The 68,819-nt window shown below is 42.8% G+C and overlaps 1 protein-coding gene across 1 annotated transcript; it reads right to left on the bottom strand.

The window, feature by feature from the left end:
• Positions 1-8,405: 8,405 nt before the first annotated feature.
• On the bottom strand, positions 8,406-50,126 carry LOC109071419. Its single transcript, XM_042716040.1, has 21 exons — positions 50,057-50,126; positions 30,072-30,100; positions 29,250-29,271; positions 29,079-29,109; positions 28,927-28,987; positions 28,174-28,367; positions 27,962-28,065; positions 27,760-27,878; positions 27,517-27,678; positions 11,263-11,462; positions 11,002-11,102; positions 10,758-10,876; positions 10,498-10,665; positions 10,176-10,375; positions 9,915-10,015; positions 9,670-9,788; positions 9,410-9,577; positions 9,084-9,286; positions 8,823-8,923; positions 8,583-8,701; positions 8,406-8,489 (listed from the first exon to the last, which is right to left on the bottom strand). The coding sequence occupies exons 1-21, from the start codon at positions 50,121-50,123 to the stop codon at positions 8,406-8,408; spliced, it is 2,472 nt and encodes an 823-aa protein (XP_042571974.1). The 5' UTR covers positions 50,124-50,126.
• Between the last annotated feature and the right edge of the window lie 18,693 nt (positions 50,127-68,819).

Raw genomic sequence — 68,819 nt, 5'->3', positions numbered from 1 at the left:
TAGGGGGGGGGGGGGGGGGGGGGGGGGGGGGGGGGGGGGGGGGGGGGGGGGGGGGGGGGGGGGGGGGGGGGGGGGGGGGGGGGGGGGGGGGGGGGGGGGGGGGGGGGGGGGGGGGGGGGGGGGGGGGGGGGGGGGGGGGGGGGGGGGGGGGGGGGGGGGGGGGGGGGGGGGGGGGGGGGGGGGGGGGGGGGGGGGGGGGGGGGGGGGGGGGGGGGGGGGGGGGGGGGGGGGGGGGGGGGGGGGGGGGGGGGGGGGGGGGGGGGGGGGGGGGGGGGGGGGGGGGGGGGGGGGGGGGGGGGGGGGGGGGGGGGGGGGGGGGGGGGGGGGGGGGGGGGGGGGGGGGGGGGGGGGGGGGGGGGGGGGGGGGGGGGGGGGGGGGGGGGGGGGGGGGGGGGGGGGGGGGGGGGGGGGGGGGGGGGGGGGGGGGGGGGGGGGGGGGGGGGGGGGGGGGGGGGGGGGGGGGGGGGGGGGGGGGGGGGGGGGGGGGGGGGGGGGGGGGGGGGGGGGGGGGGGGGGGGGGGGGGGGGGGGGGGGGGGGGGGGGGGGGGGGGGGGGGGGGGGGGGGGGGGGGGGGGGGGGGGGGGGGGGGGGGGGGGGGGGGGGGGGGGGGGGGGGGGGGGGGGGGGGGGGGGGGGGGGGGGGGGGGGGGGGGGGGGGGGGGGGGGGGGGGGGGGGGGGGGGGGGGGGGGGGGGGGGGGGGGGGGGGGGGGGGGGGGGGGGGGGGGGGGGGGGGGGGGGGGGGGGGGGGGGGGGGGGGGGGGGGGGGGGGGGGGGGGGGGGGGGGGGGGGGGGGGGGGGGGGGGGGGGGGGGGGGGGGGGGGGGGGGGGGGGGGGGGGGGGGGGGGGGGGGGGGGGGGGGGGGGGGGGGGGGGGGGGGGGGGGGGGGGGGGGGGGGGGGGGGGGGGGGGGGGGGGGGGGGGGGGGGGGGGGGGGGGGGGGGGGGGGGGGGGGGGGGGGGGGGGGGGGGGGGGGGGGGGGGGGGGGGGGGGGGGGGGGGGGGGGGGGGGGGGGGGGGGGGGGGGGGGGGGGGGGGGGGGGGGGGGGGGGGGGGGGGGGGGGGGGGGGGGGGGGGGGGGGGGGGGGGGGGGGGGGGGGGGGGGGGGGGGGGGGGGGGGGGGGGGGGGGGGGGGGGGGGGGGGGGGGGGGGGGGGGGGGGGGGGGGGGGGGGGGGGGGGGGGGGGGGGGGGGGGGGGGGGGGGGGGGGGGGGGGGGGGGGGGGGGGGGGGGGGGGGGGGGGGGGGGGGGGGGGGGGGGGGGGGGGGGGGGGGGGGGGGGGGGGGGGGGGGGGGGGGGGGGGGGGGGGGGGGGGGGGGGGGGGGGGGGGGGGGGGGGGGGGGGGGGGGGGGGGGGGGGGGGGGGGGGGGGGGGGGGGGGGGGGGGGGGGGGGGGGGGGGGGGGGGGGGGGGGGGGGGGGGGGGGGGGGGGGGGGGGGGGGGGGGGGGGGGGGGGGGGGGGGGGGGGGGGGGGGGGGGGGGGGGGGGGGGGGGGGGGGGGGGGGGGGGGGGGGGGGGGGGGGGGGGGGGGGGGGGGGGGGGGGGGGGGGGGGGGGGGGGGGGGGGGGGGGGGGGGGGGGGGGGGGGGGGGGGGGGGGGGGGGGGGGGGGGGGGGGGGGGGGGGGGGGGGGGGGGGGGGGGGGGGGGGGGGGGGGGGGGGGGGGGGGGGGGGGGGGGGGGGGGGGGGGGGGGGGGGGGGGGGGGGGGGGGGGGGGGGGGGGGGGGGGGGGGGGGGGGGGGGGGGGGGGGGGGGGGGGGGGGGGGGGGGGGGGGGGGGGGGGGGGGGGGGGGGGGGGGGGGGGGGGGGGGGGGGGGGGGGGGGGGGGGGGGGGGGGGGGGGGGGGGGGGGGGGGGGGGGGGGGGGGGGGGGGGGGGGGGGGGGGGGGGGGGGGGGGGGGGGGGGGGGGGGGGGGGGGGGGGGGGGGGGGGGGGGGGGGGGGGGGGGGGGGGGGGGGGGGGGGGGGGGGGGGGGGGGGGGGGGGGGGGGGGGGGGGGGGGGGGGGGGGGGGGGGGGGGGGGGGGGGGGGGGGGGGGGGGGGGGGGGGGGGGGGGGGGGGGGGGGGGGGGGGGGGGGGGGGGGGGGGGGGGGGGGGGGGGGGGGGGGGGGGGGGGGGGGGGGGGGGGGGGGGGGGGGGGGGGGGGGGGGGGGGGGGGGGGGGGGGGGGGGGGGGGGGGGGGGGGGGGGGGGGGGGGGGGGGGGGGGGGGGGGGGGGGGGGGGGGGGGGGGGGGGGGGGGGGGGGGGGGGGGGGGGGGGGGGGGGGGGGGGGGGGGGGGGGGGGGGGGGGGGGGGGGGGGGGGGGGGGGGGGGGGGGGGGGGGGGGGGGGGGGGGGGGGGGGGGGGGGGGGGGGGGGGGGGGGGGGGGGGGGGGGGGGGGGGGGGGGGGGGGGGGGGGGGGGGGGGGGGGGGGGGGGGGGGGGGGGGGGGGGGGGGGGGGGGGGGGGGGGGGGGGGGGGGGGGGGGGGGGGGGGGGGGGGGGGGGGGGGGGGGGGGGGGGGGGGGGGGGGGGGGGGGGGGGGGGGGGGGGGGGGGGGGGGGGGGGGGGGGGGGGGGGGGGGGGGGGGGGGGGGGGGGGGGGGGGGGGGGGGGGGGGGGGGGGGGGGGGGGGGGGGGGGGGGGGGGGGGGGGGGGGGGGGGGGGGGGGGGGGGGGGGGGGGGGGGGGGGGGGGGGGGGGGGGGGGGGGGGGGGGGGGGGGGGGGGGGGGGGGGGGGGGGGGGGGGGGGGGGGGGGGGGGGGGGGGGGGGGGGGGGGGGGGGGGGGGGGGGGGGGGGGGGGGGGGGGGGGGGGGGGGGGGGGGGGGGGGGGGGGGGGGGGGGGGGGGGGGGGGGGGGGGGGGGGGGGGGGGGGGGGGGGGGGGGGGGGGGGGGGGGGGGGGGGGGGGGGGGGGGGGGGGGGGGGGGGGGGGGGGGGGGGGGGGGGGGGGGGGGGGGGGGGGGGGGGGGGGGGGGGGGGGGGGGGGGGGGGGGGGGGGGGGGGGGGGGGGGGGGGGGGGGGGGGGGGGGGGGGGGGGGGGGGGGGGGGGGGGGGGGGGGGGGGGGGGGGGGGGGGGGGGGGGGGGGGGGGGGGGGGGGGGGGGGGGGGGGGGGGGGGGGGGGGGGGGGGGGGGGGGGGGGGGGGGGGGGGGGGGGGGGGGGGGGGGGGGGGGGGGGGGGGGGGGGGGGGGGGGGGGGGGGGGGGGGGGGGGGGGGGGGGGGGGGGGGGGGGGGGGGGGGGGGGGGGGGGGGGGGGGGGGGGGGGGGGGGGGGGGGGGGGGGGGGGGGGGGGGGGGGGGGGGGGGGGGGGGGGGGGGGGGGGGGGGGGGGGGGGGGGGGGGGGGGGGGGGGGGGGGGGGGGGGGGGGGGGGGGGGGGGGGGGGGGGGGGGGGGGGGGGGGGGGGGGGGGGGGGGGGGGGGGGGGGGGGGGGGGGGGAAAAAAAAAAAAAAAAAAAAAAAAAAAAAAAAAAAAAAAAAAAAAAAAAAAAAAAAAAAAAAAAAAAAAAAAAAAAAAAAAAAAAAAAAAAAAAAAAAAAAAAAAAAAAAAAAAAAAAAAAAAAAAAAAAAAAAAAAAAAAAAAAAAAAAAAAAAAAAAAAAAAAAAAAAAAAAAAAAAAAAAAAAAAAAAAAAAAAAAAAAAAAAAAAAAAAAAAAAAAAAAAAAAAAAAAAAAAAAAAAAAAAAAAAAAAAAAAAAAAAAAAAAAAAAAAAAAAAAAAAAAAAAAAAAAAAAAAAAAAAAAAAAAAAAAAAAAAAAAAAAAAAAAAAAAAAAAAAAAAAAAAAAAAAAAAAAAAAAAAAAAAAAAAAAAAAAAAAAAAAAAAAAAAAAAAAAAAAAAAAAAAAAAAAAAAAAAAAAAAAAAAAAAAAAAAAAAAAAAAAAAAAAAAAAAAAAAAAAAAAAAAAAAAAAAAAAAAAAAAAAAAAAAAAAAAAAAAAAAAAAAAAAAAAAAAAAAAAAAAAAAAAAAAAAAAAAAAAAAAAAAAAAAAAAAAAAAAAAAAAAAAAAAAAAAAAAAAAAAAAAAAAAAAAAAAAAAAAAAAAAAAAAAAAAAAAAAAAAAAAAAAAAAAAAAAAAAAAAAAAAAAAAAAAAAAAAAAAAAAAAAAAAAAAAAAAAAAAAAAAAAAAAAAAAAAAAAAAAAAAAAAAAAAAAAAAAAAAAAAAAAAAAAAAAAAAAAAAAAAAAAAAAAAAAAAAAAAAAAAAAAAAAAAAAAAAAAAAAAAAAAAAAAAAAAAAAAAAAAAAAAAAAAAAAAAAAAAAAAAAAAAAAAAAAAAAAAAAAAAAAAAAAAAAAAAAAAAAAAAAAAAAAAAAAAAAAAAAAAAAAAAAAAAAAAAAAAAAAAAAAAAAAAAAAAAAAAAAAAAAAAAAAAAAAAAAAAAAAAAAAAAAAAAAAAAAAAAAAAAAAAAAAAAAAAAAAAAAAAAAAAAAAAAAAAAAAAAAAAAAAAAAAAAAAAAAAAAAAAAAAAAAAAAAAAAAAAAAAAAAAAAAAAAAAAAAGGGGGGAAAAAAAAAAAAAAAAAAAAAAAAAAAAAAAAAAAAAAAAAAAAAAAAAAAAAAAAAAAAAAAAAAAAAAAAAAAAAAAAAAAAAAAAAAAAAAAAAAAAAAAAAAAAAAAAAAAAAAAAAAAAAAAAAAAAAAAAAAAAAAAAAAAAAAAAAAAAAAAAAAAAAAAAAAAAAAAAAAAAAAAAAAAAAAAAAAAAAAAAAAAAAAAAAAAAAAAAAAAAAAAAAAAAAAAAAAAAAAAAAAAAAAAAAAAAAAAAAAAAAAAAAAAAAAAAAAAAAAAAAAAAAAAAAAAAAAAAAAAAAAAAAAAAAAAAAAAAAAAAAAAAAAAAAAAAAAAAAAAAAAAAAAAAAAAAAAAAAAAAAAAAAAAAAAAAAAAAAAAAAAAAAAAAAAAAAAAAAAAAAAAAAAAAAAAAAAAAAAAAAAAAAAAAAAAAAAAAAAAAAAAAAAAAAAAAAAAAAAAAAAAAAAAAAAAAAAAAAAAAAAAAAAAAAAAAAAAAAAAAAAAAAAAAAAAAAAAAAAAAAAAAAGGGGGGGGGGGGGGGGGGGGGGGGGGGGGGGGGGGGGGGGGGGGGGGGGGGGGGGGGGGGGGGGGGGGGGGGGGGGGGGGGGGGGGGGGGGGGGGGGGGGGGGGGGGGGGGGGGGGGGGGGGGGGGGGGGGGGGGGGGGGGGGGGGGGGGGGGGGGGGGGGGGGGGGGGGGGGGGGGGGGGGGGGGGGGGGGGGGGGGGGGGGGGGGGGGGGGGGGGGGGGGGGGGGGGGGGGGGGGGGGGGGGGGGGGGGGGGGGGGGGGGGGGGGGGGGGGGGGGGGGGGGGGGGGGGGGGGGGGGGGGGGGGGGGGGGGGGGGGGGGGGGGGGGGGGGGGGGGGGGGGGGGGGGGGGGGGGGGGGGGGGGGGGGGGGGGGGGGGGGGGGGGGGGGGGGGGGGGGGGGGGGGGGGGGGGGGGGGGGGGGGGGGGGGGGGGGGGGGGGGGGGGGGGGGGGGGGGGGGGGGGGGGGGGGGGGGGGGGGGGGGGGGGGGGGGGGGGGGGGGGGGGGGGGGGGGGGGGGGGGGGGGGGGGGGGGGGGGGGGGGTTTTTTTTTTTTTTTTTTTTTTTTTTTTTTTTTTTTTTTTTTTTTTTTTTTTTTTTTTTTTTTTTTTTTTTTTTTTTTTTTTTTTTTTTTTTTTTTTTTTTTTTTTTTTTTTTTTTTTTTTTTTTTTTTTTTTTTTTTTTTTTTTTTTTTTTTTTTTTTTTTTTTTTTTTTTTTTTTTTTTTTTTTTTTTTTTTTTTTTTTTTTTTTTTTTTTTTTTTTTTTTTTTTTTTTTTTTTTTTTTTTTTTTTTTTTTTTTTTTTTTTTTTTTTTTTTTTTTTTTTTTTTTTTTTTTTTTTTTTTTTTTTTTTTTTTTTTTTTTTTTTTTTTTTTTTTTTTTTTTTTTTTTTTTTTTTTTTTTTTTTTTTTTTTTTTTTTTTTTTTTTTTTTTTTTTTTTTTTTTTTTTTTTTTTTTTTTTTTTTTTTTTTTTTTTTTTTTTTTTTTTTTTTTTTTTTTTTTTTTTTTTTTTTTTTTTTTTTTTTTTTTTTTTTTTTTTTTTTTTTTTTTTTTTTTTTTGGGGGGGGGGGGGGGGGGGGGGGGGGGGGGGGGGGGGGGGGGGGGGGGGGGGGGGGGGGGGGGGGGGGGGGGGGGGGGGGGGGGGGGGGGGGGGGGGGGGGGGGGGGGGGGGGGGGGGGGGGGGGGGGGGGGGGGGGGGGGGGGGGGGGGGGGGGGGGGGGGGGGGGGGGGGGGGGGGGGGGGGGGGGGGGGGGGGGGGGGGGGGGGGGGGGGGGGGGGGGGGGGGGGGGGGGGGGGGGGGGGGGGGGGGGGGGGGGGGGGGGGGGGGGGGGGGGGGGGGGGGGGGGGGGGGGGGGGGGGGGGGGGGGGGGGGGGGGGGGGGGGGGGGGGGGGGGGGGGGGGGGGGGGGGGGGGGGGGGGGGGGGGGGGGGGGGGGGGGGGGGGGGGGGGGGGGGGGGGGGGGGGGGGGGGGGGGGGGGGGGGGGGGGGGGGGGGGGGGGGGGGGGGGGGGGGGGGGGGGGGGGGGGGGGGGGGGGGGGGGGGGGGGGGGGGGGGGGGGGGGGGGGGGGGGGGGGGGGGGGGGGGGGGGGGGGGGGGGGGGGGGGGGGGGGGGGGGGGGGGGGGGGGGGGGGGGGGGGGGGGGGGGGGGGGGGGGGGGGGGGGGGGGGGGGGGGGGGGGGGGGGGGGGGGGGGGGGGGGGGGGGGGGGGGGGGGGGGGGGGGGGGGGGGGGGGGGGGGGGGGGGGGGGGGGGGGGGGGGGGGGGGGGGGGGGGGGGGGGGGGGGGGGGGGGGGGGGGGGGGGGGGGGGGGGGGGGGGGGGGGGGGGGGGGGGGGGGGGGGGGGGGGGGGGGGGGGGGGGGGGGGGGGGGGGGGGGGGGGGGGGGGGGGGGGGGGGGGGGGGGGGGGGGGGGGGGGGGGGGGGGGGGGGGGGGGGGGGGGGGGGGGGGGGGGGGGGGGGGGGGGGGGGGGGGGGGGGGGGGGGGGGGGGGGGGGGGGGGGGGGGGGGGGGGGGGGGGGGGGGGGGGGGGGGGGGGGGGGGGGGGGGGGGGGGGGGGGGGGTTTTTTTTTTTTTTTTTTTTTTTTTTTTTTTTTTTTTTTTTTTTTTTTTTTTTTTTTTTTTTTTTTTTTTTTTTTTTTTTTTTTTTTTTTTTTTTTTTTTTTTTTTTTTTTTTTTTTTTTTTTTTTTTTTTTTTTTTTTTTTTTTTTTTTTTTTTGGGGGGGGGGGGGGGGGGGGGGGGGGGGGGGGGGGGGGGGGGGGGGGGGGGGGGGGGGGGGGGGGGGGGGGGGGGGGGGGGGGGGGGGGGGGGGGGGGGGGGGGGGGGGGGGGGGGGGGGGGGGGGGGGGGGGGGGGGGGGGGGGGGGGGGGGGGGGGGGGGGGGGGGGGGGGGGGGGGGGGGGGGGGGGGGGGGGGGGGGGGGGGGGGGGGGGGGGGGGGGGGGGGGGGGGGGGGGGGGGGGGGGGGGGGGGGGGGGGGGGGGGGGGGGGGGGGGGGGGGGGGGGGGGGGGGGGGGGGGGGGGGGGGGGGGGGGGGGGGGGGGGGGGGGGGGGGGGGGGGGGGGGGGGGGGGGGGGGGGGGGGGGGGGGGGGGGGGGGGGGGGGGGGGGGGGGGGGGGGGGGGGGGGGGGGGGGGGGGGGGGGGGGGGGGGGGGGGGGGGGGGGGGGGGGGGGGGGGGGGGGGGGGGGGGGGGGGGGGGGGGGGGGGGGGGGGGGGGGGGGGGGGGGGGGGGGGGGGGGGGGGGGGGGGGGGGGGGGGGGGGGGGGGGGGGGGGGGGGGGGGGGGGGGGGGGGGGGGGGGGGGGGGGGGGGGGGGGGGGGGGGGGGGGGGGGGGGGGGGGGGGCCCCCCCCCCCCCCCCCCCCCCCCCCCCCCCCCCCCCCCCCCCCCCCCCCCCCCCAAAAAAAAAAAAAAAAAAACCCTCCCAAAAAAAGGGGGGGGAAAAAAAAAAAAAAAAACCAAAAAAAAAACCTGGGGGGGGGGGGGGGGGGGGGGGGGGGGGGGGGGGCCCCCCAAAAAAAAAAAAAAAAGTGGACAGATCAAAAGAAAAGGTAAGGATGACGCCCTCTTTAAAGGCGCGAGAGGAACCAGTTTTCATCACCGTGAACGGCAGGATAAGCCAGTCGTGGCTACAGGAGAGTCGCAAAGTGAAGACTGATGATGGTGAAGGTTCGATTTCATCATGATGTCCCTCACCACAGGATTGATGTCCAAATCCTAGAGGAAAAAACGACAAAAATAAAAATCCATTTTTTACTTTTAAAATCATGTCAGAACTATGGTTTGAATGGGATTTCTTCCTCTGCGTCCCCAGAACATTTGCCATCTTAGTGATGAGGCCACACCTGTGAGGTCCGGGAGAGAGCCTCCAAGAACTCTTCGATATCCTGGAAAGAGTTGCCGCCCTCTAGACGGTCAAAAGACCATTTCTATCAGGCTTGTGCGTTGTTCAGCGCTCCAGAGTGTAGTGTCAGCTGAGCAACTTGAGAAGCGCTCAGAAGGTCCAAAGACTCAAACTGCAAAAAAGAGAAAACAACACCATTTTAACAATGACATGGTTGCCCTCCACAGTCATGGGAGCAATTGTTTAGTGCGGCGGGGCTCCTTACGCTGTCGAAGCCGGCATTGATCTCACGGAGGTCGTTGTAATCCACATAGATGGAGAATTTGCCAAAGCTCTCCTCAAACCAAGCACTGAGGCTGCTTGTGTCGGACCCACAAGGTGAGCCTGCAACGATGATGCACGGGAAACACTCATTAGGAGACGCAGACATTCATAGAGCCAGGGCACCACAGGCCTTTTCTCTTAGGCACACGACACAAAAAAGCACCACCTTCACTGGACCTACCCGAGGCGTGTCTCTGCTTCAGGTAGCCCAACAGGACTGGGGCGAGCTCCTGCTTTCTCAGCGAAGTCATCTGGTCAAAGACGCTGCTCAGAGCCACAACGCTATAGTGGACAGATCAAAAGAAAAGGTAAGGATGACGCCTCTTTAGCGCGGCTTCTCAACACTCACTAAACATTCTGTAGAAATGTCCTCTCCTTCTCTCAGAGAGTGCTATAAGACACGTGTTGCAGTGCTGTCTGGCATTTGGGGAGAGCTACGTACATGACGTGGTATGCGTTGCAGTCTGTGTTTGATGTTACTGTGTGGAGCATCTCTGCAGTCAAGCTGGGGAGGAGAGGAACCAGTTCAATCACCGTGAACCAGGAAAGCCAGTCGTGGCTCAGGAAGTCGGCAAAGTGAAGACTGATGATGGTGAAGGTTCGATTCATCATGATGTCCCTCACCACAGGATTGATGTCCAAATCCTAGAGGAAACGACAAATAAAAATCCATTTTTACTTTTAAAAATCATGTCAAAACTATGGTTTGAATGGGATTTCTTCCTCTGCGTCCCCAGAACATTTGCCATCTTAGTGATGAGGCCACACCTGTGAGGTCCGGGAGAGAGCCTCCAAGAACTCTTCGATATCCTGGAAAGAGTTGCCGCCCTCTAGACGGTCAAAGACCATTTCTATCAGGTGTGCGTTGTTCAGCGCTCCAGAGTGTAGTGTCAGCTGAGCAACTTGAGAAGCGCTCAGAAGGTCCAAAGACTCAAACTGCAAAAGAGAAAACAACACCATTTTAACAAATGACATGGTTGCCCTCCACAGTCATGGGAGCAATTGTTTAGCGCGGCGGGGCTCCTTACGCTGTCGAAGCCGGCATTGATCTCACGGAGGTCGTTGTAATCCACATAGATGGAGAATTTGCCAAAGCTCTCCTCAAACCAAGCACTGAGGCTGCTTGTGTCGGACCCACAAGGTGAGCCTGCAACGATGATGCACGGGAAAAAAAACACTCATTAGGAGACGCAGACATTCATAAAGCCAGGGCACCACAGGCCTTTTCTCTTAGGCACACGACACAAAAAAGCACCACCTTCACTGGACCTACCCGAGGCGTGTCTCTGCTTCAGGTAGCCCAACAGGACTGGGGCGAGCTCCTGCTGTCTCAGCGAAGCCATCTGGTCAAAGACGCTGCTCAGAGCCACAACGCTATAGTGGACAGATCAAAAGAAAAGGTAAGGATGACGCCTCTTTAGCGCGGCTTCTCAACACTCACTAAACATTCTGTAGAAATGTCCTCTCCTTCTCTCAGAGAGTGCTATAAGACACGTGTTGCAGTGCTGTCTGGCATTTGGGGAGAGCTACGTACATGACGTGGTATGCGTTGCAGTCTGTGTTTGATGTTACTGTGTGGAGCATCTCTGCAGTCAAGCTGGGGAGGAGAGGAACCAGTTTCACCGTGAACCAGGAAAGCCAGTCGTGGCTCAGGAAGTCGGCAAAGTGAAGACTGATGATGGTGAAGGTTCGATTCATCATGATATCCCTCACCACAGGATTGATGTCCAAATCCTAGAGGAAACGACAAATAAAAATCCATTTTTACTTTTCAAATCATGTCAAAGCTATGGTTTGAATGGTATTTCTTCCTCTGCGTCCCCAGAACATTTGCCATATTAGTGATGAGGCCACACCTGTGAGGTCCGGGAGAGAGCCTCCAAGAATTCTTCGATATCCTGGAAAGAGTTGCCGCCCTCTAGACGGTCAAAGACCATTTCTATCAGGTGTGCGTTGTTCAGCGCTCCAGAGTGTAGTGTCAGCTGAGCAACTTGAGAAGCGCTCAGAAGGTCCAAAGACTCAAACTGCAAAAGAGAAAACAACACCATTTTAACAAATGACATGGTTGCCCTCCACAGTCATGGGAGCAATTGTTTAGCGCGGCGGGGCTCCTTACGCTGTCGAAGCCGGCATTGATCTCACGGAGGTCGTTGTAATCCACATAGATGGAGAATTTGCCAAAGCTCTCCTCAAACCAAGCACTGAGGCTGCTTGTGTCGGACCCACAAGGTGAGCCTGCAACGATGATGCACGGGAAAAAAACACTCATTAGGAGACGCAGACATTCATAAAGCCAGGGCACCACAGGCCTTTTCTCTTAGGCACACGACACAACAAAGCACCACCTTCACTGGACCTACCCGAGGCGTGTCTCTGCTTCAGGTAGCCCAACAGGACTGGGGCGAGCTCCTGCTGTCTCAGCGAAGTCATCTGGTCAAAGACGCTGCTCAGAGCCACAACGCTATAGTGGACAGATCAAAAGAAAAGGTAAGGATGACGCCTCGTTTAGCGCGGCTTCTCAACACTCACTAAACATTCTGTAGAAATGTCCTCTCCTTCTCTCAGAGAGTGCTATAAGACACTGTTGCAGTGCTGTCTGGCATTTGGGGAGAGCTACGTACATGACGTGGTATGCGTTGCAGTCTGTGTTTGATGTTACTGTGTGGAGCATCTCTGCAGTCAAGCTGGGGAGGAGAGGAACCAGTTTCACCGTGAACCAGGAAAGCCAGTCGTGGCTCAGGAAGTCGGCAAAGTGAAGACTGATGATGGTGAAGGTTCGATTCATCATGATGTCCCTCACCACAGGATTGATGTCCAAATCCTAGAGGAAAGTGTAAAAAGAAAAAAAAAATGAATGTCTTATTTTCATAAAGTAATCTTCATCTATGCACAGCTTCACAATCTTATAATCATTCAAATCCCTTCAGAGTTCTACTGTCTTTCTATCATGTAAATGATTATACCCTCAATCATTCAGCAAAATTTCAGGAATTTTGTGTCATTTTCATGACATTAGTTTTTTGTCTAATTATTGATAACATGTGATAAGTGGATGTATATAGTCTTACTTATACAGTGAAAGTACTGTAGAGAGAAGTTGCACAATTAAGCTGCTCTATACAGAACATTTGCCTGAACAGTTCATACATTTTTTTCCCATACTATTTGAATAGTTTTCAAATACTAAAAATACTTGGCTCTGAACAAGTTCATATTTTGCCAATGTCCAAAAAACTAAAAATAAATAAATAAATTATCAATTATTTCCTAAACAACATCTCCAATATTTCCATTATGTCTCTTATCTCTTAAGTCACAAGCTCACACCATATGAAAGCTTTATCTTTTTAATGTTTTCTCCTGTGTGTTTGTGGCAAGATTGAGTTTGTGAACCCTTTGAACACAGAATATGTGGTTCCCTTTGTGTGAAACACTGTGGGGTAACTCCTGTTTACTCCACTACTGTAACCTGATTTGTTCACATTTGTGTAGCTGCATGAACCAACGGTGCTCTTGCCCGCCAGAAGAGGAGGAGCCAACTGCTATATAAGTAGGCTTAGAGTGCCATTTCATCAGAAGAGAATGCTGTCAGCAGCACTCTAATCCAGCAGTGTGTTTACAAGTTTGGATCAGCATCCCTCATCTAACAGGTGGCTTGATCTTTTTAAGCTGACTGAAAGAAAATGCTGTCACTGATGATTTTATCACCAACAACTTCAAATTTGGAATGCTTTTGAACAATGCCCATGCTGAGGCTGCGGTCAAGGGGGGCAGGCTGCTCTCGCTGATGAGAGCATGTGTCTCGTGAAGCACTTTTAAGAGAAGGAGAAAAGGGTCAGTTCTCGCCAAGGCTGGAGCACCCTCAAAGAAAGTTCACGCTCGCTTTCCATCCCTCCGTTCAACATCGGACGATGGATGTTCTATTCAAGCTAGGCACATCCTAAGAAGCCATAGAAACAGTTCCTCTTTGGAACAGCGAGTCAGACTTTTACAGATGCTACTTCCTTATTCCCAAGAATGATGGTGAGCTCAGACACTTTCTTATGAGACTGTCTTTCAAGATGTTAACTCTGAAACAGATCCTCACACAAAAAGCCCAGTAGGACTGGTTTCTATCACTGGATCTGAAAGACGCTTGCTTACACATTCAGATAGCCTGCCATCACAGATTGTTCTTGAGATTCGCATTTGAGGGAGTGGCCTAACACTACACCTCCTCCTGCAGACTGTCTCTGGCCAGTTTTACAAAGTGCGTAGACGAGGTTCTTTCCTCTCTGAGACAGATGAGAATTTGCATTCTGAATTACCTTAACAACTGGCTGGTGTTAGCCAGATCAGAATGGGAATTCATTGCACACAGGTCACTGCTGCTCAGCTATCTGTAGCATCTTGGAATGAAAATCAATTTAGCCAAGAACTTTGGTTCAAAGCCCTTGTCCCATCCCACACATGGTGCCTGGGCCGGTTTATGTTAGGGTAACCCACTGCTGCATCAGAGCCGCGGCCCCTTTGAAAACTTCTCCCCTGTTTTAATCAGGCATCCCATTGGAACTGACCTTCAGACGGAAGGTGGTCATGAAAGATGCCTCTAACCCTGGTTTGGGTGCTCTGTATGAGGGAAAAACAGTGTTCAGCTCCTGATCAGAACTGCAGGGATGCCTGCACATCAACTGCCTCGAAATGATGGAAGTCTGTCTAGTCCTACAAACCTTGCTACAGCCTTCCTGGTCCATTTGGACAACATAACATTGGTAGCTTTCACCAATCACCAAGGTGGTCTCAGATGTCATGCTCCCTTTATAGGTTGGCTCATTGCCTGCTGTTGTAAAGGTAAACTCCTCTTGCTTTTATTGCCTTATTTCAGTGACTTCAAAATTTTAGTTTTTCACTAAGCACGCATAAACGTCACTTTCTCAAAAACACAATCATGTACATAGTGTACATGCTGCTCACATATTATTGTAGCCCAGTTTGTGCTGATTACAGTGTTATTAGACTTTAGCCATTTATGTGTTTGTAAGCAACTGAAAAAAACACAAATATCAGTGCATGTCAAAACTTCTCTAGGCCCCCAAAACAGCCTCAGGCCCCAGAAGGTTAAACTGAACTGATATGAATGACATCACTAAATTCAATGATGAACTGCCTTTAACTGTCATTTTGCATTATTGACACACTGTTTTCCTAATTAATGTTATTCAGTTGCTTTGACGCAATCTTTTTTGTTTAAAGCGCTATATAAATAAAGGTGACTTGACTTGACTTTTGGCATTAGCTTCAGTCAAGCGAGTGGGTGACTTGCAGGTGTTATCAGTCAGTGCTCCCTGCCTTGAGTTTGGGTGTAATGACTGTAAAATTGTCCTCAAGCCAAGACATAGCTACATGTCAAATTACTCTCATTCAGAGCTCAAGTTATCACCCTTCTAGTGCTCTCAAGTGCAGATGGTGAGCTTGATCCCAATCTACTCTGCCCAGTGCAGGCTCTTAGAGTCTATGTTGAGTGCTCTGGTCTTTTCAAGCATTCAGAGCAACTCTTTTTATGTTTTGGAAGCCTCTCCAAGGGGCTGCTGGTCACAAAGCTGGCAACATTAAAGTAACATTGTAGATTTCATTGAAGATATTTTTTTTTTTTGGGAGATTATTTTTTGTGATTGTTATGATCACTGATCATAAACTAGATGTGCTCTGTTTGACAGAAAGCTGGCTAAAACCTGATGATTACATTATTTTAAACGAGTCTATCCTCAAAGAATACTGTTATAAACATGAGCCACGTCCAAAGCGTAATGGGGTGTCACAAGTCGGTCAGGCTCATCACAGCGCACTCCCTCACCTGAGTATTAATCACCAACACCTGTTCACGATTCAATCACCAATTTCCCCAGCACTATATAAGCACACACCTCAGTTACTCTCATCGTCTGATCTTGTGACTTCTCAGTGGAAGATTCCTCTGTCAAAGTTACTAGCATTGACTCCTCCAAAACTTATCTCTTGTGCTTACCTCCTCTCCAGCGATCCTCTATCATCTTTGAGTGGCTCCAGCAATTCTCCTGTGCAACGATCCTATGATACCTCCATTAACCACCATCACTGAGGTGTGTGCTCACTCCTGGCAACTCTGGTCACCCCATCCAGCAAAAATACCTCCTGATTTCAAGCTCTCTCATCCTCCATCCACCTGCAACTCACCCTCTGTCTCCACTTACCGTTTTCAATAAAATCCAGTATTCCACTAACCCTCTGCTGCCAGTCCGTTTGTTACATGGGGGATGTGTTGCTACAATTTATAACAATATTTTCAGTATTTCTCAGATGGCAAGCTTCAAGTATAACTCATCTGAAGTAATGGTGCTTCATATAACATTATCAAGAGAAACAAGTGTTAATGATAAATCCCCAATGATTTATCAGGGCACCATACAGACTTTATTGAAGAATTTTCTGATTTTATGTCTGAGTTAGATCTGGCTGCAGATAAAGTTTTAATAAAATTTTAATATCCATGTTGATAACGAAAAAGATGCATTGGGATCAGGATTTCTTAGACATTCTGAACTCTATTGAGGTTAGACAACACATATCAGGACCAACTCACTGTCAAAATCATACTCTAGATTTAATACTGTCACATGGAATTGATGTTGATGGTGTTAAAATTATACAGCCAAGCTATGATATCTCAGATCATTAATTAAACTTGTGCAAACTTCATATAGCTAAAACTGTAAATTCTACTCCTTGTTACAAGTATGGTAGAACCATCACTTCTACCACAAAAGACTGCTTTGTAAATAATCTTCCTGATTTAACTCCTTAGCATATCCAATACCTCAGAACAACTTGAAGAGGTAACATGAACTATGGACTCTCTCTTTAATAGCATTTTAGATATTATTGCTCATTTAAGATTAAGGAAGATTAAGGAAAACAGTCTGACACTGTGGTATAATGAGCACACTCGCACCCTAAAGAGAACAGCCCGGAAAATGAAGTGCAGCTGGAGGAAAACAAAACTAGAAGTATTTTGTATTACTTGGCAGGAAAGTACCCAATCCTACAGAAAAGCATTAAAATCTGCTAGAACTGATTACGTTTCGTCTCTTAACATAACTCCAGATATTTATTCAATACAGTGGCTAAATTAATGAAAAATAAAGCATCAACAGGTGTTGACATTTCCCAACAGCACAGCAGTAATGACTATATGAATTACTTTACTTCCAAGAGTGATACTATTAGAGATAAAATTGTAACCATGCAGCCATCAGCTACAGTATCACATTAGACAGTGCACTATAGATCCCCTGAGGAACAGTTCCACTCATTCTCTACTACAGAAGAGGAAAAGTTGTAGAAACTGGTTAAATCATCTAAACCAATTACATGAATGTAAGACCCTATTCCAGCTAAGCTCCTAAAAGAGGTGCTTCCAGAAGTCACAGATCCTCGTCTGACTATTATTAATTAATCATTGTCATTAGGATATCTATAGAGCCCCACATATGGCATGCAGCAAAAACATTGTGGCATCCCTTCCTCATGGAGTGTTATGGACCAGCTTTTTTTCTGTTTTGGACCCGGCAAGAAAGGTGCACCTTTGTCGAAACAGAGGCTCGCTCACTGGGTGGCAGACTCTATTGTTGAAGCATATCATGTGACAGGTCGTATATTGCCTGCAACCATTCAATTTTATTCCACTTGGGCAGTGGCCACTTTGTATGCAGTATTACGTGGTTTACCTCTTTCGGAAATATGTGCGGCAGCTACATGGGCAACACCTTGCACATTCACAAGATTTTATTGACTTAACATGGCTCCTTCTTCTGTGATCAGTTCTGCCATATTTACAGATGATGTTTGAGCTTATATCCTTGTGACTTGGCTGTATTCGTCTTTCATCATGTGTTGACCATGTCTGGCTGTCTGAAACCATGTAACCATGTAACCATGGTTCTATGAATGGTGGAAGACCGCCGGAGTCTCTGGTCCCTCAGATTGAGAATGACGATAAGAACCGACTGTGACATAGTCAGGAGCTGATATAGCTTCTGACAGGTCATTGGTCAAAGTCACGTGTGACTGAATTAATATGAGATTCTCAATGTGATGCGTGAGATGGGACTCCTTCTACCATGTGTTGACCGTCTCTTCATAGAACCATGGTTACTACAGTCTTTGCGCTGCATTCGACAATATTGACCCCAACATTCTTTTAAATAGACTAGAAAACTTTGTTGGTATTAATGGAAGTACATTAGCATGGTTCAAATGGTACTTATCTGACCGCCATTAATTCATAACAGTGAATGAAGAGGTTTCATATTAATCACAAGTGCATTATGGAGGACCTCAAGGCTCAGTACTAGGGCCATTACTTTTCACACTTTACATGTTACCCCTGGGAAACTACCCCCGGAGTGCTTACAAAGCGAGTCAGCTGGTGTTGGTGTGACGGCGCGTTTCAGCGGTTCATCAAGAGCTTCCTGCCTTCAGCGCCTGCATTCCCCTGAGCGCTTCAGCACCTCTGAAAGAGCTTCTAAAAGAGTTTTGGGTTGTGTTAGCATCTTTTTAAAGATGTCATTCCGCCCGTGTGTTTCTGGGTGTGGTCGATATATGGCTCCTCGTAACGGCCACGATCACTGTGTCACGTGTCTGGGCTTTCAGCACACTATGACTGCATTCGTGGATGACTCATGTTCTCATTGCGGGGACATGACCATCTCGGCATTAAGATTGAGACTTGATTACCTTAAAAGGTATAGAGTCCCCTCTGCCACACCCCGATCTAGCTCCTCTTCTCTTAAGAGGGCTACTTCGGCTGGTGGCCAGGATGATCTGAGGGTTACCGTGAGGGCTTCCCCAACAAGTCAGCCTCCTCGGGCCACACCCCCCTAACAAACGCCGCAGCCAGTTGAGTTTTAGGATGAGTTTGCTGGATCCTCTCATCAGGTTCCTGACATCTCATTCGGGGCTCAGGAGGAAGACAAAATGTCGATCGCCACATCTCAAGGCGGGCTTGAGTCCTCAGTAGATGAGGATTTCGCTGCGTTGCCTCCCTCGGGAGTGCCATAGTTGCCCGAATCTGATCCCGAGCTGACGGCCGTGCTTTCCGGGGCAGCTGAGAGCATCAGGCTAAAGTGGAATCCTCCACCCTGCTCCGAACGCTCAAGGCCAGACAATTGGTTCTTGGGGGCTGCTCGTGCTGATCGCCAGCACCCCCAACCGGTTCCTTTCTTCCCGAAGGTGCACCAGGAAGTGACCAGTTCATGGAAGGCACCTTTAACTGCCCGAAACCGTTCTGGTGCTTCCTCCACCTTCACTGCCCTCGATGGCGGAGTGGCCAAGGGGTATGCTGGGATACCCCCAGTGGAGGGTTCTGTTGTGATACACTTGTGTCCTCAGAGCGCCTCCACATGGTGGGGAGGTCCCAAGCTTCCCTCCAAAGCCTGTAAGTTCTCATCCACACTTGTGGCCAAGGCTTACAGAGCTGCAGGTCAGCCCTCTTCTGCCCTGCATGCCATGGCCAACCCTTCAGGTCTACCAGGCCAAGGTGCTCAAAGAGCTGCACGGGGGCAGTGCTGACCCAGAGGTTTTGCAGGAGGCACGCACTGCTACTGTAGCATTTGGACCAATCAGACACACAACTATTTTATATTTTATATTTAACAAATAATATCTAATGCCCCCTCATCTAACAAATGGGTCTATGGACCCTTCACCCGAAATGCAACTATGTCCTCAAAAAAGGCAGAACAGGCCTCTGGTTATCATGGTAACAAAGACACACATCAAGATAAGATTGTTTTACAATTTGCAGGAATGTAGAGTTTTCACTCAAAATTCACTTTGAAACAGACAAATGTACCCTTTTACTATACAGTCCATCCTAATTATATCTCCCTCTAGATAAAACCTATAACCGTCTCATGTTTTCCTAACACAAAACTAGTTATATAACTTAATCAAGGGGGAGTCCGTTTGCCTAACAACAGTTTAATAGGGAAAATATGCTTACCAAATGTGTCAATTATTCTTTTATACACCAATGAAAACAAAAATAAATATCACCACACAAAAAGAAAATACAAGAAAAAGACAGACAATGGGCATTAGGTTGCACAGTTCAGTCATGTGAAAAAGTGGGTGTGTGCAAGAGTCTTATCCGAGGGTATAAAGTTCATCAAACAATGTCCAATGTTGAAGTTGTCCCTTAGCCGAATTAATAATCCAACTATGGCGATGAATTCACTCCAAACAAAAAAGTTCACAAGCTCCAGACACTTCCCAGTCAGGTATAGCCCCAGGTAAGCCAAAAAGCCGCTAGCCTACATCCATCTGGGCTTTAAATCCATATTTAGCTCGCAACATTCAGTGTTAAAGTCACCGATAAAGGGTCCTTCTAAAATACATACAAATAAACTGTATCAACCTTTTAGCATCCAACCCAACAGAACTTTAATTGCTCAGCATATATCAACACACCTGATCAATAATGTCTTGGCAACAAACACTCATTAACAGACAAGTTTTTAGATAACAGGAAAGAAAACACATCCTTACTTTAAGTTGAGCTTGAAATGGAACATTTCCCAACCAGGACATAGCACAAATGCAGTCAAGCCATGCTTTCTGCTACTGCTATTCTGCTAACTTCCTCTACTGCAGCACCTTTACTTAAGGAGCTAATTTAGGTGCCATAGCACCCCTAGCAGTAAGGAGGAAAACTGCAGACAAAATACTTAGTAACAGGCTTGTCTGTTACAAACCACTTGAGAAATGTAGGAACATGTACCCAATTTCCCCATTTCATTATTTTTTCCTCTTAAAGTGTTTCACTTATGTATTTATACAAACTCTTTTAAATTAACATTTTAGAATTGCATACTATTGTTAACAGAGGTCACAGGTATGCCATGTTTGGTATCTTTCGGCTGCATTTTTAATGGTCTAAATGTTATATTATATGTTGGTACCTATGGAAGGTATTTGTGTTACCAAAATCTTTAATAGTTTCTTAATCAACATCCCATGAAAGACCATATGTGAAACGTGCCTGAGGACAAAAGGTTATAAAACTTCCCTCCAAAAGGTACCATTCCTCATTGGCTCACTCAAATCCCGAGGGTGTGACATCATGACCCTATATAGATCACTGATCACCAGATCAGGGTGGTTCTTTTTAGATTCAGGAATTCCAGGAGAAGATGCTGAGCTAAGAGCCTTAAAAACCACCCTAAGCTTGTGCCAGGCTTTCGGCCTTGACTTTCCATTTATCAGGATCCTCTGATTTGAACTGGTTTTTCTCATCAGCTTACTTCAGCAGAGACCAACTGGAGCCCCAAAGTGCATCAGGACTTTTTTTCAAACAGGCGAGACGTGCAAGTATCAAACTTAGTCTTATTAATTGATACATTAAGTATCATATGCACCTTTTACAAAGGTGTGTTTGAACTGAGAAACTGATGTTTCCTTCAGGCTGTAGATCTGCTGAATATCAAATTGTACCATAGCTTCATGTCTTTATTTATCTTTTCTTTACTGCTTAAGCTTTAACCCTTTTTCCCACTTTCCCACTGTATGCGTGTGTGTATGTGTATGTTAGACTAGTTTAAGTGTTTATGTAGTTAATAAAGTCTTATTTGTATCACACTTGAGGTTGTTCATTGTTTGCTCATAACTGAAGTCCTTAATCATGCAGAGTTTAGCTACATGCTCTGAGTACTATTGTACAGTAAGAAAGTTATTTTTCTTAAACAGGAAAGTGTGTCTTACCCTGGTAAATACATGTGAAGTGGCATTTGGTTTTGCATTTGCCTATCGCGGGACTGGACAGTTTCGGTCTGCTAAATAGGGAGGTGTGACCAAAGCCAGTAAGCACTACTTAAAGAGCTGTTTTGTAAGCGCTTGTCAGAAGAAACAGTCGAGCGACAGATAAGGACAGCAGTTTGTAAGTGTTTTTGCCTCATGTTTTCTCATTAGACTACTGCATGATCGTCGTTGCTAGGAAAACTTTGCTTTAATTACTGTGTGTCTTACCCTGGTAAATACGTGTGAAGTGGCGTTTGGTTTTGCGTTTGCCTATCGCGGGACTGGACAGTTTCGGTCTGCTAAATAGGGAGGCGTGACCAGCTGACTTCAATCACAGGTAATCAGGCAAATATATAATTGGTAAGTGTCACCGCGGCAGCGGTCGCGGCAGCCCTCGTGTGAAGACTGACGAGTGTAAAGACCATCGACTCTACCTGCGCGACTCCTCCGAGCAAGGACACCGACAGGGCACTTGAGTATTGCATTTCTCCCTTTCAATTTTTGTACAGCTTGTCCTCCAATACTTATTCTGGTCACTTGTAGTCACTATGTGCTTTCAGATCTCTACTATTACTACGAACACTCGGAGTGCACGCTATGTACGTCGAAGTAAGGCCTGCCCGACACATCTAAGGCCTGTCCCTCTGACCTCTACTACTACGCTCTCTATTCCAGTTGGTCTCTGGAACTGCCAGTCTGCTGTTAACAAAGCAGACTTCATTTCTTCTATTGCTACTCATTCCGGTCTCAACCTCATGGCACTGACTGAGACTTGGATCAAACCTGAAGACACTGCCACTACCGGCAGCCCTCTCCACTCATTTCACTTGTTCCCACACCCCTCGTACGACTGGGAGGGGTGGAGGTACTGGTCTCCTTATATCAAAAGATTGGAAATTTGCTCTTCAACCACCACCTACAGGTAACGGTTCATTTGAATCACATGCTGTTACTGTAACCCACCCTGTTAAAGTCCACTTTGTGGTCATTTATCTTCCCCCAGGTCAATTGGGTGATCAGTTAAGCTTCACCGACCATATTGCTACAACGACCTGGTCCTGCAGATTTGCCTTATACAACATTAGGAAGATTAGACCATTCCTGTCAGAGCAAGCCACCCAACTTCTTGTCCAAGCTCTTGTTCTCTCCAGACTGGACTATTGTAATGCTCTCCTGGCGGGCCTTCCTGCATGTTCTATCAAGCCTTTACAACTGATCCAGAATGCAGCAGCGAGGGTTGTCTTCAATGAGCCAAAAACAGCTCATGTTACTCCTCTCCTCATCAGGTTACACTGGCTACCAGTAGCCGCTCGCATTAAATTCAAGGGACTGATGCTTGCCTACAAGACGACCACTGGCATGGCGCCAACATACCTAAGCTCATTAGTTCAATCTTATGCGCCCTCCAGAAGTTTGCGCTCTGCAAGTGAATGACGCCTTGTGGTGCCATCCCAAAGAGTTTCAAAATCACTCTCACGGACTTTTTCCTGGACTGCACCCAGCTGGTGGAATGACCTCCTGATCTCAATTCGAACAGCCTTTCGAAGAGTCTTTACTCATTTTCAAAAAACATCTAAAGACTCATCTTTTCGCCTGCACTTAACCAACTAATACTAGTACTTACTTTTTCTTTTTCTTGTCTATCATATTCATTAAAAAAAAAAAAAACCCTGGCTACGTGTTCTGTACTAGACCAACTGAGACTTGTCATAGCACTTGAATACCGTTGTTGTTCTCTTGTTGATCTGATTGTTTCTACTGTTCTCATTTGTAAGTCGCTTTGGATAAAAGCGTCTGCTAAATGATTAAATGTAAAATGTAAACGTAAAGTAACGATTTGCTACACTACCAACCTCGCTTTCTGGGTGACGAAGGTCACTGCGCGCTCCTTGGGTCAGGTGATGTCCACTTTGGTGGTTCAGGAGCGCCACCTATGGCTGAACCTGGCAGACATGAGGGAGTCTGTTCGGACTCAGCTCCTCAACTCCCCGGTCTCCCAGGCTGGCCTCTTCGGCGATGCGGTGGAGAATTTTGCCCAGCAGTTCTCTGCCGCCCAGAAGCAGCCTGCCCTGGTGGCCCACTGCTGCCTCCACACTGCCACCGGCGCAGCCACTTCAGCCTGCTCGTCACCGAGGACGCTCCCCTGTGGTCTCCTCCACTCCCACTCGGCCACAGCAGCCTCCACCCCGGCCGCAGAGAGGAGATGGCTGCAGAAGGGCGGTGCAGCCTGTATCTGCCCCCTAACCTGCCAAGCGTCAGGCCAAGCGGCATTCCTGAGATGGGCGACCCAGAGTTGGGGATGTCAACTCTTCAGGAGATGGTAGCAGGACCACTTCTTCTCCTGGAGGGGGGCCGGGGGAGAATCCTTTGTTCTCGTTTTCTTTTTGTTTGAGTACCCATACCTTTAACTGTTTCTTCTGCATCCGGGTCCCAAGAGGCCACAGACGACAGTTGGTGACATGCTTCCTTGCCGCTCTCGTTCCCCTCTTCGCTTGCCAGTTTCCACGCAGAGCCAGCTCGAGAACGCATTACCTTCTCACGCCCTCTTTGCCAGATCTCGCACTTGCTGCCCCACTGTGGGCATGCCTGTAGTTCCCTTGACCCCGCTGGATTGGTTTCTAGGAGCCTGGCTAGAGCTGGCTTATCTGAATGATCAGTCTTGGCTAAGTGATTGAGTTCGCCTGGCGTCCCCCCAGGTTTCGGGGTGTCCATGTTACGATGGTGGGCAAGGATGCTCCTGTCATGTGCGTGGAGGTCTCGACCCTGCTGGCAAAGGGCGCAATAGAGCCGGTCCCTCCAGCCGACATGAAGTCCGCCTTCTACACCCCCTACTTCATAGTACCCAAGAAAACAGGTGGGTTACGGCCAATCCTGGACTTGCATGCCTTGAACCGAGCTCTTCACAGACTTCCGTTCAAGATGTTAATGCCTAAGCGAATTTTCGAATGCATTCGTCCGTTGGATTGATTTGCAGTGATCACCCTGAAGGATGCATACTTTCATGTCTCCATTCTTCCTCGACACAGACCGTTTCTGGCTTCTCTCAGGGAACGAGGTGTCCGTATCCTCAACTACCTCGATGACTGACTGATTTTAGCTCACTCTCGAGCACGGTTGTGCAAGCACAGGGATCTGGTGCTCAGACATTTTGCCCGTCTGGGTCTCCGGGTCAACTGGGAAAAGAGCAAACCCTCCCCTGTGCAGAGGATCTCTTTTCTTGGTATGGAAATAGACTCAGTCGCCATGTTCGCGCAGCTTACGAATGAGCGTGTGCAGTCACTGCTGAATTGCCAGAGTGAATTGCTGCTCGGCTTGCTTCATATGAGACCGCTTCAGCACTGGCTTCACGACCGAGTCCCAAGATGGGCATGGCAACAGGGGACGCTCCGAGTGACCGTCACTCCAGCCTGCCTCCGAACCTTCACCCCTTGGTATGACCTCTCGTTTCTACGGGCTGGCGTTCCCCCTAGAACCAGTGTCCAGACATGCTGTTGTGTCAACAGATGCCTCTGCCACGGGCTGGGGTGCCATGTGCAATGGGCATGCTGCGTCAGGCTCCTGGTCAGGACCCCGACTTCAGTGGCACGTCAATTGTCTCGAGTTGCTAGCAGTACGGTTTGCTCTGCACCACTTCGATTTGACAAGTGCCTAAAACTTCTCACAGTACTGTAGCTTTGCAGGAAGGTTTCTTAAAATGTCTTAAAGATGTAGCTACAGTTCTTCTGGATTTAGTTTGTCTCAGTTTCATCTGTTTCTTCATGTTATCACAGACAGATTAAATGATGGTGAGATCAGATCTCCATGTGGAGCACCGGCTGTTGTCAGACTGCTTGTGCATTCAAAAATCTAGATTATAGTTAAAGTTAATGGCAAAATTAATGTTTGGAAATGTAAACTGATATTTCCTACTAAGACACTACAGCAAAAGATATAAATAACTGGCAGAACACCTTTCTTTGGGGTGAAAATACTAATGTGCCTAAGACTTTTGCACAGTACTGTATTTTACAAACAACATTGTTGCTACTTTATAAAGAATGACCATACAGTCATTCACAGAACGGTTTAAAGACAGTTACAAACAGCACTCATTTTAACTAAATATCAGAGTGATTGAAAGAGATACAGTAGAAACATTATGTGTGGTTTTGTATTAAATAATGACCCAGATTAGGGCTGGGCGATATATCTAACGATATGATCATGCGCATCTAGTCAGTAAATCTGGTTCCCTGATTACCGCTAAATCGCCATCACCTGCTTTCAAATGGAGCGGCATTTAATAGACAGAGTCGTAGATCACTGACAAGCTACGCAATATCGCGTTCATTATCAAAGATGTATCGCCTTCGATAATGAACGCGATATTGTGTAGCTTGTCAGTGATTTAAGGTTGTGTGTATTAAATGCGGTCCATTTGAAAGCAGGTGATGGCGATTTAGCGGTAATCGGGGAACCAGATTTGCTGACTAGATGCGCATGATTATATCGTTAGATATATCGCCCAGCCCTAACCCAGATCATGAAATACATTTATTAGCCTTAGAGTAAGGGAAGCAAAATTTGGGAAATGAGAGGATCCAAGGAGCGTGTGAATGCTATGGATTTATAGTAAATATTTTTAATGGTCTTTAATGTTATCCATAGGTTTTTTTTTTTTTTTGAAGTATCAGTTCAGGCACCGGTACCACTTTAACAGTATCGATATGGGACCGGTATCATAAAAAACCCAATCGATACCCAATCCTAACTGTGACTGAGTAAAAATAAGATAGAAATGCTTGAACTGATATCAGCTGGTATCAGTTTATCAAGACTGTGAAAAGAAGAGTATTGAAACTGTTTTAGATATTTCAGTATCAATTAGTATCAGAAAACCTATATTTTTAACAACACTAGTTTCAGCATTGATGACTTTATCAGAAAACCTATAGCGGCGCGCTCGCGCGCGCAGCCGCGCACTTCTTCCACCGCTGCCGCGCAGAAGAAATAATGTGCCGCGCACACGCATAAATGAGTTGGGAAAGCTATTTGCAAAAGCGAATGAATTGCAATGCTCGGGTAAACCGCTATAGAGTTGATATCACGATAGAGTTAGAACCGGTGAATGCGGTTTACAGTTTCATAGAAAGGGAATGATGTGCGCCAAATGAGTCGCTGTTGAAACCGAATATTTTAATGGTTGCGTAGCCTACGAAATAGCTCAACTCGAGAGCCGACGCAAACGCAATGACATGTGAAATAAAACGTCATCATGTATTAAAGAAGAGTGGCTTGATTAAGTGCTGGAAACAGCGGATGATGGGCACAGAACGGTTAACAAAAACTCAGAGACATTTACAGTCACACAGGTGTTAGTGTGCAAACTGTACATCATAGGGATGTTTAGATAGCTATAGAAGAATTGACGTTCACGTTTTAACAGCAAGGTTTTTTTTTTTTATATTTAACTTACAGATCTCAGTTTTAAATGCTTCAGTTTCTATTCTATTCTATTCTATTCTATCAGTTTAAATGCTTCAGTTTTGTTTTGATATTATATTATGTTAGGCCTATATTATTAACCTAATAAATAACTGACCTTGTTTTTTTAATGAAGTCTCTGCTCATCAAGGATGTATTTATTTTATCGAAAATACAGAAGAGAAAAAACAGTAATATTGTGAAACATTATTGCAATTTCTAAATATTGGTTTCCTGTTTTAATATACTTTAAAATATAATTTATTCCCGTGGAGCAAAGCTGAATTTTCAGCATCATTACTCCAGCCTTCAGTGTCATATTATCCTTCAGAAATCATTCTAATATGCTAATTTATTATCAGTGATGAATCTGTTGTGCTGCTTAATATTTTTACTTTTTTTATTTTTATTTTTTTGGAACGTTTTACTTTTTTCTATGATTCTTAGATTAATAAAAAAACAATGTGAAAAAAAAAAGTTAAAAAGAACAGCATTTATTCAAAATAGAAATCTTTTCTAAAAATATGTCTTTATTATCACTTTTTATCCATTTAACACATTCTTGCTGAATAAAAGTATTAATTTCTTTAAAAAAAGAAGAAAAAATATTGACCACAAACCTTTTAGTAGTGTATATTGTAACACAAAATTTCTATTTTGAATAAACACTGTCCTTTTTAACCTTTTTATTTATCAAAGAATCCCGAAAAAATATCACAAGTCCCAAAAAAATATTATGCAGCACAACTGTTTCTAACATTGATTATAAATCAGCATATTAGAATGATTACTGAAGGATCATGTGACACTGAAGACTGCAGTAATGCTGCTGAAAATTCAGCTTTGCATCATATGAATTAATTATATTTTAAAGTAAATTAAAATAGAAAATGTTTATTTTAAATTGCAATAATATTTCACAATATTATTTTTGTGAAATAATATTCAATATTTTTGTCAAATAGATACAGCCTTGATGAGCATAAGAAACTTATTTAATAAACATTATTGATCCCAAACTTTTGAATGGCAGTGTATTATACTGTATATATATATATATATATTATTGATCCCAAACTTTTATATATATATATAATATAAAGTTTTCTCAGGTAATCTAAAATGGACATCATTTAGTCACGGGTCAAAATTAAATACAAATAGCACATTAAAGTTAAAAGTTACACACTTTTTTTTGTGCGCGCTGTACATGTCTCGTATAAAGAATGTTTTTGCACAGGTGGCCGAAATGTCCGCCCAATAGAGAAAAGTTTTGCTCAGCAAGAAAAAAAATTCGAGAGAACATTTACACAGTTTTTTAAAAATGTTGTCTCAACCTTATGTAAGTCACAATTATATACAAACATAAACTGACCAAACACTAACTCACAAGATGGACTGACAAAAGATGGACTGGTGTGACCCTGGCTGTTCATGAACCCACAATATGAGACCCTGTCTATGAATGTAGAAAAATCTGAATTGTTGCTACTCTCTTTAAGATCATCATCATTATGGGCAACCCTGAAAGAAAACACTGAACAAGAATAGTGTTAATGAAAGGACAATATGAAAGAAGCCAAAGATTTTTTTTTTTTTACCTCATATTGAATTAGTGTCAAGAAAAACTCATCAGTGCTCTGGAAAGCATCACTTTCTAGACGGTCAAAAATGATGTTGATCATATTCACACTGTTCAGTGCTCCAGAGGTCACAGTCAACTCTGCTAGTTGAGATGGACTCAATAACCCTAACAAATCAAACTACAAAATACACAAGTCGTTAGCTGGAATTTATTTGTATCATAACAGTTGTTAGATCATTACTTTCAGAACTCAACTCACCTCAGTGAAATGGCTGTTGAGTGTTTGCAGTTGACTGAGAGATGCATATTTAGAGAAGATCCCAAAATTCCTCTGCATCCATTCATGGTGATTAGTGATGTTTGTATGGCAACCTGGATCTGAAATTGAACATTTGTCGCCCGTGACTTCCAATCCTCCATAAAATTCCTTTCAATACATTTCTCAGTTAATGTCTGAGTACCTGCTGTATCTGTTCTGGACAGGTAAGAGTAAATGAGATGCATGTAGATCAGCTTCTGCTGCCTGTCTGTGATAAGCGATTCCTCGCTGCTGAGAACTTCCACACTGTCCATTCAGAAAAGAACATTGTTGTACTAGCACTCATGGTATTAAAGTAAAAAAATTTAATGTGAATGTGTGTATTTTTGTGTTGTTTCATGTAATTTCATGTACATGACTTGGAAAGCCCCACAGGTGATGTTCATCCAGCTCAGTTGTGTCACAAACTCCTCATTTATATAAGACAAAAGAGGCAGAAGCTTCAAATACAGCCAGTTCTCAACAAACGCTTGATCATGAATGGTTGTTTCAGTGAGATCATCCAAAGAAGTGAAGAGATCAGCCACACTGTCATTTGTCTGTAAGTCCTGTAAAAGACAGAAAACTGTAACTTATCGAACAGAGACAGCTGGATAAGAGAAGGAGATGAACTTGTGTGATGTGTGAGTTATGGTCCAGCTCCACAGAGAAATCCAGCTCTGATTCGCTTATACGTCTGAGCTGAATTTATCATCACCAGAGATGTTTCTGTCACTCATCGGAGTCAAGTCTAATTTCCCTTCATTGATTTATCTTATTACTGATTTAAAGGTCAAATGTGCTGCTGATTTGTTTCATCAACATGAACAAGTCTTTGTATATATTACTGTTAATTCAAGTCAGGTCACCTTTTATTTATATAGTGCTTTTAACAGTACAGATTGTGTCAAAGCACACTATAGCAAAATAGTCAATAATGCAAAATGACAATAGTAAACACTCAATTTTCAGTTAAAGGGAGTTCATCATTGAATTCAGTGATGTCATTATCCAGCTCAGTTCAGTTTAAATAGTATCTGTGCAATCAAGTCGACGATATTGATGGATATTAACAGCTGCTTGGGGTGGTATTTTAGGCTCAGGCCTTTTATGAGCTAATGGCCTTACCACTGAGGTTGTGTGGTTCACCTCCACCGAGTAGTATGTTTGCATCGACACATTGAGAGTCCTGTATGGAAGCAAGAGAAATCACTTTTTGAAATGCAGTGATCTTAGTGCGTATCATCATAAAGCTGTCCGGACAGATGAACTATTCTGACCTGTTCTCTGACTCATCCTGCTGAATCTCTGCTGGAAAAGAGAATGAACAGTAGCAGACAGCTCAGCTTCAACAGCTACGGTACTCTTTTTAATCAAACTAGAATTATTTTGACGCATCAATATTAAATATACATTTATTAATAGGATCATATTAATGTGCTTGAACTTACCATTAAAATGATTTGTGACATACTAATGAAAAAACAAAAAACAACAATTATTCAGAGGTGAGTCCAGCATGTTCAGCACAATGGTGCAGCATCCAAAATATTATAAGGAGAAATAAGTGAAGTAGTTGTAAACACTTTCTAATTGAAATGATACTGTACAGAATTAGAAATAAAAAATGTAAAATAAAAAAGCCCCAACACCGGTAGACCTACACCAAGTGTCATCTGATTTTTGCAGAAATAAGAAAAGAAAAAAAAGTGATATCTTTCTTTTTCTGAAAAGGTGTTGTACACAAACATAAGATCAATAATTGTATATGCATGTATGTATTAATAATGAAATAAAAAATATGTTTTAAAATGTTTTTTTTTTTTTTTTTAATTATATTGTGTAAAATTAGACAGAAGCAACTGAGACAAAAGCCAAAAGATCCATAGAAGAACTGTGGTGATTCTATAAGATGCATGAATGATCAATCTAGTAACTATCTTAAAAACTGTGGGCAAGTGTACCAAGGAAAAAGAGTGGTCACACTAAATGGTGACTTAGTTAATATTAGTTAAATAGCATTAAAAAAAAATGCATTATTTAAAAAAAAGTGTTTCATGATTTAGACCTGGGGTTCCCAGTCCTGTTTGTGGAGATCTAACCCTGACCCAACACAACTGTCTATAAGTATCAAGTGCTCCTTAAGATCTTAATGAGCTGCTTCAGATGTGTTTGAAGAGGGTTGGAGCTGAACTTTGCAGGAAGGCAGATCTCTAGGAACAGGATTGGACAGCCCTGATTTAGACTCTCTTGTATGCATTTGCTCTGCTTACCTGTCCATGCAGTACTGGCGTAAGGTAGCCTAAGGAGAAGATCAAATAGATCTATTAAATTCACTTCACTTATGACTTTAGGTTAATGCTGAGCATCAGACGGCTGTATGTCTAAGACTATGCTAGCAGTCTATCAAGCCCATCAGGCATGGCTCAGGCAAAGAGAAGAACCTGATTTCTAATCAATGCTGAATTATCTCTCAGATTCACTGATGTACTTTGCTGGTACATCTGTGATGTACGCAGATCCATATTTAGAGCAGGATTTGTAAAAATAGATGCTGACATTCAAGCTGAGGAAAGCCCAGGGAAGTTCTGCCTCAGGTTTATATAATTTTACCTAACAAGGGCAATTAAAATCACAGTAGGTTTAGATTATGTTAAAAAAATGAGCCAACTACCTACAAATAGTTTCCCCATCACACCAGCAATTTCTCTCCAGGTCTGAATAGTGATTACATCCTCACTGTGGCATGATTTTTGCATGTTTAGAGACTGTCTTGTGCATTGTATTTCATTGGCATGTTTAACACTTGCCAAGTATAAATGTCCTATAATGAAATTCAACACAACAGAGTGGACCGCATTCCAATGCATGAATGTTTTTGATTCTGCCATGAATTTACCTTTTAATTTTTTGAAACAATGTGATGAGCAGCATTACAAAATATTTATATGAAAAGCATGTCATGGTGCATTTATTCTGCTCTTTTCAATATACATGTTGACCCTTTGTAATATTATTAGAAAATACAGGATTAGTTTGCATTGTTATCCTGATGATACTCAACTATATATCTCAACAAGAACAGATGAAACTTCTAAATGATCTAAGCTAACAGAGTGTGTCAAAAATGTTAATACTGAATGAAAAATAATTTTCTCCTATTAAATTCAGATAAGACATAGATTTTACTTATTGGACCAAAAAACAGCACACAGAATCTCTTGGATTACAATTTGCAACAAGATGGATGTACTGTTACTTCCTCTACAGTCAAAAATCTGGGTGTTATATTAGACAGCAACTTGTCTTTTGAAAATCATATTTCCCATGTTACAAAAACAGCATTCTTCCATCTTAGAAACATTGCCAAGCTACGAAACATGTTACCTGTTCCTGATGCAGAAAAGCTAGTTCATGCATTCATGACCTCTAGACTGGACTATTGTAATGCACTGCTAGGTGCTTGTCCTGCATCCTCAATAGACAAGCTACAGGTAGTCCAAAATGCAGCGGCTAGAGTCCTTACCAGGTCAAGAAAATATGATCATATTACCCCAAAACTACAGTCTCTGCACTGGCTACCTATTAAGTTCCGTATCAGTTACAAAATATTATTACTCATCTATAAGGCCCTTAATGGTTTAGCGTCTGCGTACCTAACTAGTCTTCTATAAAGGAGAGAGCTGTCTCGCATTTGGATCCCAAACTCTGGAATAGCCTTCCTGATAATGTTCAGGGTTCAGACACACTCTCTCTGTTTAAAATCTAGATTAAATATTTGATGTACGCAAATCCATATTTAGAGCAGGATTTATAAAAATAGATGTTGACATTCAAGCTGAGGAAAGCCCAGGGCAGTTCTGCCTCAGCTTTATATAATTTTACATAACAAGAGCAATTAAAATCACAGTGGGTTTAGGTTATGTTAAATAAATGAGTTTTAATTTATTGTCAGTTATTTTCAGTGGTGGCCCCTAAGCGTTGGAATAGCTTGGCTTTAGACCTAGAATATTACCTACACTGGGTTCTGTCATGGAGCAACCCCGTGATCATTAACGGACTGTATGCATGTACACCATATTTAGCACACACACATACACTGCACGCAGCATTAACATGTTCTGTTTACCGGCACTGACATCATGTATACACAGACCTGTATAATGCCTGTAAGTGTTCGAATGTATTGTGTATTATGTGTTTAAGATATGTGAGGGTTCGATGTGGGATCTACGCTATCTGCACAATAAATTCACCTCCACTGGAATTTCCTGTTGCCGTGGTCTTATTATGCCTCCGATGGCAAGTGCAATCTCGAACATGTTGTTTTAAAAAAAAATTTAAATTGTATTTATTAGAGTTAGCCTTTGGCTCAACACATTGACTTAAAGTGGCTCTCCTCCTTTTCTATGATGTTTGTTTTACTTGCTTTATAATACTCTTTTCTTCCTGTGATGTTGGTGATGATGTTGGTTTCTTCCTGTGATGTTTTTTTTTTGTTTTTTTTTTTGCTATTGTACAGCACGTTGGTCAACCCAGTGTTGTATTAATGGTGCTCATTAAATAAATAAAACAAACAAATAAACAAAGACACTTCTTTTTAGCCATAATGTATCTTGTAACTTTGTACTTCAGTTATATCTGATCAAATGCAAATTAACATTCTTTTGTCTAGATTGAACACATAATTTTTACTTGGTTGGAACAGCAGCTATGCTAATTTTGTCTCTATTTGCTTCTCTGTTTCTGCCATGGCAACTAGGAATTACACAAGCTTCAGTCTGGATCCAACCCTTACAAAGATCTGAGATGACCGAACACCTGAGAAGAGATGGTGCCAACCCCCCAGAGGACCTGAGATGATGTTAACCCTGGAACAGCATATAAAACTACCAAAGTATTGCTTAATCGCAATGTTTTATCGCAATCTCAAAGTTTAATCACAACATATAATCATTGCAGTTAATAGTGTTCACTGTGTCATTTGTAACTAACTGCATGATTCTTACTGTACATTTCTGCCACATGGACATCAACTTGTGTCACTAATAACCTACTCCTAAATGGAACCCTCTCCCTCTAACTTCCGTCAATACAACCAACGTGAGGAGTTTTCAGGAGTGATGATATAACCCACTGCGCAATGTGACGTCGGAATGACGTCTTTTTCATGTAATTTTTGGACGTCCGAATTCGGTCCATTGAAGGGGTTGTTTTGTAACGCCAGGCGACATCTTTTTTGACGTCTTCCGCACGTCTAATGTTGACGTCCGTGGGACCTCCTTGTAAGGGCTATTTATAGTCCAAATGTGGTCGTTTGTGGACGTCTTTTCAACATCAAATTTAGACTTATTTTGGACGTCGTTTTTATAACTTCTATAACTGTGGTTCCATGTTTCCAGAGGGTGGAGGACTCAATTTGATTGTCTCAGCAGCAGGTGATAACTGGAGATGCATACCAAGGTGTAATGCATTTCCTGTTGAAACTAGCTGTTGAGCCAAACAAAGCTACAGGAAAATTAACTGGCACAGAAAACATGTCCTCCACCCTCTGGAAACATGGGACTACATACAACACTACAGTTATACAAATAAATCACAATTCAATGTCACCATTTTTATCTTTATTCAAAAATAATTAACCATTCGCAGCTGCAACGTTAACCACAGCAGGTCTGTGAAGTTTAAGAAAATAACACTAAAATACTTAACACTATACGTACACATGGATACAGAATTCCCTAGGCTGACCGAGAGGAAACGTTCACCAGCGATGCAGGCTGAAAAGCTGTGCCGTCATTTTGCAATGGTTGAACACTCGCGCGAAATGCCTGTCGTGTTACCTAGGCCAATCAGAGTGGCGTTTACTGGTTGGGTTATGATGATGTGCTGCCTCGACCAATCCGAGTGATGTTGACTGTTTTTTTGTCTCTTTGGTTGAAATCCAAAGCCCTTGATAGAGAGTTGTTCTCGCCTGTTCTTTAGCTGCTGTTGGTTCTTTTTAAATTAAAAATAAGGAGGATAGGCCTAATATATGCTACCATGAAATTTTTTTCTGAACTATAATTTCCCACAAGTTGCATTTCCAAATAAATAAACAGATACATGCAAAAATACATGTATGCATAAAGAAATAACTTGATTAGGCTACTTTAAATAAACCAGTTAAAGAAAAATAGGAAAATGTAAAAAAAAAAAAAAAAAAAAAAAAAATGGCCTGAATAAACAGGTATTCACATAATAAATTGTGTTTGTTTATAAATAATCTGTATGTGAAGAGTTCAGATGCAAAAGCCATCTGAAGTGCCATCTGAAATTCTTCTAGAATGATCATTTCTATAAAGACTGTATAGTTAGGTACTTTCACTTTAATGACAATTAATAGGTAATTCGCATTGCCATTTAAGTGAAATTATTGAACTTAAATATACAAGCTTGATAAAAATGATCATTCTAGAAGAAAATTTCAGTTGGCACTTAGAGGCTTTTGCATCTGAACTCTTCATGTATTAATCATGTTGATAGGCCCTATAAACAAATATTACATATTAATCATGTAAATTTCCTGCACCTGTTATAGACGTCCAAATGAAGTCCAAAAAAATTACCCAGTTCAAAGGTCAAATGTTGAACGTCAAGATGACGTCCAAGTTGGGTCATGATTGGACGTCCAAATAGTGGACCTAGTTTGGACGTCAAATAGATGTTCAGAAATGGTCATGGACCAACGGACCTAATATAGACATGATCTGCACGTCTATCCGACATCCAATGTTTAGTGGGAACTGTGCCGAGGTCAAAGTGCTGCAATGTGCTCTTCCGCCATACATTATAGTTATCATTTTTTATTTGCTTAGAAAATTGCCACGTTTTATTTTGTGTCACCATATTTATTCGTGTAACTACTTATGTAATCGTCTTTAAATAGGGAAAACATGGAAGTGTTTGGTAGCTTCTAAATTCATCCCTGTTTGGATCCTAAGGAATGTGTGGTGCTAAGCTAAATGCTAGGTGGCGCCGCACTCTACAGCGATTGAGTGCATGCACTGAGACGGGAGAGGTACGTATCAACTCGTCTAAGTTGAGGGAAGAACATAGTGGAATATGGAAAAATGGGGGCGTTTTCCTTTAATATTTTCTGTAAAGCTGCTTTGCAATGATTTGTTATGTTTAAAACACTATATAAATAAAGGTGACTTTACTAGACAGACCAGTTGAACCTAATACTTTGAAATGAGATGTGAAAGCAGACCTATTGAAGGAGCAATAACAAAACATTAAAAGTTTTTTAACAGTAAGATTTTTTTTTTTTTTTTTTTTTTTAAGTATTCTCTTCTGCTCACAAAGCCTACATTTATTTGATCCAAAATACAGCAAAAACAGTAATATTGTGAAGTTAAAATTAGGGGTGCTCCGACTGATTGGCTACCAATCACAATCGGCAGACAATCGCTTTGGGATGATTGATTGGCGATCTCCAAAAAGGCAGATCTCATAAAATCAATCTCAAGCTGATGACGCGCCTGTCGTGAGAGGTTTGGCATGACATGCAGCTGCACCGTCTCAGTCTCTGTCTGGCGTGGGTGAAATAATTATAATGCTGAAGATGAGGTACAATTGATATTTCTTCATTAAATAACTGGTAAAGTAATTTCAACAAGTTTCTATGATACATAATTTCACAAACAGCTTGAGTGAATCACAGTGCACACTCTCTTTCTCTCTCAAAAAGCAAATGGCTTCAAGTCACATCGCGTCTGCACTATAAGCGAGCTGCATGCTGCACAGTCGACACAGGAATTATCACTTGCACTATCAAGGCAGTGTCGCATCGTCACTGAAGTTTATAAACTGCATTTTTTCTTTTTAATTCTTGCCAGTGTTTAAACCATTCAACGCTTGCACACTTTCCTGGAGACCATGCACTCATGCACACTTGCAGCACACACATAATGCCAGGTTCACATTACTTTGTTTGTAGGGTGTATGTGATGCATATTTGTTTGTTTGTTCATTTATTTATACAATTTATCACAATGGAAAGCAGAAAAAAAACAACAACAACAACAACAAGACAAGCATAAAAACATCCATATACTAAAATGCCAGGGTGTACAAATATGATCTCAAACAATCCTTAAAAACATTTAAAGATAAGGAAAATCTAAAATCCAGTGGCAGATTATTCTACGGCCTTGGGCCAGCGACGGAGAAAGCACGATCACCCTTCAATTTGAGATGTGCACGAGGGAGAGCTAGGAGAATCTTATTTGCTGATCTTATTATTACGCTTGGACTGTGGGGCTTAATAAGCTAAGCTAGGTATTCTGGCGCCATTCCGTGAAGAGCTTTAAAAACATGTATCAAAATCTTATATTGTATCCTAAATTGTACTGGTAACCATCCTAAAAAAAGACAATAAGAGAGTAACATGATCTGATGTCCTAGCATTAATTAACAACCTTGCAGCAGCATTTTGTATTAACTGCAAGTGAACAACATGTTTATGACAAGTCCCAACATAAAGAGCACTACAGTAGTGGTCCCTGGCTGGAAGAATACGTTTCAGTTTGGCTATTGCCCTTAGATAGAAGAAGCAATTACAAACCACCATCTTTATTTGACGATCAAATAAAGATACTCCAAAGTTCTTTACTTGATCCTGCAGGTACACCTTTCATGGACCCAAGTTATCGTTTAGCATCTGGCTACCAGCTGAGTGACCAAAAATATTAACTTCTGTTTTATTTTCATTCAATTGAATGAGATTTACAGCCATCCACAACTTCACATCCTCCAGACACTTAAGGAACGGGGCATCAGAAGGCTTACTACTGGGTCTCAACAGCAAGTAGACTTGAGTGTCATCAGCATACAGATGGTAAGAAATATCATACTTCTTAAAGATCATTCCCAAATGGAGCATGCAGAGTGAAAACAGGACTGGACCCAAAATAGACCCTTGCGGGAGCCCACAGGTAATAGGTGCAGAGGCAGAAAAATAGTTCAGGGTTTCTGCAGGATTTTTAAGCTCAAATTTAACACTTTTTCAGACCTTTTTTAAGACCTGAACATATAAAATGAATACCATATGAGCAGGGTAGGGCAATGTCTATAATACCATATAAAGTACCATAAAATTACTGTAAAAAGCATAATTTACAGTTCAGATACAGTTCAGTTTCCACAAAAACAAAGTTTTATAAAATGATAAAATTTACATTTCAGCCTTTAAAGTCAAAAGTTTAAATTAATATATTCATTAAAAAAATGATTATCCATAAATCATTACTGTATATCAATTAAATAACATAAAGTAGGGGTGTGCGATATTGATTAAAAAAAAATAAAAAAAAAGATATGTCCAAAATATTCTGGGCCTTTTTTGATAACAATAATTAGATGATATTTTGCTGAGTGTGTTATTGTGCTGATATCTTAAGGACTACCGTGGACAGCTATTCATATTCTGTGTCGTCAGTTAACCTAACCTAACCCTAAGTCATTTAAGTCTTTTTTTTTCTAAAAGTGTGCACCATCTTTTAAGTCAGATTCTTGCATTTGGGTTTTTACCAAGCAAATTAAATCAGCATCAACAGAATGTATCTTTGCAATGCAGAGGAAACACAGAAGCTGCATTAGAAGTGTCATTTACACACTGTTTAATGCAGCTCAGAGGGACATGGAATACCTTAACCTGCAGTTACAAATGCATGAATAATGTTTTGATATTTTAAACATAAAATATTGAAAACTGATGTTTGAAATTATTTAAAAAATGAAAAGATACCTTAAATGTAAAATTAAAACCACCAGTAGGCGGCAGTAAGTCACTGTTAATAAGTGTTTAAACGGTTGATTCATTCAGGAACAAAACAGCATACTGGTGTTCAGAGACGCAAAACAGCACTGTGGCTTTGTTTGAAATTCTTTTTGTTGGAGAAATAGAGCAAAAACTGGAAATATGGTGTCTAAAATGTAATATCTTAATATTAACTACTAGTTTATTTAATTGTTGTGTAAATCAATATCACATTTGTAATCATGCTTGCTTTTGGAGAAAAAAAACGGCACTCTTCATGTGATATTAACTTTATGAAATTACATATATATAAATTTTCTGCCCCCATCTTAAATTATATGATAATTCTAAATGCATTTTAATAGACTGATTAATGCATGCAGTGAAAGAACACACTCTAAATGCGGGAACGCGCACTAGTCTAACCTACTAGACTTCATCAACTGATGTATGTGTGCAATCTGTAGGTGTGTTTTGCGTTTGCTTTTTGCGATAAATTCATAATAGCAAACCGCACATCACTAAAACTACAATTACTATATTATCGCAGACCGTACATATCGCACACCCCATGTTTAGATTTTTTATAATGCATTGTCTTCTTATCGATCCACCAGTTCACATTTAAAGATCTGCGTGTTTGCAGGGTAAAAACATGGGTCGATTTTCACATTGTTCTGAACTCTGAACAAAACAACAGTTGTATTGAAAATGCTCATTCATTCTGTGCCAGCAGGTGGAGCGTTTGGTAGAAATTTAACGGTTTCCCTTATAACAGCAGAACACAAAGCAGCAGCACTGGAGATTGAATGTGCAGTGCTCATGTTTATTCAATGAAATCATAATGTTAGCCTTTTGAAGTTTAATCATCACATTCAGCCATATCGCAATTCTGGTCTTTTCGTCCCCAAATTTAAGACCTCTTGAAATCATAATTAAAACTTTCTTGCACAATTTAAGACTTTAAGGCCTTAAATTTTATACAACTAAATTTAAGACTTTTTAAGAACCCGCGGAAACCCTGTAGTTACCGATCTTCACTGAAAAAGATCTAGTTTCCAAATAAGAGGCAAACCTTTTTAAGACCATTAACTGGATCCCAACAAATTGTGTTAAACAAGTCAAAAGGATCTGGTGATCAATGGTGTCAAAAGCTGCTGACAAATCTAATAAAATTAATGCTGCATGATTACCTGCATCCGTAATCAAGAGAAGATCATTAACACAAGTGCACAAGTCTGTTCATTTAGCCAAGGTTGGCTTTTCTTTCCTTCATTTTATATGGAGCAATGGAGTCCATGATGTTCATAGAGACAGAATTAAAGGTTGTAATCAACTCATCTGGATCAACAGAGGGAGATGCTGTCAACCTATTTCTGTCACCCTATCAGAATCAGAATCAGAATGAGCTTTATTGCCAGGTATGTTTACACATACGAGGAATTTGTTTTCGTGACAGAAGCTCCGCAGTGCAACAGAATGACAGCGACAGAACAAAAAACACAATAAAAGAATAAAAAATACAAAAAATACAAATAAGTAGGTAAGATTTTCACCCTATTTCACCCTATTTTCACCCTATAATTTTTTTTCGGAAATAATATGATCACTGATCATAATCTAGATGTGCTCTGTTTGACAGAAACCTGGCTAAAACCTGATAATTACATTATTTTAAATGAGTCTACCCCCCCTCCCCCCAAGATTAGTTTTATAAACATGAGTCCAAAAGGTAAAGGGGGAGGTGTTGCTACAATTTATAAAAATATTTTAAGTATTTCTCAGAGGGTGGGCTTCAGGTATAACTTGTATGAAGTAATGGTGCTTCATATTCAACATTATCCAGAGAAACAAGTGTTAATGATAAATCCTTGGTGATGTTTGTACTGGCTACTGTATACAGGACACCAGGGCACCATACAGACTTTATTAAAGAATTTGCTGATTTTATATCCGAGTTAGTGCTGGCTGCAGATAAAATTTAATTGTTGGTGATTTTAATATACATGTTGATAATGAAAAAGATGCATTGGGATCAGCATCCAAAGACATTTTAAACTCTATTGGGCTTAGACAATTGGTGTATGGTAATAGTGATTTTGGAAATCATACTCTAGATTTAATACTGTCACATGGAATTGATGTTGATGGTGTTGAAATTATGCAGCCAAGCGATGATATCACAGATCATTATCTAGTCTCGTGCAAACTTCATATAGCTAAAACTGTAAATTCTACTTGTTACGAGTATGGTAGAACCATCACTTCTACCACAAAACACTGCATTGTAACTAATCTTCTTGATTTATCTCAATTCTTTAGCACATCCAAAAACTTGGTTGCTCCTTTACACTTAAGGAAGATTAAGGAAAACAGTCTGACACCGTGGTGTAATGAGCACACTCGCACCCTAAAGAGAGCAGGCCGGAAAATGGAGCGCAGCTGGAGGAAAACAAAACTAGTGATATTTCGTTTTGCTTGGCTGGAAAGTACACTATCCTACAGAAAAGCATTAAAAACTGCTAGATCTGATTATTTTCTGTCTCTATTAGAAGAAAACAAACATAACCCCAGGTATTTATTCAATACAAATAGTGTAATTAATGAAAAATAAACAGGTGTTGACATTTCCCAACATCACAGCAGTAATGACTTTATGAACTACTTTAGTTCCAAGATCGATACTATTAAAAGATAAAATTGTATAACCATGCAGCCGTCAGCTACAGTATCGCATCAGACAGTGCACTATAGATCCCCTGAAGAACAGTTACACTCATTGTCTACTATAGGAGAGGAAGAATTGTATAAACTTGTTAAATCATCTAAGCCAACAACATGTATGTTAGACCCTATTCCATCTAAGCTCCTAAAAGAGGTTCTTCCAGAAGTCATAGATCCTCTTCTGACTATTATTAATTCCTCAGTGTCATTAGGATATGTCCCCAAAACCTTCAAACTGGCTGTTATTAAGCCTCTCATCAAAAAACCACAACTTGACCCCAAACAACTAGTTAATTACAGACCAATCTCGAATCTCCCTTTTCTGTCCAAGATACTAGAAAAGGTAGTATTCTCACAATTATATTCCTTCTTAGAGAAAAATGGTATCTGTGACGATTTCCAATCGGGATTTAGACCATATCATAGTACTGAGACTGCTCTCCTTGGAGTTACAAATAACCTGCTCTTATCATCTGATCGTGGTTGTATCTCTCTATTAGTGCTATTGGATCTTAGTGCTGCGTTTGACACTATGGACGACAACATTCTCTTGTATAGACTAGAAAACTTTGCTGGCATTACTGGAAATGCATTAGCATGGTTCAAAATCGTACTTATCTGACCGCCATCAGTTCGTTGCAGTGAATGAAGAGGTATCATATCGATCACAAGTGCAGTATAAAGTACCTCAGGGCTCAGTACTAGGGCCGTTACTTTTCACACTTTACATGTTATCCTTGGGAGATATCATCAGGAAGCATGGTGTTAGCATTCACTGTTATGCTGATGATACTCAGCTCTATATTTCTTCAAGGCCTGGAGAAACATACCAATCTGAAAAACGGAATGCATAGTCAACATAAAAAAAACTGGATGACGAGTAATTTCTTACTGCTAAATTCTGAAATGTGTTAATCATAGGACCTAAAAACTCTGCATGTAATAACCTAGAACGCTGTCTAAGACTTGATGGCTGCTCTGTCAATTCTACGTCATCAGTTAGGAACCTAGGTGTGCTATTTGATAGCAATCTTTCCTTTGAAAGCCAAAAACTGCATTTTTCAATCTCAGAAATATATCTAAATTACGGCCTATGCTCTCAATGTCAAATGCAAAAATTTTTTTTTATGTTTTATTGAAATGAAGGTTAGATTATTGTAATGCTTTATTGGGTGGTTGTTCTGCACGCTTAATAAACAAACTCCAGTTAGTCCAAAATGCAGCAGCTAGAGTTCTTACTAGAACCAGGAAGTATGACCATATTAGCCCGGTTCTGTCAACATTGCACTGGCTCCCTATTAAACATTGCATAGATTTTAAAATCTTGCTTATTACTTTTAAAGAGCTGAATGGTTTAGCACCTCAATATATGAACGAGCTCTTGTTACATTATAGTCCTCTACGTCCGCTGCATTCTCAAAACTCTAGCAATTTGATAATTCCTCGAATATCAAAATCAACTTCAGGTGGCAGATCCTTTTCCTACTTAGCTCCCAAACTCTGGAATAACCTACCTAACATTGTTCAGAAGGCAGACACACTCTGTTAGTTTAAATCTAGATTAAAGACCAACCTGGCTTTCACATAACACACTAACACGTTTCTAATATTCTAATCCATTAAAGGATTTTTAGGCTGCATTAATTAGGAAAACTGGAACTGGGAACACTTCCCATAACACCCGATGTACTTGCTACATCATTAGAAGAATGGCATCTACGCTAATATTAGTCTGTTTCTCTCTTATTCCGAGGTCACCGTAGCCACCAGATCCAGTATGTATCCAGCCCAGATGGTGGATCAGCACCTAGAGAGGACCTCTACAATCCTGAATGTCAGTGGAGACCAGGACAACTAGATGAGCCCCAGAGACAGATCCACAGTAAAGACTTTGTCTCCTAGACAGCCACTGGGACAAGACCACAGGTAACAGATGATTCTTCTGCACAATCTGCAGCCTGGAATTGAACTGCTGGTTTTGTCTGCCCAGAGGAGAACTGGCCCCTGACTGAGCCTGGTTTTTCCCAAGGTTTTTTCTCCATTCTGTCACCGATGGAGTTTTGGTTCCTTGCCGCTGTTGCCTCTGGCTTGCTTAGTTGGGGACACTTAATTACCAGCGATTTCGCTGACTTGATTGCACAGATACTATTTAAACTGAACTGAGCTGGATGATGACATAATTGAATTCAATGATGAACTGCCTTTTTGCTTTCTTGACACACTATTTTCCTATTTAATTCTGTTTAGTTGTTTTGTTACAATTTATGTTGTTAAAAGTGCTATATAAATAAAGATGACATGACTTGACTTGACTTGACATGCCAAACTAACGATTGCGTAGTTATAGCCATTTTCATTTTTTTTTCCTGTTATAGTGCCACCAAATAGACAATCTCTTTACCATCATGGCAAAGACCTATTACCTATTTTCAAGTCAATCAGACTAACTGTTGTGTAGATGTAGTGGTTTTCATGTTTTTTGTCCTATTATAGAAGCTACATCTTTTTTACTGTCACCTCAGACTGAGCTTCTACACATGTATACCATGTTTTGTGAAAATATCTCATTGCAATCAAGAGATATTACCATTTTAGTAAAAGGCAACTGCTACGTCAAACGTTTAGGCATTCTGTTGCGAACCTGAATCACCAATTGAAATTCTTTTGATTACTTTTTTCCATGAGTGTTTCTAGATTATGTATACCAAGTTTTAAACAAATTGCACAAGTGTCCTATGAGGAGTTTCAAAAAAGTCGATTTTTCAAATTATCGCAAATGTTTAACAATTTCATTGACAGCAGTGGTTCTTGAGGCAAAGTTGTTCAGAATGAGGAGATTCAACATATGATATGAATTTTATGTATATGTGTGATATGTTGTGTGATATATACAGTAGATTAAACAATTGCGCCACCAAGTGGCCATTTTTTTCTCCAAACTTTGCACAGACCTCTAAGGTCATGAGTCAAATAGGCCCACCGAGTTTCATCCCCATCGGCCTCCATTAACCTGGTCTAAGAGATGCTCAAAGTTTATAGGCCAGTGTCAGCCATGTTTTTCGAGATACATGAATGTCATCATAAATCATTAAGGCAACTTGAACAAAGACAATACATGCCAATTTTCAAGTCATTTGGACTAACAGTTGTGTAGTTACAGCTGTTATTGTTTTTTGTATTATAGTGGCATCAAGTGGTAAATCGCCACTTTTTTATTATTATTATTATTATTTTAATGACCACAGAATGAACTCGTACATGAGTATGACAAAATTTGTTGAAAATATAAGTGAAAGTGGCCCTGCCTACTTCGAACGTTTTGCCGTCCCGTCATGAGAGTGAATCACCGATTTAAATTCTTTTGATAACTTTTTGCGTGAAGGTCTCTAGATGATGTGTATCAAATTTTGAGTGAATTGGACAAACGGTCTATTAGGAGTTTGGAAAAGTCGATTTTTCAAAAAAATTCTAAATGCAGGCAAACATTTAATGGCAGAAATTAAATCGGAGATATATGTTTTGTTCGTCTTGAGCCAAGGATTCCAGTAATATAAGACACATTAGTCTAGGAGTCTAGGAGTTATGAGCAGTTATGATTTGTTGATCGCCGTAGCGCCCCTATTGGCCAATCGGGGTCATACCTTGTCAAGCTCTCCCCAAATTGAGACCTACCATCTGGCCAGGTTTCAAGTCTCTAGGCCTTACGGTTTGGTCTGCACGATCAGTTTTATGGCGGAATAATGATAATAATAAACGTAGCTGCAAGCAGAAATTACGGGGCCAAGCACAGCAGAGGCAAAATGAGGAGCTAAGCATGGGATCTAGCATAAGACTATCAATTAGTAATTAAGGGTGTTTTAGAATGATTGCAGTTGAAATGGCTGAAAAAGTAATATGCCTTAATGGATTATCACTTTTACCAATAGTGCCACCAGTGTTATTAAATCAATGTGGTGTGTTCTCTGTGAGTTGACAATGAATGAATGAATTATGCAGTTATATAGCACTTTATTGTGTATTTTTGAACACCCAAAGCGCTTTACAATCATATGGGGAGGGGGGTCTCTCCTCAACTGCCACCAGTGTGAAGCATCCATATGGATGATTTGATGGCAGCCACAGGACAACGGCGCCAGTGTGCTCACCACACACACCAGCTACAGCTGGAAAGGAGAGAGAGTCAAAGAGCCAATCAAGTTATTGGGGATTATTAGGAGGCCATTATTGACAAAGGCCAGGGGGGCTATTTGGCCAGGACACCGGGGTTACACCTCTACTCTTTACAAGAAGTGCCATGAAATTTTTTTTTAATGACCACAGAGAGTCAGGACCTCGGCTTAACATCTCATTTGAAAGATGGTGCTTTTTTGACAGTATAGTGGGACATTAGGACCTATACAGACCACCGTGTGAGCACCCCTGCTGGCCTCACTAGGGACTTTAAGCAACAACAGCTGATGGAATGGCAATGGCAAAGAAAGTGCGATTGCGCATGCATGACTTTAAGTGCTACTTCGTGACGTGTACATTGTAATGGTCTACTACGGGAGTACAGTTAATTTGCTGTAGTCACTACTACATGACAGATTAAAAGGTGAGTATATTTTACATGGTAAATCTAGGTTTTTAGACTTATTGGCATCATACAAGACTAAAAAACTCTTCTTCTGACAATAACTTATCACTTAATGCTAAGTGCACGCTTTCTCTTGCCTGTTTAAATCACATTTTTTATTATGCTAATGATAAATGATTGAATGTTTCACTGTCCTCTTGGTTGTTGCTGTTGCTTTGTGATTTTTGCACAGTTTATGTCAGATTGCCGTTCCATCAGCTGTTGTTGCTTAAAGTCCCTGTTAACACCTCTTTCAACAGCAACCTAGTTTTCCCAGGAGGTCTCCCATCCAGGTACTGACCAGGCTCAACCCTGCTTAGCTTCAGTGGGCAATCAGTCTTGGGCTGCAAGGTGATATAGCTGTGGCACACACAGAGTTTGGTGTCAATACGTCAAAGCTTTGCAGAGATACAGCCTCAGATGCAGTTTGGCATCAAGCTTCAGATTTGTTGCAGCGCTTTACAAAAACTGTTTCATGTATCAACACAAAATCCATACATTTTTTTGTCAGCACAGTCCGAAGATGATCCCACTCAATTTTGGTGAAAATCGGACCAACGTTCTAGGAAGAGTTTGAAAAAGTACGTTTTCAACATAAATCAAAATGTTAGAAAAATTGGGTATCATTTGACTCGGAATGCTGCACCTAATCTAAAGAGACCAGTTTTGTGATTTTTGGCCAAACCATTTAGAAGTAATAAGCTAAAAATATTCATTTTTCCTATCTCCTGACCACTAAGTGGCACAGTGCCGAAACACTGCAGATAGTCTCAGGGCATACTTGTTATATCACACACCAAGTTTGGTCTCTACAGGTCCTTCTCAAAAAATTAGCATATTGTGAAAAAGTTCATTATTTTCCATAATGTAATGATAAAAATTAAACTTTCATATATTTTAGATTCATTGCACACAAACTGAAATATTTCAGGTCTTTTATTGTTTTAATACTGATGATTTTGGCATACAGCTCATGAAAACCCAAAATTCCTATCTCAAAAAATTAGCATATTTCATCCGACCAATAAAAGAAAAGTGTTTTAACACAAAAAAAGTCAACCTTCAAATAATTATGTTCAGTTATGCACTCAATACTTGGTCGGGAATCCTTTTGCAGAAATGACTGCTTCAATGCGGCGTGGCATGGAGGCAATCAGCCTGTGGCACTGCTGAGGTGTTATGGAGGCCCAGGATGCTTCGATAGCGGCCTTAAGCTCATCCAGAGTGTTGGGTCTTGCGTCTCTCAACTTTCTCTTCACAATATCCCACAGATTCTCTATGGGGTTCAGGTCAGGAGAGTTGGCAGGCCAATTGAGCACAGTAATACCATGGTCAGTAAACCATTTACCAGTGGTTTTTACTGAAAGTGCCGATTACCGAACAAATTTAATTCTGTAACTTATGCATCTCCCTTGTTTTAATTTTGTGTAAATGTGTTTATGTGGTGCATGTGGACGCTCTCTCTGTCACTGCTTCTAAAAATAACGCTAGGAGGAGAGGAACGCGCATCAGGTGTGCATCAGGAGGTGGCATTATTCGATTCAAACTTCTTTAAGTGTGATGGGGCGAAGAGACACAGACTGCTCAGGCAAAACCCGGAAACGAGTTGCATTTTAGCAAGTCTTGTTCCATTGTCCTGAAGTCCATGGGATTTTGAATTTGTTTTTTAGTTAAATGCCTATAAAATAAGGCTTGTGGTGAACACTAGCAAGACTTTTAGATTTTATTCTGACATAAAATACACCAGTATGACCTCCTTCTGATTTTAAAAGCTTTTACTTGTCTTGAAAAGGAAGTTGCTATGAAGTGTCTAAATGGGACTACAGAGGTTGTTGGGACATTTAATCAGGCCGAACAGATAAACTCATCTACTCACTAGTCGCTTTCACAGATTAGAATCATGCTCATGCAAATTATTAAAACTCAAACTTTCAGTGAAAATGTTTTTAAATGAAGACCGAGAGAGTTGTCAGAAGCTTAATGGTAAAAAGAAGACAACAGAAAAGGTATGGTTTTTCTTTGATTAAAACTGAAAGACATTCCCCAACATTATGTCATTGTGCTGGATGTGTGACTGAGGGATTGAGAGATGATAGTAGAGCTGACATTATCGAGTCACCAACTTTGCAAAAACCAAACAGATACATGTCTTGAGGGTCCAAAAGCATTCACTGCACGATGAAGCCTATTAGAATACAGTTAGAATTCCCTAATAATTCAAGCAATGAAAGAAAAACCCTCAAGTTTTTATATTTTTATATTCATTCCAAGCAATGTACTTTTCTGAATATCAGCACATGTGTGCGAGCACAAATGTGCTATTTAACTTATACAACAACGCATAGCAACACAGTGTTTCGTTCCTTAAATGAATCAGATTATGAACGAATCGAGTGAGCCAGTGATTCAACAGTCCATTCCATGGACTCACTTGTTTCGTTTCTAATTGAATCAGCTGTTTTGAACAAATCATTTGATTTGAATGATACAATAATTCATTTATTATGCACACTCACTGTTTCCCTGGTGCTCATGTTCTCGATGTTTCTGCGCAGATACCCGCAATCCTGAAGGCCGACGAGAGCCCCAGAGCGGTCGTGCTTCACGCCGGAGTTAACGACACCACGCAGCGGCAGACGGAGACGCTGAAGAGGGACTTCAGGAGCCTGATCGAGACGGTTCGCAGCACGATGCCCGCGGCGACGTCTAATACTTTAGGTTTATCTGTCGCACCCAAAGATAAACTGCAGTGCTTTACAACTATAGGACAGGAAGAGCTAAATAAACTTATCACTGCATCTAAAACAACAACATGTTTATTAGATCCTGTACCCACTAAATTACTGAAAGAGTTGTTACCTGTAGCAGAAAAACTGCTTCTCAATATTATTAACTCGTCGTTATCTTTAGGTCACCGTCCCAAAACCATTCAAGCTGGCGGTTATTAAGCCTCTTATTAAGAAACCACAACTAGATCCTAGTGAACTGGCAAATTACAGACCCATTTCAAATCTTCCATTTATGTCTAAAATTTTAGAAAAAGTTGTGTCTGCTCAATTGTGCTCCTTCCTGCAAAAAAAAATGATCTCTATGAAGAATTTCAGTCGGGTTTCAGGCCCCATCATAGCACAGAAACTGCACTTGTTAAAATTACAAATGACTTGCTTCTTGCATCAGACCAAGGCTGCATCTCATTGCTAGTTTTACTTGATCTTAGTGCTGCGTTCGACACCATAGATCACGACATACTCATAGATAGATTACAAAACTATACAGGTATCCAAGGGCAGGCTTTAAGATGGTTTAGATCCTACTTGTCCGATCACTACCACTTTTTGTTTATCTAAATGGGGAGTCATCTCATTTATCACCAGTAAAATATGGAGTGCCACAAGGATCTGTCCTAGGTCCTCTGCTATTTTCAATATACATGTTGCCCCTTGGTAATATCATTAGAAAATACGGGATTAGTTTCCACTGTTATGCTGATGATACTCAACTATATATCTCAACAAGACCAGGTGAAACTTCTAAATTATCTAAGCTAACAGAGTGTGTTAAAAATGTAAAAGATTGGATGACCAATAATTTTCTCCTATTAAATTCAGATAAGACAGAGATATTACTTATTGGACCAGAAAACATTACACAGAATCTCGTAGATTACAATTTGCAACTAGACGGATGTACTGTTACTTCCTCTACTGTAAAAAAATCTGGGTGTTATATTAGACAGTAACTTGTCTTTTGAAAATCATATTTCCCATGTTACAAAAACAGCATTCTTCCATCTTAGAAACATTGCCAAGCTACGAAACATGTTACCTGTTCCTGATGCAGAAAAGCTAGTTCATGCATTCATGACCTCTAGACTGGACTATTGTAATGCACTGCTAGGTGCTTGTCCTGCATCCTCAATAGACAAGCTACAGGTAGTCCAAAATCCAGCGGCTAGAGTCCTTACCAGGTCAAGAAAATATGATCATATTACCCCAATACTACAGTCTCTGCACTGGCTACCTATTAAGTTCCGTATCAGTTACAAAATATTATTACTTACTTATAAGGCCCTTAATGGCTTAGCTCCTGCGTACCTAACTAGTCTTCTACCACGCTACAACCCATCACGCTCCCTAAGGTCACAAAACGCTGGATAGTACCTAGGATAGCAAAGTCCACTAAAGGAGGTAGAGCTTTTTCACATTTGGCTCCCAAACTCTGGAATAGCCTTCCTGATAATGTTCGGGGTTCAGACACACTCTCTCTGTTTAAATCTAGATTAAAAACACACCCTCTTTGGCCAAGCATTCAAATAATGCATCTCATCATTTTGGACTGCAGTTATATCTGATCAAATGTGCATTATTATTCTTTAGCTTGGGTTAAACGAATTAATTTTACTTGGCTGGAACAGCAGCTACGCTAATTATGTCTCTATTTGTTTCTCTGTTTCTGCTGGATTGACATCCCGTGGTAACTAGGATTTACACAAGCTCCAGTCTGGATCCAGAACACCTGAGAAGAGATGATGCCAGCCCCTCAGAGGACCTCAGATGATGCTAACCCAGAGACAACATACAGAGTTACCACATTTTGCTCTAAGTTTGATTGCATAATTGCTGTTAATAGTGTTAATCGTCTGTTTGTTTACGTCTTTTTATTGATTTTTCTGAACATTTCTGCCATATGCACATAAACTGACAGTCACCGCTGATAAGCTACTACTAAATATTGTAGAAACTTAATTTTCTGTAAAGTTGCTTTGTAATGATTTGTATCGTAAAAAGCGATATACAAATAAACTTGAATTGAATTGAATTTATTAAAACATGGACTTGCTGCCACCTATTTGCAGTTTTATTGTCATCATTATTTATCCATGACAGGCCTAAACCAGACAAGGTGCCAGCACTACCAGCACAAAAACACATTTAGCAAAATATTGACCAAAATTCCTCTATTGCAGGCACCAGAAGGAAAAAAAGCTTCTAAATAATAGTTCACTTAATAACGCAAATTTTTCATTAAATAAAAACCTTTTAAAAAAATACACAAATTTTGCAATCATTCTGTAAAATCATCTACAGGAACAATACAGCAGAGTTTGTGTAACTCACCGCAGAAGAGAACAAACACGATAAGAACTTTGTTGCTGAGCAGTTTTTTCTTCATTGTTTCCATCATCGTCATGTCAAATCATGGTGATTGTTTCTGAAATGACACACCAGATATAGAGTCAGCATATTAGAAATCAATGACTAGCTGACATGACATTTCTTACTGTCTTAAAACCTTTCTACACAACAATTTTCTGATGATTGTACAATATATTACTATTGCACAAAGAGCCTTCATAAGTTAATAATAATTAACCTGTTTGCTGTCAGTTCCACTTCTTGAACATTGACCAGAAAATGACATTTCCAGCTTAAATTGTTCTAATTATAGAATTCTTAAGACTTAAGGATAGTTCACCCAAAAATGTCCTTATTGTTCTACTGAAGAAAAAAGTCACCTAGATCTTGGATGGCCTGAGGGAAAGTAAATTAACATCAAAAGTCTTTAAGTCTGGTCTGCTTTTGGCAAATTATTGTAGAAAAATTAAAGTAAAAAGTTATAAAAGGTTAACTTTTTGAAAACAGTAAAGCTGATGTAAAAAGGAACAAAAGAGAGCTTTCAGAAAGATTTAGTTTGAATGCAGTGCCACACTTTTCCACTAGATGACCAACAAATTCCATTAGTCACCATATACTACAAGGGCACCCCTATTTCCATGTATGGCTTGAGTGACCTGAACCATGTTATTCCATACTTTTCTCAAATTTTGTGAGAAATCATATTCAGAAGTATTATGGTGAGTTTGTCAAGGTTTTGATTTGAATTCAACCTCTTACAATCACATAAGAGACATGCAGCAGGAAACCTGGAGATGTGTAATAGTCCACAATGCACAAACAGAGAATCTATCATTTTTTCTTTACATTCGTACATTTTTTTTTTTTTTTACCTTTTAAATTGATTTTTCATGATTTTATATAAATATCTTATTCATCAAGGAAACATTAAATTGATCAAAAGTTAGTTACTAACTGTTACTAACCCTACAAAAGATTTCTATTTCAAATAAATGCTGTTCTTTTGAACTTTTTATTCATCTGTGAATCCTGAAAAATAATGAAGCTTTCCACAAAAATACTGGGCAGCACATATGTTTTCAACATTGATAATAATCAGAAATGTTTCTTGAGCATCAAATCAGCATTTCTGAAGATCATGTGACACTGAAGCTGCGCATCACAGAAATAAATTACAGTTTAACAGATATTCACAGAGAAAACAGCTGTTTTACATTCTAACAATATTTGATAAAAATAAATTCAGCTGTGGTGAACACAATAGTCTTCATTCCAATACATCCATAATATTACTGATCCCAAATTTGAATGTCAATGTACATTTATTTATAAAGATGTTGATGTTATTTGTCAGTTTTCCCCCCAAAACAACTAAAAGTGCTTCTGCTTTCTGTCTGCTAAAGAAATCTCAGTGAATAAACAGCTCTTTTCTTAAAATCAAACCAAGAAAAAATAGTCTGATATATTAAATATCTGCTAATGGTCATAATCAGTTTGATCTATTTCCCCTGAACTCCTTTGATTAAGCAGTGACATTAGTTAACTCATTACAAATATAATCCTGTTTGTACCCCGGATCTTTATTCTTAGGAGAGATTTGCTGCTTCTAAAGATGATATTCGCTGGAGAAGAGCTCTTACCCATCAGCTGCGCTCGAGTGTGTGTGAGTGTGTGTGTACGGGTGGCCGTCCTCTCTGAGTTCCTTAGGTATACAGTTTGACCTGCAGGCATCATCTCATGCTTCTGTCACCTGAGTGCTGCGTCACACCCAGGATTAATGAGTCCAGTTTCACTGGCTCTGGACACAGCGTTAGTGACCCTCTGTCAGGATCCCACTGGCCCCAGAACAGAACCATTTTATGAAGTGAAGTAAATTGAAGTCTTGTCTAAAGTGTTGTTGGGAAACACTCAATCAAAACATTATAAATCATGTATCTATATTGTTATAGGGTGAAATGTGATCGGTTCTCTGACAAGAATGACAGGAATGTAGAATTGAGCTAGAGCTCAACCTGTTCTCTCTGTTTGTGCTCCTTCAGGCTCACCAAAAAATGAATCTCCTTCACAAATGCAGTCTTTGATTCTTCCAGCAAATAAAGCTGATTTAATCTATCAGAGAAAGACAAAGACAGAGAGTCGTGTGTGTTAACGAGGGTCGTAAGTCAGTTAAAGGAAGGCATGCTGACGTAATCCTGCAGGAGATCGCTGACTCTTGTGGACAAAATGCTCTAGCCCATCCACTCATGCTTTTCAAAACTGCCCCTAAACAGACTGCTGTTTCGTTCAGAAGGTGCAACAAATCTGAAGATATGTTTGAACCTTGCTTAGGGGCTGTCTTTCTGCCGTCAAACTTCTGTGTATGCTGTGTACAAATACATTATAAACAATCTACTTTTTAAAATCTGTAAAAAAAAGAATAAAAAATTCTGTGCAAAATACTGTGCAACTAAGCTAAAGCATCTTGAGCTTTTAGAAGGCACTGACAGAGCCAAATTATATTTTTTTGTCGTCTGCTATTAATAACTTTTGAATGCAGGGTGTGTATGTGAGAACAATAGCATATGTTTTTTTAATGATGAATAGTTGTTGAGTTTGTTTATTTACTGTTATTTTTAAGTTTCATTTATCAATGTATTACTGTTTCTAAATATTGTATTTTGTGTTTTTTTATGTTCCTTGTCCTGTCCTCGGAAGCTTTATTGATAGCAACAGATCCCTGGCGAACGTGTGCACTGAACAGAAGCTACTGTCAATGCTGTTTTCTTGTGAGCTAATAAGAAAATCACCTGACTTAACTAATAAACATGTATGAATCATAATCCAAATAATAAATACAAACATCTGGACAGCACTGGTTAAATACACTCTAAAAACAATTCAGGGCACCTGTGACCTCAACTGCCCATTACATTTATATCCTACATAAGTCACATTTAGCATGTGTTACATGTTAGCTGTTGATTTTAACTGAAATACACAAGATCCATTGTGTTATATTTGCATAGGCTGAATTGACATTATGAAACTACTGATTGCTTTGCTTGCTGCTTCATGTAAATGGGGTGTTTCTGCTTACTGTCAGAGAGTTACTTTGCAATTTCATTCAGTCTGTCTGCATTTTTCCCCATTGTTTGAACAGACAAATCACATGGTGAACATTTGTCTTGGTGTGAACAGTCTCGCAGATGGATGTGCGTCACACCTGTCCTGATCTCACTCCGCTGGCTCCATATAAACTCTGGCCTTCAAGCCTGATTTATACTTCTGCGTCGGACCTACACCGTAGCCTTTACGCCGTAGGTTATGCGTCAGTTTTCATTTATACTTCTGTGTCGTTGTCCGCGTCGACATCCAGTACACATACAAACTATATGCAGTGTCCACGGGCATGTTGCTGGTGTAACCTGCAGTACCACGACAAAAGCTGAAGAAGAAGTGGCTCGTCAGAGAAGCATTATAGCCATGACGACGGCAGATAAATATCAAATCATTTAATCATTATTTAAAACTACAAAAGGAGGCAACAACAGAACAAAAGAAGATGGCATTCTTTCCATCTCCACAAGGACTTGTATCACGGCAGATCATCATTGTTTTTCGCAGACATCTACTGTTGTATAATGCTATGTAGTATAATAAAAGATAAGACACTTGTTCTTTGCTTTGTTTTATTTTATATAAGATGGTGTAACATTAAAATATATTAAAGTGCACGTAAACACACACAAAACTCAAGTACATATGGAGGGAGGGGTTCTAGCAGACCAATCACAGTGCTTGCAGTCCACGTAGAATTGATGCGCTATTAGATTTTTGGAGAGGTGCATGTCAGGTTACGGCGTAAAAGGGAGTGCGTCTACGTGTAGGCTTCGGCGTAGGTCCGATGCAGAAGTACAAATCAGCCTTGATGATGACCATCCCACAGCAATACAAGTGTACTAAAGTACTAGTGTGCATACTAGTGCTAGTGTGTGTACTAGAGTACACTCAAAAAAATATTCTTCAAACCAATTCAATTCAATTATGGACAGTGGTTCCACACAACCAAATTGTATTTTGTTAACATTAATGGAATTTTTTTGAATCTATGCAAAATCCTTGTGTTGTGACACAATTGAATAAGGAAGAATCTATGTGAAATAGTAATGTCCAACCAAATCAATTTATTTACTTTCCTTTAACTTAAACTGGTTAAGTGAATATGTTTTGGTTTATCACAAACTGGCCAAATGTGTTTCACTCTATCAACATGAGGTTTGTTTCAAATAACTCATTTAAATTATGGACATTGGTTCCATCCAATTAGTTCTAGTTACTTTAACTAAATGATTTTTTCAAATTCTTATGTATTAACTTTACCGCAACATTTATCAACCTTGAAAAAAACAAACAAACCACCAAATACTCCATACTGCTGGGGTCTTCATTTGAGTACTTCAATTTCATTAGTCTGAAGATGCAAACAACAGCGAAATTTAGCCTTTACATGTTTTCTAAAATCACAATTTTAAAAAACATGTCAGTCATTCATCTATTTTGTTATGGGAAATACAGGCAAGCAGTCAAGATGGAATTCTAACAAACATTACAGTAGAAAATAGTACTGGGGCAGATCAGCAAAGAAAGCCACTGTCCTGCAGAGTTTAGCAATATTCCCAATTAAAGAGGTCCATACCTCTTGATACTCTCCATAATGGTGGAATATATGATTTGGTCGAGAAGAAATGTTGAATAAAGTCATTATTTTTGTTTTCTCTGCATACAAAAATTCGTAAAAATTGCGGTTGAACCACTTATGGGAAGGGAAGTCGTGGCCTAATGGTTAGAGAGTTGGACTCCCAATCGAAGGGTTGTGAGTTCGAGTCTCGGGCCGGCAGGAATTGTGGGTGGGGGGAGTGCATGTACAGTTCTCTCTCCACCTTCAATACCATGACTTAGGTGCCCTTGAGCAAGGCATCGGACCCCCAACTGCTCCCCGGGCGCCGCAGCATAAATGGCTGCCCACTGCTCCGGGTGTGTGTTCACAGTGTGTGTGTGTTCACTGCTCTGTGTGTGTGCACATTGGATGGGTTAAATGCAGAGCACAAATTCTGAGTATGGGTCACCATACTTGGCTGTATGTCACGTCACTGTCACGTCACATGGACTATTTTATCGATGTCCCTACTACGATTCTGGGTCTGGGAACTTTTTTTTTTTACTTTTTGATATAAGCACTCACAGTTTTAGTGTACTCCTGCAGGTCTATGAGGTTGTTGTAGGTGGCTGCCTCTTTAAACATGTTCCAGTCTGTGCACTGAAAGCAGTCCTGTAGTTTTGAGGTAGCATCATCTGGCCAAACTGTGATGAGTTTTTGAACCGATTTGGTGAGTTTCATAAGAGGTCTGTATGCTGGAATTAGCATAACAGAGAAGTGATCCGAGGACCCGAGGTGGGGGTGGGGTTCAGTTTCTTTTCTGTTGTGTAAACAAAGTCCAATGTGTTTTTTTCTCTTGTTACAAAATTCACATTGTGGTAGAACTTTGGCAAAACTGTCTGCGTGGTTGAAGTCACCAGCTATTATGAAAAAGCTGTCAGGATTATTTGTTTGTTGTTCGCTGATGGCGCTGTACAGCTCGTGAAGTGCATCCTTAGTGTTTGCACATGGGGGAATGTAAACTGTGACAATAACAATGGCCATGAACTCCCACGGAAGATAGAATGGTGTACACTTCACAAAAATAAACTCCACCGGCAATGAACAGTGACAAACAGTGTCACTGCTGTGTGTGTGCACTTAAATGCAGAACACAAATTCCGAGTATGGGTCACCATGCTTGGCCACACGTCACTTCACTTTAAGATGGGAACATGTGTGGAAACTAGAAGAAAACGAATTGAAGCGCAGATGAGGGACAACTGAAACTGTCTGGAGTGTTGTTGTTTTTTTAAACTAGAGCAGTGAATTTGGTGAGTGTGAACTGGAAACAGAATGGCACTTGAGATGATCAAGTCAGTGTTTTCGGCACTCATGACACTCTCAAACACACACACACTCTCTCTCTCTCTCAAAGACACACACACACACAAACATTTATTTCTGAGTTTGAGAGTAATGGAATGCAGTTTGGTCTCTTTCGCTCAATGCCTTCAGGAAAACAAGTCACGCCAAACTAAATCATGATGATAAACATCACAAAGCCGTAATTCCAGTATATAGTAGAATCTCTTGATAATATGAGCCGGAAAGGTTTTGTGAAATTCACCTTCATGCATGGTGCTCTGTGGAGTATCTGCATATAATCTTTTAGTTTTCAGTGGTTTAGAATCTCTACTGCATTTTGTGTTCAATTAGTTTCAAATATCAAGCTTTGGCCGTTCCAAAAAAAGCTATTGTTCAGGACTGAAATGTTTTCATATAGTTTTTTTTTTTTAACTGCTTACACATATTCAAAACTTTGCCTCTTTTTTCAAAACTTTAAAAACAAATCCAAGAATTGCACACACACAGTGGCGGATCTAGAGATTTTTTCCTGGGGTGGCAAAGGGGTGGCAGGAGGGGGGCCATGGACATTATTCATAATTTAAAATGCTACTGTTTTCATTGAATGTGTTTTGTTCTCTACACTACTAGACTAGTAGCCTACTCTGAGTAGGGTTTGAAAGTAGTGGGCTACTTTTACTTGTTGTGATTGAGTAGAATTTCAGTCATGTAGGGCTAACTGCAAAATGCGTGGTCAACCAGAGAGAAAACAGACACGTTGTTGATAACAGGGGTCCATGTGAGTCAAACATGCAGTGCTTGTGCATCACCAGTTTATGACACCGCTTAGATATCTCAGTTTAATTTGGCATGTCGACCATTTTTCAAAATTGGATAGTCATAGATGCTGGGAAGTGGATGCATGCCAATTTTGTGACAGGAGTAGTTTAAACACACACAAAGAGCTAGACTAACATTAAACCCTTATCTGACCTGACGATCATAGAAAAATTCGATGAGACAACAAAGTATTGCGGATGTAAATAACATAACAATGTGGTTGTTGCATGGTTAACTGTCTGCTTATGGACTTTTTCGACTTGGTGTCAAACTTACCTCTAAACTCACTGCTAACTGCTTATCAACCTCTCTTCTCCGAGACACTGTGTACTGCAGACAGATGCACTGTGCAGCCTGCCCAGGCTGCCCTGCTGCCACTGACTGGTGAAATTTCGCGGGGGTCGCTGCCGTGCTAGTGATGGGTGAAACCATTGTGACTGTGAGGGTGAGAGGATTCTAAATCGGCGATTTCTGTTTGAGAGGAGTTTGGTGTAGGTCTCCTTGGCCTTCAACGTGTAGGCTATGAACATAAAATATACTTAAAAAATATTATCTGATTTATAAATGGGGTGGCAACAGGTGTGGCAAGACTGTATCCCAGGGGTGGCAGCTGCCACCCTATGCCACCCCGTAGTTCCACCTCTACACACACAAAATGCAAAATGTCTCACATCTCTTGCAAAATGAAGCACTGCATTCAAAATATCACAAACACATTTCAGAAGCAAACATCTGCAAACACCTTTGCCATAATATTAATTCCTGTTAGATTTTTATGTTACATAGAGAATTGTGTGTTGTGTTTTGCAAAAAGTGTTTTTAAGAAATTAAAAGTCAAAGGCTGAGAATTAGTGTATGCTGTTTGAGTGTCAGCTTTCAGAAATTGTGTGACAAGAAAATATTTTTTGTGTAAGCAGCTGAAAAAAACTGTAATATTGTGTGTCTACAAATATAAACAGATCTGCAGTGGGTCTTTCATATATGTGCTTTGAGAAAATCATTATACAAATAGAAATGACCTGACACGATTTATTGTTTTCCACTTTTCCCGTGGCATGATGGGATAGAAAGCCCATGCTCTGTGCCTTGTATCGTTTGCCTGCTGTTTCATGAATTCTGCGTATTCTGATATCCTACTGCTTTTACATACATTTCTGAGAAATAGACAGCAGTTGATTACATGATGAACACATGACTGAAAGTGTGACTACATCATATTGGTAACACTTTACCAGTATACAGCTCATTTAACCCTAGCAACTGCTTTTACGGTATTTAATAAACTAGGTTATTTATACATGTACTACTGTTCATTGTTCAGTCAGGATTATTCATAATACTAATGTTAATTTATAAATGTATTGCCAAGTCCATTTTATTTCTCTGTAGTGTTTTGGCTTATGTAGATGTAATGTGGTTATGTGTTTTTGCTCGTCTGAGGCAGCTGCACTATACAGAGAAATGACAGACAGAACTTCAATGACATATTTTACCTCTATGAAGCGAGAATCATACTTTTAGCTCGTACGAGGCATTTATGATTGTGATTTTCAGTTTTATAAATAAACATGTGAAATGTTCCATTTATAACACACCCCAAAAATCCAGAGAATTCAGCTTATGCGTCATCTTCAGCAGCTGTTTATGTATTTCTTTGTTTGGTGATTGACAGGTGCACATGAACACCCTAAAGTTTCCTTAAGTTTCACAGAAGAATCTGGTGAATGTTCTGACTGACAAACCTCAGAGGCATAAATCTACCTTACTGTGTGGTTTCCATTCATGTTCAGTAATTCAAGACTTATTTCAGTTGTTCACTACATTGCAATTAAGTAATTATATGATTAATTAAGTGATAAATGAGCATTAGCAATAATAATAATAATAATAATAATGTTTTATTTACATAGCACCTTTCAAGTGCCCAAGGGCACTTTTCATAAGGTAAATAGAAACAAGAAAACAGAAAAACACAAGTTTACACAAATAGTATACAACATGAACAATAAGAAAACAGAAAAATACAAACCCGATTCCAAAAAAGTTGGGACACTGTACAAATTGTCAGTAAAAAAGGAATGGAATTATTTACAAATCTCATAAACATTTTATTCACAATAGAATATAGATAACATATCAAATGTTGAAAGTGAGACATTTGGAAATGTCATGCCAAATATTGACTCATTTTGGATTTCATGAGAGCTACACATTACAAAAAAGTTGGGACAGGTAGCAATAAGAGGCCGGAAAAGTTAAATGTACATATAAGGAACAGCTGGAGGACCAATTTGCAACTTATTAGGTCAATTGGCAACATGATTGGGTATAAAAAGAGCCTCTCAGAGTGGCAGGGTCTCTCAGAAGTCAAGATGGGCAGAGGATCACCAATTCTGGTAAAAAATAGTGGCGCAATATCAGAAAGGAGTTTCTCAGAGAAAAATTGCAATTGAGTTTGAAGTTATCATCATCTACAGTGCATAATATCATCCAAAGATTCAGAGAATCTGGAACAATCTCTGTGCATAAGGGTGAAGGCCGGAAAACCATACTGGATGCCCGTGATCTTCGGGCCCTTAGACGGCACTGCATCACATACAGGAATGCTACTGTAATGGAAATCACAACATGGGCTCAGGAATACTTCCAGAAAACATTGTCGGTGAACACAATCCACCGTGCCATTCACCGTTGCCGGCTAAAACTCTATAGGTTAAAGAAGAAGCAATATCTAAACATGATCCAGAAGCGCAGGCGTTTTCTCTGGGCCAAGGCTCATTTAAAATGGACTGTGGCAAAGTGGAAAACTGTTCTGTGGTCAGACGAATCAAATTTGAAGTTCTTTTTGGAAAACTGGGACGCCATGTCATCCGGACTAAAGAGGACAAGGACAACCCAAGTTGTTATGAGCGCTCAGTTCAGTTCATTGGGCTGATGACTTCATCATTTCAGAAAATATACGGATTCGCGGTCCAGACGAAAACTCAAAGGCGGCATTTTCAAATGTATCCACTCTGGGACCCGGTTTCAAAAAACATCGTTTTCACTCTTCCAAAACGCCGGATTCTGTGTGGACGAAACGCCTATCCGATAAAAAATTTGTGTGACGGAAAAAAAGAAAAATCTCGGAAATGTGTTGTTTCCCTCTCAAACTTGATTGGATTGTGCAGGCACCACTGATTGGGACACAGCCTATCAGCAATCACATTCAGCTATCCGCCAAAGACTTCATGACATCTGATTGAATTGAAGTACAGTACACACACACACACACACAGACAGAGTTGTCACACATAGATTGTGTGTGTGAGAATGGTGTTATTCAGCTGAAAGTATTTTCTCCTGCCTTTGCCTGTATGTCTGTGAGGGGAAGGGGCTTAATACTGTCACTCAAATTAGCTGAATTTTATTTTTCCTTCTTTGTACGCAGACCTAAACACAGCTGATTAGCTGATTTTCTTTAATCATTATTATTTTCTCTTCTATGCTGCATGTATAACATGGTCAGGTTCAGAGGTGTGTCAGAACATTGCTATATTGCCTTCTTTGCTGATTTAGGTTTATTGATTTGATTGATGAAAAAACAGAGAAACTCACATGTAAATAATTAGCTGAATTTTCTTTTCTGATATTACACATTAATGTAAGCTGAGCATTTGCTTTGATGTTCTTGTGTATGCGGTATGTTTAACACAGTCAGGTTCAAATGTGGGTGCAAAAATTCCATTAAAACTTTAGCAGAGGTTTGTCAGAGCGTTGCCATTGTGCGCAAGTGAGAAATGTTAAATAAAGCAACATGGTAAAAAGATGAAAATTACTTGATTTTACTTTCAATTCCTTTTACATTCTCCAAGGTATTAACATAAAAATTTTTCATCATAACTCCATGTAGGACGTTTCTGTACATAAATGTAAGCACTGTGGCAGTAGTAATGCAATATTTAGAAAATGTACTCTTGTACTCTTGATACTCAAGTACTTTTAAAAACAAGTACTTCAGTACTTTTACTTAAGTAGACATCTGACTGTAGTACTTTTACTTGTACTTGAGTAAAATTTAGCAAGGGGTATCTGTACTTTTACTCAAGTAATGAAGCTGTGTACTCTGTCCGCCTCTGATCATTATAACAGTTTTTCATACAGTATCCTATGTGTGCTCTGCACGTATATGGGCACAATAAAAGGAGAGAAGCTAAATGAGCCTAAGCCCGATCTGTAAAAAAAGCAGAGCAGTTTATCTTCAGAGAGCAAGTTGCCATGGTTAATTAGATACCCTGAAAGTAACCTCCGATTTTGGAACCGAAAGCTGAGGTTATCTGCTTGCTTATCCTCAAACATACTTGGGTATGTCACATAACCTGCTTTTTGGAATTCAACCCTGGGGTGTATTCCAGAAAGCATGGTTAACTTACCGTCAGCTATACCCGGTGTTGGGTGTAACGCGTTACTAAGTAATTAAATTACTTATCCACAAAAAGGTAAAGTAAGGGATTACTACTCATTTTTAGGTAATTTAATTACAGTTACTTATAAAGTATTTGCGTTACATATAGTAAATCATTTCAACAGTTCTAAAATCAATATTGAATTTGAAATCTAAATTTACGGTCTAAAGATAAAATTGAATGCAGCGTCTTTAACCCACTGCACACCAGCACGTTCACTTTCAGTTTTTCCTGATTCACAGAGAAACCTTAAATACTCAGATACAGATAAGACTAAAATCAATCAAATATAAAAAGGGCCCACTTTTATTTGTGTACACTGACAATAACAACAAAACATTGTGCTTTTGCAAAACAAACAGGGTGCAATTTCTGCCATCTATTTCTCCGTGAGCAACTTTCTACACGTCACAAACTCAGCGAATATTTGTCACAGAGACATGAGAAATATGTCTATAGAAAGCTTGTGTCTACTTTTAAATGAAGGAATTCAAATCGAAAATGAATATTCTCTGACAATGTAATCCGTATGAAACCCCATCTGACACGGCTTTATTCATCAGAGAAGATAATTTATGTAATTTATACTTACCTACATTAGTTAACATGTTATTTTTACATAAACCTGTACGGATTTTACTAGTTGGGCTTTTCCTGGACATCTTGCAAAACTGAAATGTATTGTTTAACTTTTCTTAAGCTTTTTTTGTTATCCTAACCCTCTACATTGCGAGTAAATAACTTGCATATGCGACTAAATTTTACTCTGGGCGACTAAAAGATTTCTTTCGTTAGCCATTGGCTAATAAATTCTTAAATTTTACTCGTCAGTGTGTGTTCGAGGCTATTATATGATTAGCACAGATATATTTTCACTCGCTGAACACTGACTAAGTGCTTCAGAGTTTCGCTCTCCATCAAGCGATCTGTACTTTTTCAGTTCATCTCAATGGACGCACAGCACACCTGTATCTGTAACTGTAAACTCTGTGTGAAGGTGCATATCGCCACCTAACTGATGGTTGTGCAATATTTTTTTTCCATTTAATCTTTTAGCTTTGAGAATATGAATTATATATTATAGTTTGTTTGATGCTAATTATATATTAAGTCATATGAGATATGTATTTTGCTTTAGAATGTAGACATTATAGAAAATACTGATCCATGTGTGAGATGATAATATAAAATGTAATAAATAAATATATAAAATATAAATTAAACATTACCATGTCATAGTGTTTTATAATTTATACAGATAACATATGCCAAAAAAATAAATATAATAACCATATTAGAATAATATATTGCCTTATTTATTACTTGCCTTATTTATTACTAGGCTATATTACATATATATTATATATTGTGCGCTATCTGTCATGCCCACTGAAGGCTCGTCAGTAGATGTGTAGTAGCGCTGAAGTGAACTAACCCTGGAACAGAAGCTGCTCCAGAGCAGGTTATCTTCAGATAGCAAGTTACTATGGTTACTTAAATACCCTAAAAGTAAACTGAAAGCTGAGGTTATCCACTCGCTTATCCTCAAATATACACGGGTATGTCACATAACCTGCTTTTTGAAATGCCCCCCTGGTCGGGAGCAGGGGCCTGTACCATGATGGTGGTACTCTGAGTTATAGGATTAGTTTTGAGTTGACAAAACCAAACCAGTCTAATCCGGCTTTGTTAGTACCATGAAGCTGATCATCAACTTTCTCTGTCAACTCAGGCTTAATGTAGCATGTGCACATAAAAGTGTGATATCAGTTATGAACAGCCAATCACATGCCTTGAAACTGTGATTAACTTCTCGTGAGAGAGTCAGTGTGATTCACTACCAAAGATTAAAAGATTGAACAATATGAAGAATTTAAACACATTTACAAGATGAAATGATCTATCAGTCAAAGAGGAAAATTTAAAGAAAACATCTTGCCATATAAGTGCAAGTAAAAGTTGTAAAGTTAGTTTATAGAGTTAATAATATGTTTAAAGCTATTGATTCTAAAACTTATTTATCTTGCATATTATCTATATTTTTATATTCATTTAAAATAAAAGTTTAATAATTACTATTAAACTAAGCTACCTTGTGTAATGTATTAAGGGTATAATAATTATATAAATCTTTTAAAATAATTATAAAAAATAATTATATCTAAAATCAGACAATTTTATCTTTAAAAATGTTTTACTAAGTATTTAAAATTTCAGTTTGGGATCTCTACACCAGAACATAACCTACCCCAGAGCAGGTTAGCTGTGGACTATATGTTACTAATGCAATGAATGCTGCTAAAAGCCAAGCCACTTTCATGGTACCTTAAACCCAGGACTGGTGCAAACTAAACTGAAACTTACCTGGCTAGCCAGCTATACCGGCTTCATGGTACATGCCCCAGAGGAGTTTCTTACGGTCTCCTCCCCCTTTTAAAAGTGCAAGCAATGTTCAAATACTTAATTTCATTTATGCACACTGCAAAAATGCTTTCCTTACTAAGTTTTTTTTTTCTTATTTTAAGAAAAAAAAATTAAATCAAGATGGATTTTCTTCACAAGAAAATGATATAAGATTTTTAGTCTTCTTTCCTGGGGGGATCTAAATTAAGTGCATTTTACTTAAGAAAAATGATATGCCAGTGCGGTAATAAAAATAACCTTAATGCAATTGGAAAACAAGATTATTAGGAGTGTCTATTTCTAAGCGCACATTTACAGTAGCTCCGCCCTCCAGTGTCACACAAGTTTAAATATGATGTGTGTATAACGGGTTCAGTGGTGTAGGCAGTACATTTTAATAAATATAATCATTTTCAATCTGTTCTTATTGCATCCTGTTAATGTACAACAATACTGAGGTGCAAATTGGGCAAATTGACACCTGGTGCCACACTCTAATCAGTTAATTAACTCAAAACACCTGCAAAGCCTTTAAATGGTCTCTCAGTCCAGTTCTGTAGGCTACACAATCATGGGGAAGACTGCTGAATTGACAGTTCTCCAAAAGATGACCACTGACACCTTGCACAAGGAGGGCAAGACACAAAAGGTCATTGCAAAAGAGGCTGGCTGTTCACAGAGCTCTGTGTCCAAGCACATTAATAGAGAGGCGAAGGGAAGGAAAAGATGTAATAGAAAAAAGTGTACAAGCAATAGGGATAACCGCACCCTGGAGAGGATTGTGAAACAAAACCCATTCAAAAATGTGGGGGAGATTCACAAAGAGTGGACTACAGCTGGAGTCAGTGCTTCAAGAACCACTACACACAGACGTATGCAATAACATGGGTTTCAGCTGTCGCATTCCTTGTGTCAAGCCACTTTTGAACAACAGACAGCGTCAGAAGCGTCTCGCTTCAAAAAGGACTGGACTGCTGCTGAGTAGTCCAAAGTTATGTGCTCTGATGAAAGTAAATTTTGCATTTCCTTTGGATATCAGGGTCCCAGAGTCTAGAGGAAGAGAGGAGAGGCATACAATCCACATTTCTTGAGGTCCAGTGTAAAGTTTCCACAGTCAGTGATGGTTTGCGGTGCCATGTCATCCGCTGGTGTTGGTCCACTGTGTTTTCTGAGGTCCAAGGTCAACGCAGCCGTATACCAGGAAGTTTTAGAGCACTTCATGCTTGCTGCTGCTGACCAACTTTATGGAGATGCAGATTTCATTTTCCAACAGGACTTGGCACCTGCACACAGTGCCAAAGCTTCCAGTATCTGGTTTAAGGACCATGGTATCCCTGTTCTTAATTGGCCAGCAAACTCGCCTGACCTTAACCCCACAGAAAATCTATGGGGTATTGGGAAGAGGAAGATGCAATATGCCAGACCCAACAATGCAGAAGAGCTGAAGGCCACTATCAGAGAGACCTGAGCTCTCATAACACCTGAGCAGTGCCACAGACTGATCGACTCCACGCCACGCCGCATTGCTACAGTAATTTAGGCAAAAGGAGCCCCAACTAAGTATTGAGTGTTGTACATGCTCATACTTTTAATTTTTATACTTTTTAGTTGGCCAAGATTTCTAAAAATCCTTTCTTTGTATTGGTCTTACGTTATATTCCAATTTTCTGAGATACTGAATTTGGGATTTTCCTTAGTTGTCAGTTATAATCATCAAAATTAAAAGAAATAAACATTTGAAATATATCAGTCTGTGTGTAATGAATGAATATAATATACAAGTTTCACTTTTTGAATGGAATTAATGAAATAAATCAACTTTTTGATGATATTCTAATTATATGACCAGCACCTGTATGTGCTGAGAATTAACTGACTTCTGTGACATGAGGCGCTTAGCAGACGGTCAGTTTAGCCAGTCTTGTCTGCTTCCTGACCTCGACCCCAGTTAGTCAAGTACAAACTCTAAGACTATGTGCCATATTTCTAGACAGAAGAGTGGCACCACCCCAGGAGGGATGAAGACCATCTCTTTTCAACAGGTCAGGTCTGCCCCAAAAGCTCGACCAATTGTCTATGAAACCTATGTTATTCTGCGGGCACCACTTAGACATCCAGCCATTGAGTGATGGCAATCTGCTATGCATCTCATCACCACGGTAAGCAGGGAGGGGACCAGAGCATATTACAGTGTCTGACATTGTGCTTGCAAGTTTACACACCTCTTTAATGTTATTTTTAGTGATCTCCGACTGGCCAAGTCAAACATCATTAGCGCCGGCGTGAATAACAATCTTACTGTATTTACGTTTAGCATTAGCCAGCACTTTTAAATTTGCTAAGATGTCAGGCGCTCTGGCTCCCGGTAAACTTTAGACTATGGTGGCGGGTGTCTCTATTTTCACATTCCGTACAATAGAATCGCCAATAACTAGAGCACTTTCATCAGGTTTCTCAGTGGGTGCATCACTGAGTGGGGAGAACCTGTTTAATATTTTGATCGGAACAGAAGAGTGGTGTTTAGACCCACGACTATGCCGCCTCACAGTCACCCAGTTGCCATGCTGTGATGGCGCTGTTACCGGATCCGAACAATGTACAGGACTCCCTGAGCTAGACGCATCCAAAGCCATATCTACAGCCCTCACATTCTTACTGTCCTCCATTAAAGGATAGCAGCCGCAGTTGATGGATAGGCTAATAAAACGCGAACTAGCGTTCTGAAACAATGGCCTCAGCACCCGAAGGGGTAGGGATAAGGTAATCAGATGTCCCGTGTTTCCCGGGAGTCACAATTCGTTGCCACTAACTTAAACTTAGTTAATGTGGGATAGGGGGGGTATTGTTGTTATAGGTGTTTTCTGTTTTGTGGGGCACGCTCCACTTCCTCAGTTCTCATATACAGCGCGCGATCAGTTCTCAGCGCTCAAATATACACACACAGCAGTCCAAAAATTAAAATTTTCATAATTTTTTCAAGTTTTCCAAATTCAGTTCTTGATTCAAATTTCTCATAAGCTTTATTGATTTGGTCTAAAGAGAGAAGTATTAATGATTATTTTAGCTTAAAGACTACATATAAAAATAGCTACTAAAATAAATTTTGGTAACTACAGTTTGGCTAAAACTATTGACTAAAAGTAATGACTAAAAGTTGACAAAAGTGCAATGACTTTTCGTCTACTAAAACTAAACTAAAACTATGAAAGACTCAAATGACTAAAATGTGACTAAGACTATTAAGCATTTCGTCTCAAGATAAAGACTAAGACTAAATCAAAAATGCCTGCCAAAATTAACACTGCTTACCATCAGCTAAACCCTGAACTCTCGGTTGATTAACCCCAAACCTTGCTTACTCCAGGTATGTGGTTCCAAAAATGAGTCCGGGAGTAAGTTTATCAATTCAGAGTATGTTCCTGGTTAAACTCAAGACATTCTCATCAGAGCGACAAATCAACGAGTCACTATGGAAACGGACACTAAGAAAAAAACGCCCCATGTTGTTTCTTTTTTCTTCTTTTGTTCAGTGGTTGTTTACATGCTTAGTGCATATCGCCACCTAATTGATGGTTGTGCAATCGTTTTTATTTTTTTTCAGTTTAATATTTAATCCTTGAGAATATTCATTATATTATTTGTTTGATGCTAATTATATATTAAGACATATTAGATATGTATTTTGATTTAGAATTGAGACATTATAGAAAATGCAGATCCATGTGTGACATGTTAAAAAAAATGTAATAAATATAATACAATATAATATAATATAATATAACCTTGTCATAGTGTTTTTTAATTTATACACATAACTGTTATATATGCCAATAAAATAAATAATAACCATATTAAAATAATATGATCAGTTTATCCATCACCAAATTTTCTTCCAAGATGATTCCCACTCTAGATGGGTTTAGCTGTGGACTTGCTTGATCAACGCTGAGGATTCTTACTGGAGCCCGTCTTGTCCGCTGCATTCTAATAGAGGAAGAAACAGATTGGCAAAGTCATTATTAAGTCAATTAGTTAATGCTGTTGTCAAATACTCAAGATCATATGCTGTGTTCGGACCGGGAACTGTGCGTTTCTATGGCAAAACTATCGATGCCTAAATTAATCGGCAGCAGTCAGATACATGGGTCAAAAAAAAATTGCAGATTACAAAGGGTAATTATGAGTTATACAAGGACATTAATTCTTTTTCCAAGTTGGAATCTTGTTGTTATGGCAAATACAACATGGGATGAATGCACTTATACATACGTTTACTGTAAAAAGAGCTGGCCTTTGGCTGATGTCAGGCTTGTCATTGACAACTTTTCTGTGAAGAACAACCATTAAAGTCACATTCTTTATGCGGGCATCTGACTTTAGGGTTTACATTTAATTGTGCAGTGTGTTTATCAATAAAGTGATCACCTTCAGAACAGGTCTCAGTTAACCCACATGACATTGAGCTGATCTGGATTTTTGGTGTAAAGGTGGCATAAGTGTACATTTTATGTACATGTCTGATATGAACATGGGAATTGTTCCGTTCTTGTATAACTTCCATGTTTGAACATAAAGACAGGGTTTCACAGACAGGATTTAGCTTAAGCCAGGACTGGGCCTTGGTTAAATTAGGATATTTAAAGGGGTGCTTGATTGTGTTTATGGGGTGCAGTCTAACATGTGTTCATGCTTCGTTTTTTAAAAAAAACACATTATTTTTAATTTACCTTTATTCCACACAGATCTGTCACTTCTCTCACAGACACCTTGATTATTTCCTGTTTTTATGAAGTCCCTCTTTCAGAAATGCGATGGGCTGAGATTGGTCAGCTGGCTCAGTGTGTTGTGATTCGCTAAATAGCCTCGAGCTCCGGATGTATTGTAAACAATAATGTCCTCTATATTGCTTATCAATTTCAGCCTGATTGAGACGCAGAGAGTATTAATGAAAAGGATTGCACAGAACCTGTGCAAGCATGGCTCTTAATGGTATGTTTGTTTGTTGTTGACTCATACTTTTAGATACGCTGTTGTTTGTAAATACTACTGTTTCTGTTAGCTTTTAATTTACGGTTTTATTCTGATAAAAGCTTTA

This window comes from Cyprinus carpio, chromosome B1 (genome assembly GCF_018340385.1).
Source record: "Cyprinus carpio isolate SPL01 chromosome B1, ASM1834038v1, whole genome shotgun sequence".
NCBI lineage: Eukaryota > Metazoa > Chordata > Actinopteri > Cypriniformes > Cyprinidae > Cyprinus > Cyprinus carpio.
The sequence above is the reverse complement of the archived record's forward strand: the minus strand, read 5'-3'. Positions and strand labels throughout refer to the sequence as shown.

Coding starts and splice junctions, on each gene's coding strand:
- LOC109071419 (XM_042716040.1), bottom strand. CDS start 50,123: ATGATGGAAACAATGAAGAAAAAACTGCTCAGCAACAAAGTTCTTATC. Junction 30,101..50,056: donor CGTGTTTGTTCTCTTCTGCG/GTGAGTTACACA, acceptor TCTTCTCCTTAG/GCTACCTTACGCCAGTACTG. Junction 28,988..29,078: donor CAGGATGAGTCAGAGAACAG/GTCAGAATAGTT, acceptor GCTTCCATACAG/GACTCTCAATGTGTCGATGC.